At 41.1% G+C, this 61,280-nt stretch overlaps 1 protein-coding gene and 1 long non-coding RNA gene across 4 annotated transcripts; one reads left to right on the top strand and one right to left on the bottom strand.

The window, feature by feature from the left end:
• Nucleotides 1-574: 574 nt before the first annotated feature.
• Nucleotides 575-28,855, top strand: spint2 (serine peptidase inhibitor, Kunitz type, 2). Of its 3 annotated transcripts, none has more exons than XM_034168233.1 (8): nt 576-780; nt 18,738-18,791; nt 19,682-19,843; nt 19,927-19,983; nt 21,559-21,726; nt 22,379-22,426; nt 22,616-22,724; nt 28,342-28,855. In XM_034168233.1, exons 1-8 carry the CDS (start codon nt 696-698, stop codon nt 28,412-28,414), a joined length of 756 nt encoding a protein of 251 aa, XP_034024124.1. In that variant the 5' UTR covers nt 576-695; the 3' UTR covers nt 28,415-28,855. The 3 variants fall into 3 exon arrangements, with proteins under 3 accessions (XP_034024125.1, XP_034024124.1, XP_034024123.1); XM_034168232.1 differs by having other exon boundaries at nt 577-780; nt 19,924-19,983; XM_034168234.1 differs by lacking the exon at nt 18,738-18,791 and having other exon boundaries at nt 575-780; nt 19,924-19,983.
• Nucleotides 28,856-29,632: 777 nt separating this feature from the next.
• LOC117508464 lies at nt 29,633-31,442 on the bottom strand. The gene is made up of 2 exons (XR_004560100.1): nt 30,684-31,442; nt 29,633-30,601 (listed from the first exon to the last, which is right to left on the bottom strand). It is a non-coding gene; the product is annotated as an uncharacterized LOC117508464 (long non-coding RNA).
• Between the last annotated feature and the right edge of the window lie 29,838 nt (nt 31,443-61,280).

The following is a 61,280-nucleotide window of genomic DNA, read 5'->3' as shown; positions in this document are numbered from 1 at the left end:
CACAAACTCCATGTAGACTTTAATTTTTATGACTAAACTCTAAATATAAATGCCAGGTTGAAAAAACATGTTCCACACAAGTTCTTTAAGGTACTTTAGGATACACAGAGCAGTAAATTTCAATTCCTGTTTGTCTGAGAAGTAAATGAAGTGGTGTGGTGGTCACGCGGTCAGTGCACATGCTTTCAAAATCGATGGTTCCTGGTTCAAGAACATCCTTGCCCATTCGCCATATAATGTAGAGACGTGAACGGACAAGGATGTTCTTCTATCAGGAAGGGCATTTGGCATAAAACTTGTGCCAAATCAATGCACATCCTTTGCTGAAAGAACTTTTACTTCTCCAAAAAAGGAAAGGAAAAAAACAATGACAGCTTACAGGATAATACTTTTTTTTCTGACAGAAATCTAATAAAGGTGATTTACTCTTTCTGTCTTCCGAGTCACGCCATCTTCGGGTGAAGAAGTTGTGTTCTACTGTATTTATTGTGTTCTATTTTTTAAGGGCGAAGGGTGACGCAGCAGGTAGGCGTGGCCTCAGTGACATCACCTGTGCCTTCAGGTGAATTTCTCGGCGACAACTTTAAGCCCGCAAACAAGGAAGTAACTTATTTGTTCCTGTTTGTTGCGTTGAGAGCAGCAGTGTTTTGTTATTCCAGCAGTTTTTTTTGGGTGGTTTAAAGAAAGAAGAGAAAATGAAGAACAAAATTGTGTTAGGACTCTGGTTCTGTGTGCTGTTTGTGAATTTTCTGGTTTCGTCCGCTGAATCTTCGAACGACAGTAAGACTGAACACATCTGACATATCAAGCGCGTTTCCTTTGTGCTGGTGTGAATATATATATATATATATATATAGTATAACCTTTGTTCTTTTTTAAATAATGTATAACAATGTGTTTGAAAAACGTCGAATGTAGAAATTGAGCTTTGAGGCACTTCCGCACACAAACGGGTAACTTGAAGGTATTTTGTTTTTTAACTGTTTTGGTTTTAACCATCGTTTTGGTTTTATCCATTCTTCCAAGTGTAGCCTTGAACACATTTGACATGATTTGAGCTGTTCAGATGGTTCTAACGTTAAACCAGTGGTGCCCAAAGTGTGGGCTGCGACAACCTGGTGTGCTGTGGAAGTACTGCAGGTGGTCTGAGTTCATAAAAATAAATAAAAACGTCTTTGGTTTTCAATTTCTTTTTTCTTGAAGTTTAAAATTACACAAAATGTTTGAATATTTTTACCCGAGGCCAACATATGACCATCGGGTATTGCAAAGACCTGGCGTGCGTCCGTCCGTCTTCCCGCCCGCCCACATTTTAGCATTGCGTTATTTTTAAAGGAGACCTGCATTGAAAAAAATGCAGTCATTTTTTGAACAAAAAATGACTTACATTTACACATGAGATCCTTCTGAATGTAGTAAAGTAAATCTGCAAGCCCAGATCTGTCATTCAACGGAGAAATCGTCATTTGAAAATGACAAATTTACAGCTAACATTTAGCCCTCCGCAAATTGTCCCTCTCATCATGGATGCTGCCGAGACGTCACGGACAAGACCCTCTCCCAGCATGCATTGCACCAGTTGTAATTTGTGGATTTACGTCAGTTTGCATCTGCACCTTTTTCTTGTCTTATACGGAAGGATCTACTGTTTTTAAAACTTCATATTGTCTTGCGGCACGTTTGGTGAGTACACATTTCTTTTATTTGTGCTTGAAAATTATTTTGGGGGACTTTTTCATACGCCCGTTTGAGTGGTGTCGCAATGAAAATCTGTCTGTCGCCTCCGGTACCATCGCGGGATATGGAGGCGAGACCCGCAAAGAATCCCAGTCATTAAAAATATATAAACCTCTCTCAGCGTCCATGGAGCTCTGGGGCTCCGATTGCCGAGACGTGCGATGCTGTAGATTTTGCCGCAAGAAGTCTGTCCTTGCAGCAACAGGTGTACCGGCCGCTTCGCATTAAAACAGCGCGCGTAATCTCAGGACTTGTGCCAAGTGTGCTGCAGCTCCATTCAGTAGACAGAGAGGTGATGCCGGTGTTGTGCGTTGAATCTGGCACAACAAGGGCGGTGTGAGTGGCCCGCGTCTGCGGTTAACGAGCTCGTTAATGAACCCGCAGACTTAATAAGCGCAGCGGAGGCAGAGAGCGGGAGAGGAAGAACGGCGCCCGCTGTCGATGTCGTTGCTGATCTGAGCACACAGATCTGTATCACATTCATTGCAGCTTACTTTTGGATGTTGAAACCAGGACGTGTATAAGTAACATTACTAACAGATAAAATCAATTTCAATGCGGGATCGGACTGAAGGCGGGAGCGCGTCGTCTTGTCCCTGACGTCATGGAAATGATACGGCTGTACAAACTGTTTTCACAGAGGGCTAAATTTTAGCTGCAAATTTGTCATTTTTAAACAAAGATTTCTCCGCTGAATTACAAATTTGGGCTTACAGATTTACTTTACTGCATTCACAAGGGTCTTATAAATACATATCAGCTATTTCTTTCTGAAATCTGACCACATTTATTTCGGTGCAGGTCTACTTTAACGTATACAGGTGAGCTCAGTTAACTCGCGCGAGTTGCGGTCCACGAGATCAGACAGTGACTTCTCTGAAACCACAAGTTAATTAGTTCGACCAAAAAAACAAACAAAAAACTTAAAATCAGTTTACCTTGCTATAGTCTCTCTCGCTCCCGGAGGGTGCGTGTATAGTTCCGGCCTAATCTGAACTAGCAGTATGGATTCGAGTCGAGAGGGGTCTTCACTGCTGGCATGCAGTGGCCAGAGGAGAAGGGGGAAGATTCTGAACCCACTCCAGATCCACTCCACCCGTGCTTTGCCATAGATATTTGAGACTTATTACATATGCAGTGCCATCCAAAAATATTGGAGCTCTTGCTATTTCACACATTTTAATTTGTTTATGCCATTTTGCAAAAAAAAAAAAAATGTCCTTAAACTCGAACTGAAAGTGAATCTCTACAACTTGTTGTAAGTTAATTCAAATCTAAAAGCCAAGATGATGGCTTGCATAAGTAATGGAACACTTTGGTATAATTGGGCAGCGCAGGCTTGTTTGTGGGCGGGCACCCTGTAGTGCACCCTGATGTAATTGATATGATGTAATTTTTTTACTGGGGACAGAAACACGGCACTTTCTCTGAGGTGTATGCACGCTAACATCTCTAATGCCCCGGTCACATGGCACACAACGACAACTGAAAGAAGGAAGAAAAGTCACAAATTGTTGAGAAAAAATGGACGATGAGTCTGCACTTCTCCCATCACCGAAAAGCCTGCGAGTCCAGAGCGCATAGAACAACAAAACAAAACCTAAACTAACAAAAGAAAAACGACGCGTGCAGCTAGGGATGGGTATTGATAAGGTTTTATCGATGCCATTATCGGTTCTGCTTATCGATCCGATTCCTTTATCGATACCTCGTGAATTTTGTACTAAAAGTAGGCTTTACAGGTTTTCTATGTATTTCCTTGAGTCTTAAAGTAAATATGAAATTAGTCACTGTATCCTTGATCTCTGGACATAAATAAAAATAAACAAAACTTTCGCTTTGAAGTTATTAATTCAGACTGAATTCTATCATTCTATCTTGACTTGTCAGAGAGCCGCGCAAAGTTTGGAGCTGTGTGAACAGAACGGAGGATGATTCTCGTTTCTTTCGTCCCAGTTAGTAACTTTAATCTGCACAAAAGTGAATCACAACTCATATTCAGGGATGAAAGTGGTGAAAAACAAAAAAAGCTGAAACCCAAAATTACCCCCAAACACCATGTGCACGAAAATGTTTGACTTCTAGAAGCTCTGAAATGCAATCTGGGACTGTTCCAGACAATAAACTGGAGTGAGTGCTGAATCCATTTAGGTGAGGAAAAAAAAAAAATACAACTTATTCAAATTCATTCCAGTAGTATTCTGCTCTTACTAGGATGCAGCAGTTTCTAGTTTGGCAGATAGTTCTGGAGGAAATCATGGTTGAAATATGGTTTGACCGAAACAAACTGTCATTAAACTTAAATAAGACAGGGATGAAATGGAGGTGTGAGAGTCACTAGGAGTTCACAGGAAACATTTATTTCTGTATGTATTTATTTATTTATGTTAGTTGATATTATATATTTTCTGTTTTTCTATTCAGGTTCTTTTTATCTCTTTCTCTAAAATTGTATATAATAATAATTAGATTATTAATATATAAGCAAAAATAAATTTAAGGAATATTACAGTTTGAAAACAAATGCACCCGAACGTGATGACGGCTGCAATTGCTAAATGCTAACTTTTAACATTGAAAATGCCATAGACATGCTAACGCGTTAGCATCGCTCCCGTTTTTAAGTTATAAAATACATCTATCAACTGTTTCAGAAGACCATAACAGGTCAGTTTAACATAGAAAAGGTAAATAATACTCACGGACGTATGCTCTTTAGGGTTTTAGCGGGGGAAAATTAAGCGAAAGAAATAAATAAATGAAGCAATCGACCGAAGCATTGCTTCAATCTGCAAACCACGCTTCGATTGGTTCAAGGTTCATAGCAAAGCCGCGCTGCAGAAAAGTTGATTAAGGACCCGCTGCAGGGTCTGTAATCAATGTAGAGAAATGATCATTTTCCTGACAAACACCCTCCAAAACAACGGCCACTCTGAAGCATCGATAACAGAATCGTTATGCACAAAGCTTATTGATGTCGGTGGATCGAATCATTTCTTAACGATACCTGAAAGGAACCGGTTTTCGATACCCATCCCTACGTACAGCAACCTTGACGCTTTAAACAAAATTAAAACAAAACATTCATGATGACGTGACTTGACAGAGGGTATCAGACCGAGCACATCCAGCCTGTGGTGTCCACAGCAGATGCGGCATCTGGTTGTCTTGACAACAGGTTTGTCTTCACAACAACAATGTGTACGCACATGCACGTCTCAGCCACAAACTGCTGGAACATACGTGTGCACACGCACATCCCAGCCACAAATTGGTGGAACATGGATAAATAGTTAAGTAGTTGATAAAATGTTCTTGCCGCTGTTGTTTCTGTATGAAAATGTTGCTTTTCGTCCCACACATGAACCAGTCACGTTCAGCTTGTCTGAGCTTTAGTTATTGATCCGTTCAGGTATTGTTGTGCAAGACGTCGGACTTGGGAGGTTAGACTAAGTTGGATGACAATCAAACGGAACGCAGACTGTATGGGAACTACGCAAACGATGAGGAATCGTCAAGACAGGAAGCAAAACGGAATACAGACGAATTTAGGTTGTTGTCCGGATTTGTTCACATTTTTCAACAGTTTGAAAATTCTGACGAAGTCCCCTACAGGGACAAAGCTGGACTATGGTTAAAAGATCTCAAAGTCAACATTTGTCCAGATTTCTTGTTTCATTTTCCATTCGGTGTACTTCATTAGTGCTCTATGACCGGGACTTAAGATGCCTTGTAAATTACTTCAGAGACGTTATCTGGTTTCAAAAACAGCATTTTTAGATTTAGAAGTTTATTTCTTGCTACAGTTCACAAAATATGTGAGAGACATATTAGATGTATCTATATTATTATATCTGTAATAGATGTATCTAGAAATAAGGTGTCTCTGAGAGTTTTCCACCATGTTGAATCATTTTGTTAGAGTGAGTGACCAGCTGCCATCTCGTTGCCTCTCTGCTCTGATTAGCTGTTGCCATGTGTGTCCCAGCATCCCTCACGCAAGACGGGGGAAGTCCACACATGATCAGTGATTTTGCAATTGTCGCTATCATAAACTGTATGGATTGCCATACAGGGCTGCCAAGGGCCGTCTGTTCATTTAAATTTTTTCACTTCAGGGGAACTATAAATTTTTTCCAGACAATGTGAATTTTGATCATATTGGCAGCGTCATAGTATGAATCCTCTATTTAAAGGCTATTAAATAAAATGATAGTTTTGACAAAGAAAATTCTTTTTATGACTTAAATCTTACCAAACCCAAAGGCTGTACACTTTTAAGTTAGATTTACAGCATAGATGCTGTTTCTTCTCTGCCAAAACAGTTAGATATTTTGTAACTGTTAACCTTGCAACTCTCTTGTGAGTTTGGAGGACATCAAGCTTGACATTTTCAAATCAGGTAGGATTCAAATGTCGGTATCTCTAATCTACAGTACCAGTTTAGTGGGAGCTACCAGTCCTTCAGGACACATCTCTTATTTCTTCATTCATGCTGGTGTTCTGACTTGCAACCTGCAGGTTATAGAGCTGCGACAATTAATTGATTATCAGAGTAGTTATTAGTTAATTTAATAACTGATTCATCGTTTTGAGTCATTTTTTTTTCAGAAAACCACATTCTTTTGCTTCATCTTTTTAACTGAATATTTTCTGGTTTATTTTACCAGCTGCTTTACTCCTATCTGGCAGTAATCTGAATAGCTTTGTGCTGTGGACATAGCAAGATGTTAGAAAGCATCATCTTGGGGTCTGATATTTTGTGAACCTAACAACAGATTGAAATGGAAAAAAATAATCAATCGATTTATGAAAATAATCGTTAGTTGCAGCCGTTACAGGTTACTCCTCTAACCTGTAACAAGTATTTCTTTTTGATTTAGTTTAAGATGGACATATCACAAATGAGTATACAGTTTGGCCCATAAGTATTTTACATTTATCTTAAATTCAAGGAATTTAATAAAAGTCGAACATTAAACATTTAGGAATTAGAGCCCTTTGTATACAGTTCTCCTTTTTTTAGAAACCAAAAACAATTATACAAACCCATAATTCAAAATATAAGTGAATGGATGGACACATCAATATTTATAAGGCACTGACCATGTCTTAGGCTTTATTTACATCAATCATGAATAAATACAAACAGGTACTGTATGGTAAATTTGTCTGCAGTAGGCGGTTCTCAAAAAATGAGTGTGCAAGAAGGAGGCAAGTGAGGGAAACCACCAAGACACCCATCAAAACTCCAAAGTAGTTAACAGCTTATAAAACAGTCATGACCATGTGAGGTGCTTTCATTAACAAGAGTATCAGTTTAAATCAACAAAATTTGTTAACTCTGGAAAATTAGCATTATGTTCAGGGTGTGGCTGTTTTGGGGATTACCGACATACATGAAGGAAAAATACAGAAATCAGGTTGACTGACTAAACTGGATGATGTCTTGTTCGTGTTTTTCTGTCTTGGTGTTTAAAGATGAGGTGGAATGCAACTGATCTGGCTGTGCAACGTTTTTTTTAACCACATCACATGCACTGTAATCGGAAGTGTCTTTCTCATTAAGTCACAACCGTGTCATAAGAACTTATTTCCGATCAGAAGAATTGCACATTATATCAGCACAAAGCTAACACATGGACAAACATTACAAAGTAAATGCTTCCAGGCTGTACCATAGCTGATTTATTTTCTCACCTGACTTGACTTTTTCCACCTGAAACAAACTTTTTAAGTGTCAAGTGGAAAGTTTGTTCTGAACCCATGTATAGGAGAGTAGTTTTGCCTGTATTGTTAAGCGTGATACCGGTTAGACCAGTTGGTTTTGCTTTACAGCAGCTTCATGTTGAGTGCAACATAAGGCATTCAAGAAACAAACACACAAATAATGTTTTAGATCATGTTGAGTGCAACATAAGGCATTATTTTTACATTTTATTGCTGAAACCTATCTCACACACACACATACACCCGAGCTTTTGTACTATATACTTGAAATGGTGGTCTCGTGGTGATTGCTTGAAGTAACAACATACCCATGGTGTTCCATATATTACAGATAAAATAAATGATACAGTACCAACTAATGTACATAATCAAGTTATTCCAGTTAATAAAATGAATGTTGATGCCCCTTGTAGTGGCCTGTGATGGACGATGTGCAGATTTTTCATGGACATACGTAGATTTAGCTGCATTTTATATATAAGATTATGTGAAGTCCCACTACAAGTGTCATTGTCTCAAAATATCCTTATGTATGTGTTATCATGTGTTGAATGTAGATTATGCATCGCTCCTCCCATGCTTTTAATATATTTTGATTGATCACCTGTTTGCTTATATCACACTTGTCTTGAAAATTATTGACATAATCAGTGAAAATACAGTCACAATGATGAGGAACATGCGTAACTGTTCTCTCAGTGGCTGATTATAATATGATTTATTTCAAGAGGACATGCTGGTTGCGCCACCACTCAGTGTAGTCATTTTAAACCAGGAAACGTCCTGAGCCATTTCCAGTCTGATCTAAAAGGGAGCAGAACAGGCAGTGTGCCAGAATGTGACGTTTTCCACAGACTGTCAGCCTGCATGTTGCTTAACAGCTGAACATGTGTTCAGAAATCAAGCCGTGGCGTACTTGAAGGCTATTATTAATACTGGACTGTGGATCAGAAGATGTGGGTTGGATTCTTGGAGTATTCATTTGTTCTTCTGTATTGCTTGTTTTCAAGCTCCCTTGTATGTTCTTGACAAATGTATCAAAGATTGAATGATCAGAAAAAAAGATCAGGGTCAGCATTTAAGAAAGAATGAATTTCTTCGGCACACAAACCCCTTGTCACAAAACAAAAAAAACAAAGATTTTACTGGTTGTGTGTGTGTGTGTGTGTGTGTGTGTGTGTGTGTGTGTGTGTGTGTGTGTGTATATATATATATATATATATGTGTGTATATATATATAATATTAGGGCTGTGCAATTAACAGAATTTTGATCGTGATATTTATTTGTATCAAACGATCTCCAAACTCGTATAATTGAGTGAAACGATTTAAGGGCCTTTCATCAGGCCAATCCGTCAACATGTCCCAAGACGCATGACGTCAGACGCGTCGCTTCGGAGGCGGCAAGGGGGCGGGATTGCTACATCACACTCTGGCCGTTTCCACAACCTGAAAAAAGTTCAGCGATCGCCTTCTTGAATTTGCATCGCCTGAACCACAAAAAAGCTTTAAAAAACAGCAGAACGATTCTCCCATCAACCTGCTGGGAGAAGCTTTTTTTTTTTTTTTCTCTCTCTCTCTCTCTCTCGGAGTGACGCCGACCGAGGGAGGACTGACGACTTGGTTCGATATCGATCGAACTGCGACAGCGAGCCAATCCGCACGGAGAAGCCGGCCTTCACGCACCATCACTGGGCAGAGCGAGGCAGGCAGCGGGGGTGATGGAGCAAACCCACTCAGTCCGAAATCTACCACTTTTTGGATATATGTGAAGTCCCAGTTTGCCCAACGGAGTTTATGTGAAGTCCCAGTTTGCCCAACGGAGTTTAGTTCTGCAGCTTTATCAAGGTGAGAATAATGTAAAAATAAAATGTGACGTTTACTGAACTGTGAAGGTTTAATGATCGGCTAACATTAACTTAGCCTTTTAGCACAGTTGATCTGAGTGAACGCTTTAATTTGTAAATGGTTGTCTTTTTTATTTTTACCAAATAAAGCTACAGCTTTTTTCAGACACCACAAAAGCTTAACTTTAAATAACTTATTTTTTTGGGCGTTTTTTTTTCATCGTTTTCCCCCATTTTTTTCCTCTTTTATATATAAACTGTTTAGTGTTTCTTTATATTTAAAGAAATATTTTTATTTGTCCCAATCAGGAACATTTGCTGTGTAGACAACCAAACTTCCATTGATGAGCTGAACACCACGAAGTCCAGTCGAAAGAAAACATCTCTGCTCTTCAGCAACACCACCAGAGTTCAAAGCTGCAGAAGAGAACTTCATCTGGTCCAGAGAATTCAGCATAACATCACCTGCTTCTAAATAAAAGGCTCTTTCAACAGCAACTATTTTATTATTTTTTAAAAAGCTGTTTCATTTTATATTTTAACAATAAATGAACGGATCATTAAAAATATCCATGAATCAAAGTCGAGACATTTGCACAGGTAGAAGCTCTCCACTTATTGTGCTCAAACTCATATTTTAGAAATGACTCTGTCCTGATAACATTAAAGGCAATTACATATTTTGGCGAAATTACAAGTTGAAATGATTAAAAAATTCATCATGATTCATGAGGTTTATGTCACAGAAATCCTACTTTACAATCACACTTCAGTCAATGTTAAATTATTTCCTGTTGCATTTCTAATAAACATTTGTATTTATGTACAGTGTCTGTTTTTCTGGTTGAAATGAGATATAAATAATCTACCAGACTTAAAAAAAAAAAAAAAAAAAAAAAAAAAGTACAAATTTCCATGTTTTTGTCTAAAAATAAATGTCCGAGGTTCCTTATGTTAAACAAGAAATTATCTAATCTGAAATAAACAGGTGGTTTTAATTTACAGATAAAAGGTTTCTAAAAAACATTTGATTTATTTAGCTATTTTAATTACAAGTGAACATAAATTGAAACAAAAACAATGCAGCTGCACTATGTCCTAGTAGCACAAGTCAGGGAGATGCCCAAAGACACTGACCAACTGGTCAGTGACAACCGGGGAAGAGGAAAAATAAAAAAATATTTTTAATTTATTTTACTCATTTTATGTTTTATACAGGTAAGGTACAGTACATTTTCAATTTAGAGGTTTTGCGCACATTGCCTATAACAATTTTTTTTTTTTAGAGAGAGAAATGCTGAATAAATGCATTGTGTAACAAAAAAAAATAGTTTGAATAATCGTGATTTCAGTATTTACCTAAATAATCGTGACTTTTTTCCATAATCGTGCAGTCATTATATATATATATATATATATATATATATATATATATATACTCAACAAAAATATAAACGCAACACTTTTGGTTTTGCTCCCATTTTGTATGAGATTAACTCAATGATCTAAAACTTTTTCCACATACACAATATCACCATTTCCCTCAAATACTGTGCACAAACCAGTCTAAATCTGTGATAGTGAGCACTTCTCCTTTGCTGAGATAATCCATCCCACCTCACAGGTGTGCCATATCAAGATGCTGATTAGACACCATGATTAGTGCACAGGTGTGCCTTAGACTGCCCACAATAAAAGGCCACTCTGAAAGGTGCAGTTTTGTTTTATTGGGGGGGGGGGGGGGGATACCAGTCAGTATCTGGTGTGACCACCATTTGCCTCATGCAGTGCAACACATCTCCTTCGCATCATCCGTGAAGAGAACACCTCTCCAAAGTGCCAAACAGCAGCGAATGTGAGCATTTGCCCACTCAAATCGGTTACGACGACGAACTGGAGTCAGGTCGAGACCCCGATGAGGACGACGAGCATGCAGTTGAGCGTCCCTGAGACAGTTTCTGACAGTTTGTGCAGAAATTCTTTGGTTATGCAAACCGATTGTTCCAGCAGCTGTCCGAGTGGCTGGTCTCAGACGATCTTGGAGGTGAACATGCTGGATGTGGAGGTCCTGGGCTGGTGTGGTTACACGTGGTCTGCGGTTGTGAGGCTGGTTGGATGTACTGCCAAATTCTCTGAAACGCCTTTGGAGATGGCTTATGGTACAGAAATAAACATTCAATACACGAGCAACAGTTCTGGTTGACATTCCTGCTGTCAGCATGCCAATTGCACGCTCCCTCAAATCTTGCGACATCTGTGGCATTGTGCTGTGTGATAAAACTGCACCTTTCAGAGTGGCCTTTTATTGTGGGCAGTCTAAGGCACACCTGTGCACTAATCATGGTGTCTAATCAGCATCTTGATATGGCACACCTGTGAGGTGGGATGGATTATCTCAGCAAAGAAGTGCTCACTATCACAGATTTAGACTGGTTTGTGCACAGTATTTGAGAGAAATGGTGATATTGTGTATGTGGAAAAGGTTTTAGATCTTTGAGTTCATCTCATACAAAATGGGAGCAAAACCAAAAGTGTTGCGTTTATATTTTTGTTGTGTATATATCTCAATCACACACACACACAGAGAGTAGTGTTCAGAATAATAGTAGTGCTATGTGACTAAAAAGATTAATCCAGGCTTTGAGTATATTTCTTAGTTACACGGGAAACAAGGTACCAGTAGATTCTCACACATACAACAAGACCAAGCATTCATGATATGCACACTCTTAAGGCTATGAAATTGGGCTATTAGTAAAAAAAAAAAAAAAAAAGTAGAAAAGGGGGTGTTCACAATAATAGTAGTGTGGCATTCAGTCAATGAGTTTGTCAATTTTGTGGAACAAACAGGTGTGAATCAGGTGTCCCCTATTTAAGGATGAAGCCAGCACCTGTTGAACATGCTTTTCTCTTTGAAAGCCTGAGGAAAATGGGACGTTCAAGACATTGTTCAGAAGAACAGCGTAGTTTGATTAAAAAGTTGATTGGAGAGGGGAAAACTTATACGCAGGTGCAAAAAATTATAGGCTGTTCATCTACAGTGATCTCCAATGCTTTAAAATGGACAAAAAAAACCAGACGCATGGAAGAAAATGTAAAATAACCATCAAAATGGATAGAAGAATAACCAGAATGGCAAAGCCTCACCCATTGGTCAGCTCCAGGATGATCGAAGACAGTCTGGAGTTACCTGTAAGTGCTGTGACAGTTAGAAGACTCCTGTGTGAAGCTAATTTATTTGCAAGAATCCCCCGCAAAGTCCCCCTGTTAAATAAAAGACATGCAGAAGAGGTTACAATTTGCCAAAGAACACATCAACTGGCCTAAAGAGAAATGGAGGAATATTTTGTGGACTGATGAGAGTAAAATAGTTCTTTTTGGGTCCAAGGGTCGCAGTTTGTGAGACGACCCCCCCAAACTCTGAATTCAAGCCACAGTTCACAGTGAAGACAGTGATGCATGGTGGTGCAAGCATCATGATATGGGCATGTTTCTCCTACTATGGTGTTGGGCCTATATATCGCATACCAGGTATCATGGATCAGTTTGGATATGTCAAAATACTTGAAGAGGTCATGTTGCCTTATGCTGAAGAGGACATGCCCTTGAAATGGGTGTTTCATCAAGACAATGACCCCAAGCACACTAGTAAATGAGCAAAATCTTGGTTCCAAACCAACAAAATTAATGCCTCACAGATGTGAAGAAATCATGAAAAACTATGGTTATACAACTAAATACTAGTTTAGTGAGTCACAGGATTGCTAAAAAAGCAGTTTGAACATAATAGTTTTGAGTTTGTAGCATCAACAGCAGATGCTACTATTATTGTGAACACCCCCTTTTCTACTTTTTTTTATTTTTTTTATTAATAACCCAATTTCATATCTTGAATGCTTGGTCTTGTTGGATTTGTGAGAATCTACTGGTACCTTGTTATTAATGATTAATCTTTTTAGTCACATAGCACTACTATTATTCTGAACACTATATATATATATATATATATATATATATATATATATATATATATATATATATATATACGCACTCCTAACAGCAAATAAAAAAGGAACAAGGCACAGACATTTGACATTAATCATTGAACTGAAATTTCTCATCTCAACAAAATAAAAGTGCACAACGCACAATCCAAAAGTATTAATACCAAATCAATAAATTTAATTTCCCATACTGTAACAAGAGATTATATTTTTATAAAGTTTTTTTAAAGCCAACTAAAGTACAGCATAATTTAATATTTTCAGGACAGATGTTCCAAGTGTTTATACCTTTTACAGAAACACAGTGGGTTTGTTTGCAGTAGCTGGAATGTTTAATTTATCAAGTAATAATGTTCCTCTCAAATTATAGCTGGAGTTCTTCATTTTAAACAGTTTTTGGACATGTTGAGGTAGAAGGTTTTTTTTTCTTTATACATGGTTTGTATTGTAATAAAGTAAGTCCTTGAATTTCAGAATATTTAAAAAAATAAATTGTGGGTTTGTTTGCTCACTGTAAGGTTTAATACCGATAATTCTTATGGATTTATTTTGCAATAAAAATATTGAATTAGTGTTTTTTATAAGTGTTTCACCAAACCTCAACATAATATAGCATATACATGGAGCGTCTAATGAATAATATAAAGTGATTAGAGAATATTGAGGGAGGAAATCTTGGGCTTTAAGCAGAATTGCAATGCCTTTTGACATTTTGGATTTAACATAATGTGTTTTCCAGCTTAATTTACCATTTATGACACCAAGAAATTTTGTTTCAATCATGTAATAATAAATAAATTTGTATTTAAATTCCCGGGTTTATTACGGAATATAATGCACTTTGTTTTACCAAGAAGTGATAATTTATTTGAATCAAACCATTGTTTAAATTTCTGTCATTTCTTTCCATCATATCCTAAAGCTGTCCCAAATGATCCCCACTACAGAACAGTCATATCATCACCAAATAAAATGCAATTCAGGTGCTCAGAAACCAAACTTAAATGTATAAAAGAAACAGCAATGGACCAGGGACTGAACCCTGAGGCACACCACATGTAATCTTCAAAAATTCTGAGTTTATCCCACCAATAAGGACACACTGACATTTATTTTGTAGATAGCAGCCTATCCAATCATGTGCCAGTCCCCTGATACCATACTTCTGCAATTTATCCAATAGGAAGGTATGATCTATGGCAGGGGTAGGCAACCTGTTCCAGAAAGAGCCATGAGGGTGCAGGTTTTCTTTGCAGCCACTGACTCCACCAGGTGATTTTACTGATTATCACTTTGAGCAGATGGAATCAGTTAATCAGTGAAATCACCTGGTGGAGTCAGTGGCTGCAAAGAAAACCTGCACCCTCATGGCTCTTTCTGGAACAGGTTGCCTACCCCTGATCTATGGTATCAAATGGTTTCTGTAAAAAAAAAAAAAAAAAAAAAAAAAAAAAAAAAAAAAAATTGAATGTTAGAGAAGACAAAGGAATATGCATATAAAAAGAGGTAGTTAGAATATTCATACCCTTTTATTCCAATTAACAGTTACATAGGGGTGGGCCTATGCCAGCAGTCATTGGGTGAAAGGCAGGGTACACCGTGGACAGGACACCAGGGGCACAGATAGACAAACACATTCACGTGCTCACTTATAATCAATTTAAAGTTTCCAGTTCACTTAACCTGCATGTCTTTAGAAGTGCGACGAAGCTGGAGCATACTGAGCACACCAAAATGAACACGGGGAGAACATGCAAACTCGACACGACAAAGACCAGGTGGGAAGCAATCCAGTACCTTCTTGCTGTGAGGCAACAGTGCTAACCACTAAGCCACCGTACCACCTTATTTAGAATATGTACTCATTAATTTTCTTTATTCAGTTATCAGTTGTTAATTTCATTGCACAGCAGTTTCAACATAGGACCTCTCATTGGCTAAATTGAAACTGTTATCTTTTCCTGATGCAGAGAAGCACAAGAAACTCATCAGGTTGGAAAAACGTCTGAGTATCTGCTGTTTTCAGCTGCCTGCATTCAGGTGTAGCATGAAACACCCTGTCCTCTCAGAGCGGATCATGTTTCGACAGAGCTACTAAAAAACAAAAAAAAAGAAAAATCCTTTCAACTGACACCACAGCATGACTGGCCAATGAACACACAATCTGTTGTGACTGTTGTTGACAGTTTGCATGAGAATGTTCACATTTAAGCGGGGGGTCAGGTCAAACAAATGGCTTTGTTCTGTCCTTATGGCTTTAAGTGAGAAGCAGCTGCTGCTTTTGTCCTGGAGCACCTGTTTTATCATGGACTCTTTGGAGGTGTGTAGCTAAGGGAACAGTGAGTCTGAGCTTGTAAATGTGGTGTCATGTTACTGTGGTCAGACCAGTTTCACACAATCTGATCTGACAGCCTGTGTCTCAACACACCCGTACAGAATTGTTTTGCTATATTTTTTGTTTCCTTCTCATCTCATTTCCATGAAGGTTTTTGTTTTTTTTTTTATTTAATGTCCTTCTTTTGTTTTTAATATCTTTGCAATGAATGTAATGTTAGCCATAATGGTGGTAGATATGGCAAGTGCTATAAGCAGTTGGTACAGAGTTGTGTGAAGGAAGAGTTGATTAGATCTGAGGCAGGTCTGTCTTGGATTAATTTTGTATTAACATTTCTAAAATGTCTCCCTTTGATTTCTATGCTATTTGTACTTCGGTGAAACGGTGAGCCGAGTTAAGGACAAAAAATAGATTACTGTGGTTTAGGTATGTGCTCCAGAGTGCCTTCTAGTCTTTATTATTTATTGTAGATTTACATCAAGGTGATTACATTGTTGTGCTAAAGTAATTTATCCTTGAAGATTTAATATGTCCACCTTATCGACTACTATAAGCAACAGGTTCGTTGTCATGTCCCACAGCAGTCTGTAATTTAATTTATTTATATAGTGCCATTTAAAAAAAGCTACCCCAAGGCACATCACACCGGTAAGTTCTAGCCTTACCAACCCCCCTGAGCAAGCACATAGGTGACAGTGTTAAGGAAAAACTCCTTCTGGTATTTTTTAAGAAGAAACCTCAAACAGACCAAACTCAAAGGAGTGACACACTGCTTAGCTCATTCTGACAGTTAAAATGTTACAAGCTATTCCAAAAAAAAAAAAAGAGTATCATGGTGCAAAGTCCATCTTAAAGCCAAGCCCAGAGAGTCCAAGGTCTAAAGTTGTATGGAATGTTTCACAGTCCTTGGCAGGGTAATGGGCCATTCTTGACCAGATTTATGGTATGTCACGAGCATCAGCCACGCCAGTCTTGTATCCTCGCCTCTGGCAGTGGTGACATTTCAAAGTTCTTAAAATGGAGCAATATCTCCACCTGGTGCACATTTACCATTAATGCAGGTACAATTCAATTTTGCTCTCATGTTACAGAATCAACAAGTATCTTCTAATCACGGCTCATTCACAAAATATGATTTGCTGCACCTTTAGAACTTGTGTTTTCATCTTTATTCTTCTTTATATTTCTTGTTCAGAATCTGAATTAATCACTCAAGAGAATACATATGTAATCTAAATGTTTAAAACCATGCTGAGTTTGATGTTCTCTTTGTTGTTTCCCTCAGTGTTTGGAGGAGGATTATCTTGGGTCGTTTATTAAAAAAAAATTGTCCTATTTTCTGCGTTGCCATTCCTGCAGTATTATGTGAGAAGGTGTGAAAGTATTCATTTGAATTTGAACTCAAAGCAGGACAGATGCAACATCACACAATAATAAATAAACATACACAGTAACCTAATCTTGCTAAATCAGTGAGAGGTTCATCCAAGTGTTGCAGTTAGTGTTTGTCAGGCTCTTCATTTTAGTAGAACAAAGTATGGTCCTTTTGCTAGTTTCTGGTTTCAGAATTTATATTGTAAAAACAGTCTGACAGTTGCTGGAAATCCTGCTGACTGCCATACCCACACTGCAATATTATTTTGTGTTTAGTAAAAAAAATGCAAAGTCCAGTATGCTTGTAGCTTAGTATAACATAAATACATTATTGCAAGTATGGGAAAGTGCTGATGTACTCTAAAAAAAAAAAAAAAAAAAAAAAGTGATGAAATGCACAAATCCAAATATAGTAAGTGGTATAAACATGTTGAATATTACTAGCTGGGGAGTTATGTTGGTCACCAATCATTGTGGAACAGTTTTGAGTCGGTCTGTAAATATTCTAACATATGCTAAAATACAGTTGGAATAAATGAGCCATCATTATACTGTATTTTCATAGAAATGGAAAACGTTTGGTTGGTGATCATCGTAAATGATAATGGAGTGTTGGTTGATTAAGTAAAAGGGTATTACAGTGGTTTAGTGGGGGAGTGAGTGGATTGTGTTTGTTTTTTTTTTGTTTTTTTTATGATTTAGTAAAGAATGGATAAAGCGGAAGAAAATGGATGGATGGATAAGAATATGGCTTCTCTACTCCTGTTATGGACTGCAAATGAAATGTTAATTTATGATACTGAATACTAATTTAGTTCTTTTCCTTTTCTCTTCAAGTTATATTGCCAATTTTCTATTTATAATTTTTTTGCTACCTACTGTGTATATATTTCTGGTATTTTCTTAATGTTTGAAATATAATAAATGAAATAAAATTAAAGTGCAAAAGAGGATGGAAATAAAATTTGCCTTGCCTACCTAAAAATGATACCAAAAGGTTGAGTCATGAATAAAATTCAAAGGTAAATGTTAAAAGTTTTTCATTACCACAAATCTGCGATAAAATGTTTCAAGTTAAATCTGAGTCAAGTACAGTCATACATGAACATGTTTTTGAGGTGTGCTCTTCATATCTGTTAGTTCCAGTAATGTGACGTGCTTTCAGTGTGACGGAAGTAGTACAACTGACACACACCAAACATCACTCTAAAACAGGTCATTAGCTTCACTCCAAAATGCCATTTGTCCTTTATGTAGAAACTTTTGATAAATGTATTACAGCAGAGCAAAGATGGTTTTCATATCTACTGAAATGTAACAGAGATATTTGGTAATCATACAAAAGAACTGATGGGTAAACAGTATGGTTAGTAAAAACCTTGTATAACTAGTGACAGAAAGTAACACTAGTAAACAACCTGTAGCTGGTATGTGAAAGAAGGTAATTGTGACTCATTATACACTTTGTAACCAGTACCTGTGAACTCACAACCAGTTTTTTCAGTTGTAAGCAGAGTTAATTAATTTTCATAGCCCAGAATCCTAAATCGATATACTCTGTCTTAGAGGCCTTTTGACATGACCCCCCCATGATGTATAACGTGTGTGTGTGTGTGTGTGTGTGTGTGTGTGTGTGTGTGTGTGTGTGTGTGTGTGTGTGTGTGTGTGTGTGTGTGTGTGCGCGCGCGCACGCACGTACACGCTTTCAGGTTCTGCGAGCACTTCTGGCCTGGATCCTACTGCAACTCCTGGAGTAACTTCAGGTAACAACACAAGTGAAGATTTTTCACTGTTATAGCTGGGATCACAGCAGTGTTAGTTATAATATTAGTATTAGATTACATAAATAGTAATAACTGAAGGTACATGATTGTTGTCAGTAATAGCTGCTGTACTTTTATTAACATGTTGAAAATATTAAACGTGCATTTTAGTAAGAGTTGCAACAAATTTTGATCTTAATTTTTTAAGGAAGATGGAAAACGTGTAGGTTGCACTGAAGTATAAATTACACATTTTTCTATGTGTTTTAACTTGGGATTTTTGTACATTGTTGTAGTGTACTTTTTATTATTAGCATATATTCTTTTATTATTGAGTTTATTTTGTTTAATGTTTTCATTCCTGGGAAAGCTCTATATAAATAGTTTTTACAGTTATTATTGGTAACAAAGGCATGATTTTACAGTGTATATACATCACCTGAAGGGTGATGTTTTTGTGTTGAGGGCCCCAGCAACTGGAAAACGCCAGGAGGACACCCTTGTATCACCTGGCTGCTGCGGCTAGATGGTTACTTTTGGGAAGTGTGGGTGGATCAGAAACACCCACACTGATTGTTTTTGTGCTTACAGCTTTAAGTGTGTACATAAGACGGACATAACCAAAACACTTGTTCATCGCCTACATTACAAAACGCTTTTATATCTGATGGCTTGTGTTGGCACTTTATAATATTTTTTATTGTAGACTTAAAAAAAAATTCAGTGTCAACATTTTCACAAAAGAGCAATGGGGAAATGAAAGAGGAGGGAAGGCGTGCTTGTGTCTGTATGTGCGACTGAGATATTTCTGCTACTGTTCCTGTGATGTGTGATCGTTGACTGTCGCCACAGTGATTGGCAGATGAAATGGCTGTATCCTGTCCCCACAGAGCGTTGTGAGGCAGTGCCGGAGACGGGTCCATGCCGAGCCTATTTTGTTCGCTGGTACTATGACATCCAGACAAACAGGTGTGAAAATTTTACCTATGGTGGCTGTAAAGGCAACATGAACAACTACAAAACTGAGGAAGACTGCAAGTCTACATGTTCAAGTGAGGAGGAGGACACTGCACCTGTCTGTCTGTACTGCACTATGCATCCAAATCTGGACTAAAAATATTTCCTCCTCCAGCAGTTAAAGTGCAGGCTCGGAAAGCGCCAAAGAATTCCATGGACTCAACACAGTACAAAGGTAAATACAGCAGCAGATTTTTTGTTTTTTGTTTTTTTGGGGGGTTTTTTGGATTTCTGGTCATTATAAGAAAAGCATCTGGCATCAAACTTGTGCCAGATCAGCATGCAGATCCATTTAACTTCTGCTGTGGTGACCTCAAGTGGAAAAATGGAGATGCCTTGACCCTTAACAGGAGTAAGCAGGTTCAGCAAAGGAGTGGATGAAAGAATAAGACACTGTTGAACTCTGGTTCCAAAAATAGTCTTTGTCATAAGTAGAAGTGTACATGTTAAAAATCGCAGTAACACACTTACTGTAAGCAAAACTCATTAAGGAAGATTGAAACGAGAGAAATGGGGCGAGCTCAACCTTTCTTAATTACAAATGGGTACATTCCAATGAAGAAAGGTTGTGCACCATTGCTAAAATGGGTGACAAACTACTTTTATAGTGAGGGGGAAAAAAAAACATTGTGCATGTCTTTATTTCTATTTACATCCATGTTTGTACATTTGTCTCAAGACCAAAAGATTAAAAAAGACAAAAATAAAAAAATTGTTTTTAAAAAAGAATTTCCTGTGTTTGCCTCTTTATGTGAGTTTCCCCCAATTTTTTTTAATGCCAGTATTAAAGCTATTGGGCCTTTTCAAATTTCACAAAACTGAGAAAATTTAGTTTCTACTGAAATCCATTCATTATAATGTAGGTTTATTTTTTGTAACATGTTACAAAATTACAGCTCATTATAATGAAGAGGACATATTTACCTGAGGGAAAATTCCATAGTGACTATTGTCTTTTACTTCATTGCCGTGATGCAGACTAATTATAGGAGGAGGCACGTGTGCGCATGCATGAGCTTTTGAGATTACCTGTGACCCATTTTATGTTAACATCATAAGATTTCTCCTAAATCACTTCCAAATCTACCAAATATTGGTCATAGCATCTGATCCCTTTTTTTTCCCTCCTCCTCAGGGTTGAAATTCTAAATTGTTTCCAGACAGCATGAATTTTGATATTGTTGGCCACATCGTGTTATGAATACCTTATCTAAATGCTAAAGAATAAATTGTAGTGGTGCCAAAGAGAATTCTTTTTAATGACTTAAATCTTAAAAAACCCAGTGGCACTATACCTTTTCATAAGATTCATAAAAAATTGGATCAAAAATCTAATAATATTTTTAAACAAATGTGGGTGACAATCCTGAAGTTGTACCAGTTTTCAGGTTGTTTTTGTTGTGTGGGTAAATTCCAGTCCTTTAATCTGAAACTGCAGCACCAGGAAATGGAAAACCTTTTGTAACGTGGTGCAGATGGAATTTTTCTGTTAATGATTATGAACTAAAAACTACCAGGAAAGGAAGGTTGAGCTGGTCACACTCAATTACTGGGAGATATATGACATGTACAAAAGCATAGTGATTTACAGGTATGAAGCTCAGAGATTGAACCATGTTTGTTTTTTTTTTGTTTGTTTTTTTTTCTTCTTCATCTTGTTTTCACTGTGACTTCTAAGTTTTGATTTGGAGCAAAGTCATTGTGTGAAAGAAAATGTGAAAACCATTTGAAACTCTGTGTCCGCTGTCAGAGTACTGTGAGGTGGCCCCAGAACCTGGTCACTGCCGCGCAGCCTTCTTCATGTTCTATCATGACTCAAAGACTGGGACCTGCAAGGAGTTCATCTATGGTGGATGTGGTGGAAACAACAATCGCTACAGCACCATGGTGGAGTGTGAGACTCGCTGCAGCAATGCAGGCAAGAAATTTTATTTTGTAACACATTTTTTTGTTGTTGATGTTGAACATGTGCTGCTGTCACTGCGATTGATAAATCGAATGCTACCTCTCTGTATGTGGTCATTTTATTTTTATTCATTTATTTATTTTTACTCAAGCCCAAAATATGGCTGTCAGGTATTGCAAATACTTTTTGTCTGTCTGTGCTCAGCACAAGTCCAGTCCTGATACTGCCAGGGTCTTCAAATTCACAGGGAACATTCTTGGTACACAGACCTTGGACAAGTTCAAAGATGGCTAACCTTGATGTATTTTAAGATGTCAAAAGGTCACATTATTTCCTGTTTTTATGGCTGAGTGTATTTTTGCATTACGTTATATTTACTTTTACAGGTAACATAGTCAAATGGGATTCATAGTGACATTATCAGCACTCTTTTACTTTGGCTTTGAATAGAAATGGATAAAATTGTTTGTGCTACAAACCCCCCAAATATCTGCTACTGAAACCTTACAAAGAGGAAATCTGTCACAAACAGAACTGAAGGCCTGATTCTCAGTTCAGCTGAAACAAACAAAGGGACATTGTTATTCGAGAATGCAAATCATCAAAAGGTCCATGTATTATGTTCTTTATCTGTCCGTCTGTGCTGTTGCTGTTCCTCCTTCAGATTCCTCTGCACATGGACATGAGAAAACCCGAAACCGCTGGACTGTAGGTCAGTTTACACACAGATCCAGCAACTAAACTCATTTTGATTTGTATTTTAAAAAGCAGAACACAATCAGGTATGTTTCAAATCTCTACCCATGTTGTGGTAGAGTTGGTTTTACTTTTGGGATAAATGAAATGGACCTACACACTCCTGATAGAGCAGATGGATCCTGATCTTCATCTTTCTCTCTAGCCCTCTTCCTCTTTGTTACCCTCGCTGGCCTCTCCGCCTTGCTGCTGGTGGTCCTCATCATCATCAGCCTGCGACGTCACCGACTCACTCGACATCCATCGACCATGAGGTAAAGCTAAATGTCTGTGGATAATGTAGCTGTAGCTCTAAAACTCCTTGGACAAAAAAAAAAAAATCAGTGAAGTTTTCCCAAATGGTGGCAGCCTGGTGAAACACACAAATAAAACAGAAGAGTTGTAGCCAAGAAATGTTGTAATTTTTGTAGTTCTGACAATTGAACACTTTGGCAAATCATTTGTTCTGATTGGACAGGAGTTGTGACAGTGAAATGTTTTGTCAAACACCACGTGTGCATTCTACCAAAATACTTGAGTGTGGACATTTTGCTGATATGAGTGCAAAAACATGACAAGGTAGGTGCATTTATGTACAGTGTCCAAAGCAGTTAAAGCCTAGTGTCCTCATGTTCCTGTCAGCTTCCAGGTGGGCTCCAGATAGAAATTGGGAACTAAATGGCTTCCGAAGCCCCAAACGGGGGCAGAGCTGAAGCCGGCAGTGGCACATATTCACAGGATGGAATATTTTGCCGTCTGCTTGCTGCGCGGCCGTGGTGAGCTTTAGGATAACTGATCAGGTACAGATCCGAACCCGTGTTTGGTACAAATCTAATAGCGTGCAGCAGGGTTCCTCGGATGGTGCAGACGGCCGGTTATGCTGCAGCGAGCTTGCCAGTGACCTGGTCGGGTTCCTGATGATTTCTGTCAAAATTTTGAACCACCCAAAATTTTGTTCCCGATAGTCTTGACACTCCAGGTGGTGGGTGACGTGCTCCAGGATGACCGTGTATGCTTGCAGATGGGGTTGGTGATTATCCCGCGAGTTTGCTGTTTTTCTTTTTTTTTTTTTTTTTTTTTTTTTTTCCCCCTCTGGAAGCCAACTGCAATCTAAGGGGCCACGTGGACAGGAGGTTTAAATCAGAACATATGGACAAGCTGCGTAATCGTCTCTCAATTTTCTGCTGAAATTCCTTCAAGAAAACAAAAACAATAAAAATCCCCCTTTTTTTAAGTGAGCGATGGAGGTGAAAGAAGGGCAGAGCCATTTGATGACACATCAATATTGCTCCCCTTTTCTCCACCTCAAGTAAGACACGTGGATGAGAGTTTGAAGAACCGACTTACACAGTGTGATTCAGATGTGCAATATGAGACTGATCCACTATCAATTTCAGAATGATACCGAACTCTGTCGGATCAAACCACCAGTTATTGCATGTCACTGTAGCTATACGGCACACTGCTCATATGATTGTGCTCAGCCTCGTGTACTTTGGCACAGACACACATTTATGCTGATATGATAGCAGATCCACAGTCATGCTGACTTCATAATGTTTAACATGAGACATTGAAGTGTTTACTGAGTCAGTAATGACATAATATGTACAGAGTTTGTACAACCCCTGGCAAAAATTATGGAATCACCGGCCTCAGGATTTTCATTCAGTTGTTTAATTTTGTAGAAAAAAAGCAGATCACAGACATGACACAAAACTAAAGTCATTTCAAATGGCAACTATCTGGCTTTAAGAAACACTATAAGAAATCAAGAAAAAAAGATTGTGGCAGTCAGTAACGGTTACTTTTTTAGACCAAGCAGAGGAAAAAAATATGGAATCACTCAATTCTGAGGAAAAAATTATGGAATCACCCTGTAAATTTTCATCCCCCAAATTAACACCTGCATCAAATCAGATCTGCTCATTGACATTGACCCTATGCCATGACATTGACCCTATGTGTCTTTTTGCAAGAAATGTTTTTGCTCTATGGCAAGATGCATTATCATCTTGAAAAATTTCATCATCCCCAAACATCCTTTCAATTGTCCAAAATATCAACATAAACTTGTGCATTTATTGATGATGTAATGACAGCCATCTCCCCAGTGCCTTTACCTGACATGCAGCCCCATATCATCAATGACTGTGGAAATTTACATGTTCTCTTCAGGCAGTCATCTTTATAAATCTCATTGGAAAGGCACCAAACAAAAGTTCCAGCATCATCACCTTGCCCAATGCAGATTTGAGATTCATCACTGAATATGACTTTCATCCAGTCATCCACAGTCCACAATTGCTTTTCCTTAGCCCATTGTAACCTTGTTTTTTTCTGTTTAGGTGTTAATGATGCCTTTCGTTTAGCTTTTCTGTATGTAAATCCCATTTCCTTTAGGCGGTTTCTTACAGTTCGGTCACAGACGTTGACTCCAGTTTCCTCCCATTCGTTCATCATTTGTTGTGTTGTACATTTTTCGATTTTTGAGACATATTGCTTTAAGTTTTCTGTCTTGACGCTTTGATGTCTTCCTTGGTCTACCAGTATGTTTGCCTTTAACAACCTTCCCATGTTTGTATTTGGTCCAGAGTTTAGACACAGCTGACTGTGAACAACCAACATCTTTTGCAACATTGCGTGATGATTTACCCTCTTAAGAGTTTGATAATCCTCTCCTTTGTTTCAATTGACATCTCTCGTGTTGGAGCCATGATTCATGTCAGTCCACTTGGTGCGACAGCTCTCCAAGGTGTGTTCACTCCTTTTTAGATGCAGACTAACGAGCAGATCTGATATGATGCAGGTGTTAGTTTTGGGGTTGAAAATTTACAGGGTGATTCCATAATTTTTTCCTCAGAATTGAGTGATTCCATATTTTTTTCCTCTGCTTGGTCTAAAAAAGTAACCGTTACTGACTGCCACAATCTTTTTTTTCTTGATTTCTTATAGTGTTTCTTAAAGCCAGAAAGTTGCCATTTGAAATGACTTTAGTTTTGTGTCATGTCTGTGATCTGCTTTTTTTCTACAAAATTAAACAACTGAATGAACATCCTCCGAGGCCGGTGATTCCATAATTTTTGCCAGGGGTAGTATAATGACATTCTGTTGTTAACTTCTTGCACGCTTCTTAGGGATGGGAAAAATGTGATGCATCAATTGCTGGTATGAAATTGTATTGTATTGACCTCAAAAGTTGTGAATTTGATTATTATTGGTTAGTAATCACATTTCAGTGTTTTCATATTGCGGTGACCGTTCCTTGTTTTTGATGTTTCTGTCCCAGCTCATTTCATGAAGACAAAGCCAAGTGCAAATGAACTAAGGCTGTAACAAATCCACTTTTAGAAGGCACATCAACTGAGCATGAAGCAGATTTAGATACTTAACCCGTGCTTGTGCTTTGGGTGTAACAGGAGTTAAACCAATCAGATTGTCATGAATGGACTTAATCCAGTCAGTGCAAATTATGAATAAAATTGCAATAATTTGATCTATTGAATCATATCTTAAAGTATCAAAGATGAACCGAGTCACTGTTTGATTGAATTATGAGAACAAGATTTGCAAAATGAGCATGTATTCTGGCACCGATAAAGTCACCTTAGAGAAGCGTTGGATGAATAAGAGTAAGTTTGGATCTATTTGTGGTGTCAGATGAAAAGTTGTGCTCATATTTGTGCTGCAATTCATGGGGAAAAAAAAAAGCTTTTTCTTAGGCTGTTTGACATGTGATGGTAGGTAAGAACACGTGCACAGACTACATTCTACATATTGTCTGGGTCGTCAGTATACCTACATTCACATGCAATTAACAGGACGTCTGCTGAGAAAAGTCCACTGCATCAGCATTTCCACTGTTGCACTTGATGCTGACAGTTGATTGTAACTTTTTTTTTTAGATCTACAGCTACACACTTTCCAGAGTCAAAGTAACACTATCCAAAAAGTAAAATCTACAACCATCTGCCAGAACATTTTTTTTTTTTTTTTTTACTTTCAGCAGTGTCATTTTCAACACTACTATAGTGAGAAATCTAACTGTCAGGATTTAAAGATGTTGGACATGGATGGTTGGAACACTATGCATACAAAGATTTCAGGAGACTGTGTGTACGCACAAAAACCGTGTGTGCGTTTTCCTGTGTATGAATTAGAATTTAACAAGAAAGAATGTGTGGTGGGAATGTGTACACCTTACACATTCTTCAGACACTGTTTCTTAGAACCAGTTAAACCTGATATGAAATGGAAAAGGAAAAATAAGGGAATTTTTTTTTCATTTCATAAAGTAGCCAGTGTCACAGGAATCATTAAAATGTCATTTCTGTGTACACACACACTTATCTGTACAGCTCAGGTGAGTTCTGGGAGCATGTGTCGTCATTGGTACATCCACCACAGAACCACTTTGGGTGCTGGATGGTAGCCAGTATGTACAATAATGGCAAATTATTTACCAATCATGAACTGCAATGTAAATAATGGAGTGCAAAGTAATTTTTTATTAATCCCTCCCCCTTTTGTATGATTGTCAGTATGGTGGTCACAGCCGAGACCTCCGTATAAAACCTATTCTCTTTTCTCCACCTCTACGAGGACTGTCTCAATTTACATTTCGTGTAATTGTGCATCTTCTGCAGTCCCCCCTCCCCCCCTTGTTAATTTCTACATTATCAAGGTGTCCTGACACTTGCACGACTTTGATCCATGCACTTGCATGCACATCTTTGTGACGATTCCACCCGCTGTGTTTCTAGCTGGGTGCCGCGCTTTGTTCCACCGGTTGCCACACATTGTGAGCTGGATACTGCGTATATAAAGTAATTATTTTGTAGCAGATTAATCATTTTCTGGCCGAGTTGGCTGTTGAAAACTGCTCTCATCGCTTCCGGAATCACAGAGGAACGGTCCAGCTGCTGCTTTTCTCGCATGCTTAATGAGGTGGAGAACATATTTGGAGCCGTCTAAAAAGGTAATTTGTAATGTTTATACTGTAATGGATTGGTAAGACAGTTAAAGACAGATAAATTTAACATCTCATTATAATCTATCAGATGACCTGCGTGCTACTCTCACTCAAATGCTGGGTTTTTGACTTGTTTGCGTAATATTCATGTCATTAATGCGTGATGGAAATTTTAAACATTTCAAAGTTTTCTTTGTGCACATGCACAAAGCCGCGCACAGTTTACGAGTTTGAGACGAGTTTACTCTCGTGCACGGCAAAGTGTGTGCAAGTGCGCAGATCAAAGTCGTGCAAGTGTCGGGGCACCTTCAGCTGTGTGTGAAAACTGAGTGACACACAGACAGGATCCATATGTAAATGAGTTTTAGAAGATGTGCCTGTTCAGGGAATAAGTAGGAAGTGGACAGCAGGTTCATGCATGTGTATACAGTTACACAAGCACTGAACCATGCACAGCTAAGTAGCGCTGGTGAAAACAGTGTGTATGCACGTTTTCTGCTTTTGTGCATACAGTTTCTCACATGAGGCCCCTGGTTGGGTTTGAAATTGCAACCATTTAGGTAGGAGGCAACATCACTGTAGCACAATCACCAAAATCTCAACGTGCCACATGAAGGCCCCCCTCCCTTTCTCATTTAACACCTGGACAGTGTTAAGATTACACCTTTTAAGAATTAAATGGCAACTGTCGAGAGTTAACATTGATGTGCTTGATTGTGTGAAACGGCTCCCAAACCTTTGTAAGCATCACCAAGATTGTGAAATTAAACACAGAAGTGTTAAAATCAACTCTCAACAGTTTGGCTTTGACAGATTTTGAAACTTATTTGCCGTGTTCAATTACTTTAGCCTGAACCCAAGATTTCCATGTAAATTTCATTGTAATTTAACATTGACTTGTGACTTTATTTTTCATCCAGTGACAAGGAGGAGTTGCTTCCAGAAGAGAAGTCTCCATCGACCCGTAAGAGTCCAAATGGGACACATGCCTGAAGTGAGGTCCTGGCAAAATATGAGGCCTGCCGAAGTTTTCGGACAGGGAATAAAAGGGAAATTACACCATAACTGTTTTGCATTTTTAAACATGTTATTTCTGGGGCTTTTTCCATGTTTTCAGCTCAGGGTATGACATAACTACACATGTTGCATTATAGGAAACCCGAGTTATCTATGAAATCAGTCAAAATTAACAGTTTGTAACAGTGTGTCGATAGCAATACAAATAATTATAGTCAAGGGGTTGATTATTGTGTGTCTAAGCTGTTAAAAAGGCTAAATCTCTCACTTTACTATAAACACAAGAAGTGTGTATCTTTAGTTATATAAATGGTTGCTGACTAAATTAATGTTAAACTTAATTATTAAACTTATTATTTGTTGTTATATCAATGTATGATTATTTGGTTCTGTTTTATAAAACTTTTTTTAATCATTCTTTAGTTTTTCTGGACATAAATTGTCACACAACCTCTTTAATTTTGTGAACACTGGAGATATTTGGTGTTAGCCATGCTAGCTCAAGTTAAATTTCTGATGTATCAAAGATGGGAGGTGGGGGGAGACAGTGACAACATACCTGCTACAATGTGGATTTCTTCTCCCTATTGCTAGATATTTTCAGAAAAACTTTGAATTCAGGCAGTCCTATGATTCCTTTTTAATCCTTGTAATTTTTTTTTCTTTAGTTTAACTTAACATTATTTGAGTTGGCTGCTATTCACAATTTAGAGTAATTTCACCAGTTGGAGGGTCTCTGCTTAGTTGGAGCTGTACATTGAGTATTCCTCAAATTAATATAGTAATTGTGATAATCAGTTATTTGTCTGGGGGCAACACAGTGACTTAGTGGTTAGCATTGTTGCCTCACAGCAAGAAGGTCATGGGATCAATTCCCACCTGTGGAGTTTCATGTCCCCGTGTTGGTGTGGGTTCCCTCCGGGTGCTCCAGCTTCCTCCCACATCCAAAGACATGCAGGTTACTTGGAATGGAAACTTTAAATTGTCCATAGGTGTGTGTGTGTGTGTGTGTGTGTGTGTGCGCGGGTGTGAATGTGTTTGTCTCTGTTCAGGGTGTACCCTGCCTCACATCCTATGCCAGCTGGGATAGGCTCGAGACCCCCCCAATCCCTAATTGGACTAAGCGGGTATGGAAAATGAGTGAATAAATTCTTTTATGACCTTTTGATAGTTTCACCTTTTCCAATGTTGCTGCTCTTCATCTTTTTACATGGGTTTTTGTTTGTAAGATGTAAAATGTCACCAATATTTTTGCCAAAATGGGCAAACAACATTTTACTTTACTTTTTATCCATACATTTTCTTTTCTTGGTTCTAGGGTCATATTTTCTACCCAACACAAAGCAGCACACCTCACAAGTGTCATTGCTGGTGTCCAACCAACACACTTGCCATTTTCACACCCAGTGCCTATATTCTACAAATCCAGACTGGATTTGTGCTCATGGTCCTAAAACAAGGTGTTGCACCGGGGCATTGTTACTGCGAGGAAGCAGAAAACAGTTGTGCCATATATATCAGCAACAATCTGATCTAAATTTGAGTGAATAGTTGTTCTATATTATGGTGAAATATTCAGGTGTACCTTACATAGGCAGGTTCATGCTACATGTAGTACACTGTGCTTGTACCATCAACACACCTGAATGTGCTGTATGAAGCACTGGAGCAGATCTGTTCTACAAGTATTTACAGTCAGAGATTTTTGTAATTTTTTTTTCTCTACACCACCACAATGGAGTTGAAATAAAATTATCAAAATGTAGATGTGCTTGCAGGGTTGACTGTTTTTAATTCAAGGGGTTTAACAAAAATATCACACTAGCTATTTTGGAATTACAGCTGTTTGTATAGTTCATCCATTTTCTGAAGCTATAAGTATGTAATTGGACAAACTAAATGTCAGGATTCTTTTAATACAACTCATCAATTTAAAAGATTTCTCTTTTTCTTTACACAAACATTTTCAAGTTACTAAAAATGTTGAAGCTAAACATTTACACTGTGGGTACTTCTCAATTCATTTTGGCTTCACTGTGGTGGTGTATAGAGGCAAGTTTACAAAAACCAGTCACTAAATACTTATAGACTTGACTAACCTGCCAACAAACCTCTCACTTGAGTCCTCTGAATAGCAGTGCACCAGCTGCTGGTGCACCCCAGCTCTTTAACTTAACCACAGAATCACATCAAAATACAACTGCTTTACATCATTTTGCATTTGTTTTGGCTCCAATTTGTGTACCCTCCAAATGGCAAGGTGAAATTGGACACACCCTGAATGCATTTGGACTATGCACTTTAGATTGTGTGCTATGGATTGTCAACATTGGGCCCCTAGTGTTTTTAAGAAATGATTGTGAGCAGTTTGAAGACACAAGACACAAACAAAACAGATCAGTGCAAGAGAATTTAGAAAAATGCACTGTATTTGGAACACACTCCTTAAATGGATTCTGGTGGAGTCACTTTGAAATTGGCTATCACACTCCATTGATCTTTCTGCCAAACAAACACAGCAATTACTAATATGAAGAAACTGTTCTTTAAAGTAACTGTTTGGTACTGCTGAAGAATATTAGCTCATAACTGTAAAATATAAAACTATAAAATGTCATCTTTGTTCACAGTTATAAGATACAAGGTCATACTGCTGAGATTTGAAGTTCAGAATTTATATCATTGTACGTCTAAATGAATGTTATTGAAGAAATGTTTCCATAAAATATTTTGGTTTGAAAAATTTTAATGGTCTTCGTTCAGCGAACTGCAGTTGTTTTTTGAAATCAAATAAATCCATACTGGGTCAGTGATGGAGAATTTAATGATCGATGACAAGATGTGTGCATAGAAGGCTGCTGTGTTGGTTTTTTAAACAGGTCACAGTAGTAAATAGATTCTTTGAAGTATAGGATTGAGGTAATACAAGCTGTCGGACTTGTAAACTCTGAAGTTTTTAATAAAAGTGATCACGTGTGTTGTGTATATGTTCTTAATAGTATGAGTCCATACCAGAGCAGTATATACAAAAAAGACCAAAAAAAAGTGGGTCACTTGAAGATGTCAACCTAAAGGCTCATAAATGAAAGGTTCATATTATTCACTTGTACTCCGATGTGTGAACACAAGTAGTACATACTGCACATGTTCCATGGGGCTGGTACATATTGGGGATGGTTTTCGGCATCTGCCAATTTTTGCTAGTGTAATCTTGTGTTCTTTCAGTTTCTCCCTTCTTGCTCAGGGTCAGCTCAGTGGCTCGAATATGGATATACAAGTTAATATGGCACAAGTTTAATGCCAAATGCCCTTCCTTAGTCTTCCAAATTATACAGAGAATGGATAGGGGTGGTCTTACTGCTCTGTTTCGGAAGTAATTGTACCTACCTCTTGAGTATTGTTTCAATAATATTTGGACCCCCAGTGCAAATTCATGCAAGTTGAAGGTAATTACCCAGATGTGTACTTTTTTTTCCAATCACATTGCAGAACTGAGTTAAAAGCTGTAGCCCAAACTGTCCTTGAATGTTAACAGCAAAAACATTTGTCATTGGGTGTCTTAGATTTGGAAAAATAAGACAATTTAACATGTTTTTAAAGATTTAGTTTTACCTCCGGTTAACAATTTACACTGCCAAGAGTGTGAATGGTATTTATAAGCACTATCACTCCTGAGCAGTATAACTTCTGCATTAGGGAAGGAACACCAGCTTCCACTTTTTGCCTACAGTAGTGTTCAGAATAATAGTGCTATGTGACTAAAAAAATTAATCCAGGTTTTGAGTATATTGTTACATGGGAAACAAGGTACCAGTTCTCACAAATCCAACAAGACCAAGCATTCATGATATGCACACTCTTAAGGCTATGTAAATTGGGCTATTAGTAAAAAAAAAAAGAAAAGTGGGTGTTCACAATAATAGTAGGGTGGCTTTCAGTCAGTGAGTTTGTCAGTTTTGTGGAACAAACAGGTGTGAATCCAGTGTCCCCTATTTAAGGATGAAGCCAGCACCTGTTGAGCATGTTTTTGTCGTTGAAAGCCTGAGGAAAATGAGACATTCAAGACACTGTTCAGAACACCGTAGTTTGATTAAAAATTTGGAGAGGGCAAAACTTATATGCAGGTGCAAAAAAAGTATAGGCTGTTCATTTACAATGATCTCCAATGCTTTAAAATGGACAATAAAAAAAGACGCGTGGAAGAAATGTTTAACGACCATCAAAATGGATAGAAGAATAACCAGAATGGCAAAGGCTCACCCATTGATCAGCTCCAGGATGATCAAAGACAGTCTGGAGTTACCTGTAAGTGCTGTGACAGTTAGACGCCTGTGTGAAGCTAATTTATGTGCATGAATCCCCCGCAAAGTCCCTCTTAAATAAGACATGCAGAAGAGGTTACAATTTGCCAAAGAACACATCAACTGGCCTAAAGAGAAATGGAGGAATATTTTATAGACTGATGAGGGTAAAAATGTTCTTTTTGGCTCCAAGGGCCGCAGGCGGTTTCTGAGACGACCCCCAAACTCTGAATTCAAGCCACAGTTCACAGTGAAGACAGTGAAGCATGGTGGTGCAAGCATCATGATATGGGCGTGTTTCTCCTACTATGGTGTTGGGCCTATATATCGTATACCAGGTGTCATGGATCATTTTGGATATGTCAGTATACTTGAAGAGGTCATGCCCTTGAAATGCGTGTTTCAACAAGACAATGACCCCAAGCACACTAGTAAACGAGCAAGATCTTGGTTCCAAACTGGAGGTTATTTTGTAAATGATTCTATGCATTGTTTGTTTACCACTGGCCACCGTACTTGCGTTACGTGGCCCAAACGGAATGTTCCTCTCCCAGCTCTATTCTGTTACATGTATCTGGTGCCAGCCATATTTTCAGTTGGATTAAATTACAGTAACGGTAAACCTTGCATGATCACTGACTCATACCCACAGTGAACTTTCCACATGGTGTCAGAAGCCGGATCAACCTTCTCGCCTGCGAGTATTTTTTTGTCGCCGTGTACATTGTATAGTTTTTTTTGCTGTTATGTTCTGCTTAATGTTAGCTACAACAACAACAAGCCACTCCTCTTCCTCGTAATGGCGGATGGATTTCCCAGACCCGACCCCCTCGTCTTCAACAAGAACATTGCGGAGAATTGGCGAGTTTTTGAAAGAGAGTATGACATTTTTATTGCCGCGGCGCACTACGACAAGCCAGCCAAGACCCAGGCTTACATCATCCTCAACATCACTGGGCCAGAGGCTATCGAGCCGGAGCGTTCATTCGTCTATGCCCCAGAGGTGTGTGTTCCTGACGGAGAAGGAGGCTTCAGGATTGTCACTCCTGCTGAGTCCAGAGAGGATCCGGAGTGCCTTTTAAAAAAAAAAAAAAAAGTTTGATGAAATCTGCAACCCACAAAACAACAGGACAATGGACAGACACAAGATTCACACAAGAAATCAGAAACAAGGTGAGACAATCTAATCATTTATTAGCGATCTGAGGATTAAGACCAAGTGTGGTCACTTTGGAGAGTAACAGGTGAGCTAATCTGTGACCGCATCGTCTGCGGAGTTACCAGTGACACTTTGAGGAAAGCCTTGTTGAGGGATAGCGAGCTCACTCTAGCCAAAGCCATTTCAATCGCCAGCATTCACGAAATGACTGAGGAAAGCAGTAACACTAGCAACAGCAGCTACCAGTGTCAACGCGGTTAAGCCAGCCCCAAGCAGTTTACTCAAACCCAAGCCACAGTCCGCTCCACAGACCATCACAAATTGCTCGAACTGTGGAGGTAGCCATGCGGCTAAATGGGAAAATTGCCCGGCATTCGGAAAGCAGTGCCACGGCTGCAGGAAGCTTAATCATTACAAACAGTGCTGCAAGTTTAAACTATGCAGCCAGCTAGGTAGAGCCATGAGACGATCGGTGAACGAAATTGAAGTGGATGAATCAACATGCGACGACGAGACATTTTATGTGGATGGTGTCGAGTTAGACAGCCAGGTGGACTGTTAACTCTGAAACAAATGAGAAAGATGAGGTATTTGTCACTATGGACATAAACAACAAACGCATTGAAATGAAAGTTGACACGGGAGCAAGATGCAATGTAATGTCACTAAAGACTTTTAAAAGAGTGACAAATGGAGAACAACTGATTAAGCAAGGGAAAACCATCAGCCTTGTCGCTTATGGAGGCACCAGAATTGAGACTAGTGGCGCAGTCACACTGCCATGTTGCTTAAAGGAGCAGTACCATCCCTTTCCTTTCTTTGTGGTGGACAGAGAGGTGCAACCACTGCTAGGTTTTAGGGCGTGCAAGAACATGGGCATCATCAAAATGAGCCCTGATGTCCACCAGGTCAGCGTGGAAAGCAACACTGACTTCAGCTCACAGGTACTAGCTCAGTACAAGGACCTGTTCAGCGACGAGCTGGACAACTTCCTGTCACGTACTCCATGAAGCTGGATCCGAATGTACAGCTTGTGGTCCGCCCTGCCCACCGCGTCCCTGGTGCAATGCAAGAGAGAGTCAGGGGCGAGCTTGAGCACATGCAGCACATTGGTGTCATAACACCAGTCACAGAGCCAACCGACTGGGTCTCATCCATGGTAGCAGCACACAAGAAGGACAAGCACGAGATCAGGCTGTGCATCAATCCAAAAGACGGCATTGAAGAGGCCCCACCACCCAATGCGCAGCGTAGAAGAAGTAGCTGCACAGATATCGGGAGCGACAGTGTTCTCGGTTTTGGATTCCAAGAATTCTTTCTGGCAGATACGCCTTGACAAGAAATCTTCAATGCTGACCACCTTCAGTACCCCATTTGGGCGCTTCAGATTCCTGCACATTAACTCTGCAAGCGAAGTGTTTCAGCGCTCAGTGGAACAGCTGTTCACGGGCTACCCATGTTCAGTCATCATTGATGACATCATCATCGGAGGACACAGTGTTGCTGAGCACGATGCCAACCTACACAAAGTGCTCGAACGTGCAAGAGAGGTCAACCTCAGGCTAAATCCTGTCAAGTGCAAGTTCCGGCTAGACCAATGTGGGACACGTCTTCACCCGTGACGGCCTCAAAGCAGACCCCGCCAAAACAGCAGCGATCAACGCAATGCCAGTCCCCATGGACGTCACATCCTGCAGCTGTTCCTCGGCATGGTCAACTACCTTGGCAAGTACATTCAGAACCTCAGTGAGATCGCAGCACCCCTGAGACAGCTCACACACAAAGAGACTGCATGGTGTTGGTTCCAGCAGCCCCAAGAGGCTTTTGACCGCCTGAAAGCCTGTCTGTCTAGCCCTCTGGTCCTGGCATACTACAGCGTTGAGGAGCCAGTCACGCTCACCTGTGACACATCGTCCCATGGTCTAGGTGCGGCTTGTGTGCAAAATGGCAGACCAATAGCCTTCGCTTCATGTGCTCTCACAGACACTGAAACACGGTATGCCCAAATCGAAAAGGAGTTACTGGCTGTTGTCTTAGCCTGCACCAAATTCAGAGACTATATTTACGGAAAGCCCATCATTGTGGAAATGGACCGCCAACCCTTGGTCACCATAATGAAGAAGCCCATCCACGTCGCTCCTGCCCGTCTCCAGAGGATGCTACTACGCCTGCAGAGCTACGACATCAGCCTGGTCTACAAAAAGGGCAAACACATGCATCTTGCAGATACTCTTTCCAGAGCTCCATGCACAGAGACCTCACAGAGCCGATCTGAGACCACAGAGTTTGAGGTCATGACTGTGGGGTGCATCTCCACGGCCCGTCTGGAGGAACTGAAAAGGCATACAGCACAAGATGACGTGCTACAAGCCCTCAGCTCAGTCATCCACAAAGGGTGGCCATCCAGAGAAGGCCAGCTCCAGGCCGCCATCACGCCTTTCTTTCCTTACCGGGACGAGGTCAGCGTGGATAACAGCGTCATCATGAAAGGCCACAAAGCAGTCATTCCCTGTTCCCTGCACAGAATACATCAGCATTGTCCACAAAGGTCACCCGGGTATCGACGCAACCAAGCGCAGAGCCAGAAGTGTCATCTTCCGTCTGGACATGTCAAAGGACATAACAGAGGAGCTGCTCTCATGCGCAGTGTGCAATAGCACCAAACCACATCAGCAGAAGGAACCACTCAAACTCCACCCCGTCCCAGACCTCCCATGGTCTACAGTAGCAGCCGACATTTTTGATTGGCACAGGAAACATTACCAAGTCCTTGTTGATTCCTACTCAGGCTGGTTCGAGGTGGACCTCCTCTGCGACATGACATCGATGGCAGTCATTTCGAAGATCAAGAGACATTTCTCTGTGCATGGCGTGTCACACACACTTTTCACTGATAATGGTTGACAATACACAAGCCAGCAGTTCCAGAAGTTTGCCAAACAATGGGACTTCACTCACTCCACAAGCAGACCAGAGTTCCCACAATCGAACGGGCTTGCCGAGAGGGCTGTACGCAGTGCCAAGCAGCTCATGGAGAAGTCACACAGAGATGGGACTGATGTTTTCCTCAACCTGTTGAACCTGAGGAATGTGCCCCGTGACATGACACTGGGATCCCCTGCTGAATGCCTCATGTCCAGACAGACTCGCGCTGACATTCCGGTGAGCAGCAAACTGTTGCAGCCTGCTGCAAGGCACGGCAGGCACATCCACGACCAGCTCCTCAACAAGAGACTGACAGTGAAATGTCACTATGATAAGTTGAGCCACCCACTACAGCCTCTCCAGGAGGGGCAAGTCGTCCGCATGCAGACAGAAAAGGGCTACGACAAACTTGGCACTCTGACAGAGGTGAGGAAGGAGCCACGGTCCTACATCATCCAGGCCAATGGCAAGACCTACAGGAGAAACAGTCACCACATCCTCCCCGTGGCAGAGCCTCCATAGCCTCAGCTCCAGCCCCACGACCCGGAGTGGCAGGATGCCAGCTCTCCTCCAGTGGGAGGCATGACACACACCACACACCAGAGCCCAACACCTCAAGCCCACCACCCCCACCCTCTCCCACTCCCAACTTAACTGTGCAGGTCCCCATCCAGAACGACAGACCATACACTACGCGTTCACTATGCACCTGCAAGCCCAACCCGAAATACATGTGAAAAGAGACTTACCTGTTACCTGTAAAAAAAAAAAAAAAAAAAAAGTGTAATGCCTGATATGTTTTGCATTGCTGAATTTCAATAGGTTATTATGTCTGTTGGCCATGTGCACTACTAGTCAACTGGGGCATGCATATTACGTTAAGTTAAACGAGTTAGAATGGTGTCAAGGACCAGTCCTGGATCACTTCATGGTAATGCCAAGAAAACAAAAAGGGATGTTCTGTTTTGTCGAGTTCATCAATTTTTTTTAATGTATATTATTTGGCTAAAAAGAAAGGATGTAGATCATTTTGTTTTGCTTAACAGGCCACCGTACTTGTATTACGTGGCCCAATCGGAATGTTCCTCTCCCAGCTCTGTTCTATGCATCTGGCACCAGCCATATTTTCAGTTGGATTAAATTACAGTAACGGTAAACCTTGCGTGATCACTGACTCATACCCACAGTGAACTTTCCACACAAACCAATAAAATTAATGCCTCGTAGATGTGAAGAAATCATGAAAAACTGTGGTTATACAACTAAATACTAGTTTAGTGATTCACAGGATTGCTAAAAAAGCAGTTTGAACATAATAGTTTTGAGTTTGTAGCGTCAACAGCAGATGCTACTATTATTGTGAACACCCCCTTTTCTACTTTTTTTTTTTTTTTTTTTTTTACTAATAGCCCAATTTCATAGCCTTAAGAGTGTGCATGTCATGAATGCTTGGTCTTGTTGGATTTGTGAGAATCTACTGGTACCTTGGTTCCCATGTAACAATAGGAAATATACTCAAAACCTGGATTAATCTTTTTAGTCACATAGCACTACTATTATTCTGAACACTACTGTATTTCCTATTGTTACATGGGAAACAAGGTACCAGTAGATTCAGTAGATTCTCACAAATCCAACAAGACCAAGCATTCATGATATGCACACTCTTAAGGCTATGAAATTGGGCTATTAGTAAAAAAAAAAAAAGTAGAAAATGGGGTGTTCACAATAATAGTAGTGTGGCATTCAGTCAGTGAGTTCATCAATTTTGTGGAACAGCAGATGTGAATCAGGTGTCCCCTATTTAAGAATGAAGCCAGCACCTGTTGAACATGCTTTTCTCTTTGAAAGCCTGAGGACAATGGGACATTCAAGACATTGTTCAGAAGAACAGTGTAGTTTGATTAAAAAGTTGATTGGAGAGGGGAAAACTTATACGCAGGTTCAAAAAATTATAGGCTGTTCATCTACAATGATCTCCAATGCTTTAAAATTGACAAAAAAAAAAAAAAACAGACGTGTGGAAGAAAATGGAAAACCATCAAAATGGATATAAGAATAACCAGAATGGCAAAGGCTCACCCATTTTGGAGTTACCTGTAAGTGCTGTGACAGAAGACGCCTGTGTGAAGCTAATTTATTTGCAAGAAAACCCCTGCAAAGTCCCTCTGTTAAATAAAAGACGTGCAGAAGAGGTTACAATTTGCCAAAGAACACATCAACTGGCCTAAAGAGAAATGGAGGAATATTTTGTGGACTGATGAGAGTAAAATTGTTCTTTTTGGGTCCAAGGGCCGCAGACAGTTTGTGAGATGACCCACAAACTCTGAATTCAAGCCACAGTTCACAGTGAACACAGTAAAGTATGGTGGTGCAAGCATCATGATATGGGCATGTTTCTCCTACTATGGTGTTGGGTCTATATATCGCATACCAGGTATCTTGGATCAGTTTGGATATGTCAAAATACTTGAAGAGGTCATGTTGTCTTATGCTGAAGAGGACATGCCCTTGAAATGGGTGTTTCAACAAGACAATGACTCCAAGCACACTAGTAAACGAGCAAAATCTTTGCTCCAAACCAATAAACAACTCGCAGATGTGAAGAAATAAAAAACTGTGGTTATACAACTAAATACTAGTTTAATGATTCACAGGATTGCTAAAAAAGCAGTTTGAACATAATAGTTTTGAGTTTGTAGCGTCAACAGCAGATGCTACTATTATTGTGAACACCCCCTTTTCTACTTATTTTTATTAATAGCCCAATTTCATATCATGAATGCTTGGTCTTGTTGGATTTGTGAGAATCTACTGGTACCTTGTTTCCCATGTAACAATAAGAAACATACTCAAAACCTGGATTAATCTTTTTAGTCACATAGCACTACTATTATTCTGAACACTACTGTATGTGCCACCTAGCTGTGGCAGACAGATGGTTATTTTCAAGAAGAGGGGATGGACTGTCTGTTTTGGTGTTTCTCATCCTAGGCCCAAGATGCTTCCATAGTGTGGTGTATGTAGGGACAGTTGGCACCAGCACTTTTTCCCTCATGTAACAACAATCCTGCTACATTGTGTTTTTGTTGCAGGAACAAGTTGTGGGAACATTACAGGGTAGAGTTCCAAGATACTGCGCCAGTGCTGGAACAGGGCCTTCCAAGAATGTCACCGCAATATTCTTATACATATGTGTACATACATACATCTTCAGCCGTTTATCCGGGATTGGGTCACGGGGACAACAGCTCTGACTGGGGGATCCTGAGGTGTTCCCAGGCCAGTATGGAGAAACAGTCTCTCCACCTAGTCCTGGGGAATCCTCCCAACTATACATGCCTGAAAAGGTGTTTCAGAGGCATCTTTACCAGATGCCCGAACCTCCTCAGCTGGCCCCTTCCAACGTGAAGGAGCAGTGGCTCTATTTAAAGCTCCTTGTGAATGACTGAGCTTATCACCCTGTTAGGCTCTTTTATCACGGTGAGACCTCCAAAAAGAATTGGACAGGAAACGGACTTCAAAGTTTAGATGTTGTATTGAAGAGTTGTTGCACTGGTACAGAGTTATCTCAGCGCTGAGATCTTGACCTGGCCGCATGCAAACACCAGGAACAAAGAATGCAGACTTTCTTTGTTCTCTAACTTTTATAACCAGCCTAAGCCACCCCCATATGGGTGGTCCTGAACCTGGCTTGAATCAGTGTCTATGTGAGTTGGCTGCAAGGTGGTGAAAGCGGGTGCTGTCTTCACGGTGTGTTCATGGTTGTTATGTAAAAATCTTATAGTGTGTGTTCATGTATGTAGTGTAGTTTCACGCAATAAACAGAGTGTTCCATCATGCTGATTCTTTTTCCAAACAGACATGAATGTTTTGGTTGTATCAATTAAACATATATAAAAATCAGATGGTTTTATCAATTAGAATTAAACATATATAAAAATCAGATGGTTTTATCAATTAGACAGCTGTAAAAGGATCTGATAGTTTTGACAAATACAAGGACATTTTGGATGTGTGTCAGCCATTTTGTGTTATGCATCATGGAACACTCTTAACACTCACCCTGTGGACGTGACCTTAATCACATCACTAAAGAAGAAGAAAAAAAAATGAATAAAAATGAAGTGCAAGAACAAAAAACAAAACAAAAAGAGAAAAGAAGAAAAAGAGAAAAAATACAATTAAAATATGAAAATAAAAACTCACGAAGTTACATGTGCCCGTAGCTAGTACAACTTTAAAGAGTTAGATTTCATTTTATTCTCATTTATGTAGCATCAAATCACAACTAAAAAAGGTAAGGTCTAACCTTGCCTACCCCAAGAGCAAGCCAGGAGAGCCAGGAGGTCAGCGACAGTGGCAAGGAAAAACTCCCTCTGAATGAACGACAAACTTCAAGCTTTGGTGATTTGAGGAAACCTCGAGCAGACCAGACTCATGGGGCGACCCTCTGCTTGGGCCATGCTACAGCTAACGATGTGTGGCTATACGGTGGAAATAAACATTAAATAGTAGCAGAAAGATAGGATAGAATCTAAACGTTTCTGAGAAGTCCATGAGCACAGTGTAACCATGTGATAGCTTTAGCAACAATGTGAGATCAGTCAATGTAGACCTTAATTGTAGTCCCTATTCTGTCTACAACCCCTGGCAAAAATTATGGAATCACCGGCCTCGGAGGATGTTCATTCAGTTGTTTAATTTTGTAGGAAAAAAGCAGATCACAGACATGACACAAAACTAAAGTCATTTCAAATGGCAACTTTCTGGCTTTAAGAAACACTATAAGAAATCAAGAAAAAAAGATTGTGGCAGTCAGTAACGGTTACTTTTTTAGACCAAGCAGAGGAAAAAAATATGGAATCAATTCTGAGGAAAAAATGATGGAATCACCCTGTAAATTTTCATCCCCAAAGCTAACACCTGCATCATATCAGATCTGCTCGTTAGTCTGCATCTAAAAAGGAGTGATCACACCTTGGAGAGCTGTTGCACCAAGTGGACTGACATGAATCATGGCTCCAACACGAGAGATGTCAACTGAAACAAAGGAGAGGATTATCAAACTCTTAAAAGAGAGTAAATCATCACGCAATGTTGCAAAAGATGTTGGTTGTTCACAGTCAGCTGTGTCTAAACTCTGGACCAAATACAAACAACATGGGAAGGTTGTTAAAGGCAAACATACTAGTAGACCAAGGAAGACAAAGCGTCAAGACAGAAAACTTAAAGCAATATGTCTCAAAAATCGAAAAATGTACAACAAAACAAATGAGGAACGAATGGGAGGAAACTGGAGTCAACGTCTGTGACCGAACTGTAAGAAACCGCCTAAAGGAAATGGGATTTACATACAGAAAAGCTAAACAAAAGGCATCATTAACACCTAAACAGAAAAAACAAGGTTACAATGGGCTAAGGAAAAGCAATTGTGGACTGTGGATGACTGGATGAAAGTCATATTCAGTGATGAATCTCAAATCTGCATTGGGCAAGGTGATGATGCTGGAACTTTTGTTTGGTGCCTTTCCAATGAGATTTATAAAGATGACTGCCTGAAGAGAACATGTAAATTTCCACAGTCATTGATGATATGGGGCTGCATGTCAGGTAAAGGCACTGGGGAGATGGCTGTCATTACATCATCAATAAATGCACAAGTTTATGTTGATATTTTGGACAATTGAAAGGATGTTTGGGGATGATGAAATCATTTTTCAACATGATAATGCATCTTGCCATAGAGCAAAAACTGCAAAAACATTCCTTGCAAAAAGACACATAGGGTCAATGTCAATGAGCAGATCTGATTTGATGCAGGTGTTAATTTGGGGGATGAAAATTTACAGGGTGATTCCATAATTTTTTCCTCAGAATTGAGTGATTCCATATTTTTTTCCTCTGCTTGGTCTAAAAAAGTAACCGTTACTGACTGCCACAATCTTTTTTTCTTGATTTCTTATAGTGTTTCTTAAAGCCAGAAAGTTGCCATTTGAAATGACTTTAGTTTTGTGTCATGTCTGTGATCTGCTTTTTTTCTACAAAATTAAACAACTGAGTGAACATCCTCTGAGGCCAGTGATTCCATAATTTTTGCCAGGGGTTGTATATCAGGTGGAAGGGAGGCGATGTCTCCACAGCATACAGTCCAATGGCACCAGGGTCCAGTTCTTCGGGCGAATCTGTTTCAGCATTACCTGGAGACGCAAAACAGAGCTTTAATTTCGTACATTTGACATGGGGGGTAGTTTAAGGGAATCTTGTTCACTATAGCAGTATCAAAATTGAGACCCAGGGCATCATGTCAGAATGGATATGCTTTAAGGTTAGAGAATTTAAAGGCTGAAATAATATATCATCTAGCAATATTGACGGGTACATTGATAATACTGAACTCGCTGGATTTTTTTTTTTTGTAATAAATATAAAAATTTGTATAACAGTGAGCATTTGTACAATATGAGCATTTTGAAAAGAATATATAGGAAGATTTCAAATAGAATTAATAAGCATATTGAAGTTGAGTATCTCCGTACTTGAAGTTTCCAAAATAGTTCATCAATTGAAACATGGTAAATCTGAGGGAGAGGAAGGTACACAGTCTGATCATATAATATATGCTCCACACCGATTTATTATCGAATCCAATTCCAAAATGATAAAAATTGAGAGTATGATCTCCATTTCAAATAATTATGGTGCCATTACCGTGAGCAGTATTATTGCAAAAATTGTTTTATCATTATTCTAGTCAAAGAAAAACAAGCATTAATCAGCTGTGACCTGCAGTTAGTGTCTCTATTATTCAGTGTACCTTTGTCATGAATGAGGTCATAAGCTGTTATAACTACAAGGAAAGTCATGTTTTTGTGAACATGCTTGATGCAACTGAAACTTTTGATAAATTGAATTACGGCAAAGTATTTCGAAAATTACTAGCCAGAAATATTTTTGTCATCCCCTGAGAATGGTTCGAATTAAACTTCAACATTTTCACATTTTTTACCAAATTGCATTATTTGTATCTATATCCCACAGTATTAAGGACATATTTAACTATCACAAAAATATTTTCCCATCTCAGGCAATAGTTTCATTATTATTTTTGGTCATCATTTCAAAATGCGGTCTATGTTATTCTTCAACCCCGTTATGTACACTATGGAGGCTGTCTAAATATGGTCATTAAATGTAAATCAGATGTCCCCCACACTGATTCAATAATTTTAAATATAAAAATAACATAATCTCCTTTTTTTATCCTAAAGCTTGAAATGTGCTATGTGTGAAAGCACACTTGGGATTTTTCATCAAAAATGTAGTGTAGCTGAAGTATTGTAATCAAAATCAATGATCTTATGATAGCTCTCAACATTTTAGACAGTAGTCAACAAACATTACTTTCAAATTCAGTGTGTAGGATTTTCCATTAGCATTATATTTCATTATGCAGCCATAAGAAGGACAATAGATATAAATTGCAAAGTGAATTGAGTTTTATTAACCTAAAGTAAAAACAACTTCAAGAGCATATCGACAACACTGTTACTACCCATTGGCCTAACCTCGAAGATCTCTGCTGCAGAGCTGTTCTGGCTGATCTCCCTGATCTGGACTGCTGTTCTCTTTCACTCAGGTCTTTGCTTTCTTTCGCCTTACCTCTACATTCTTTTTCCATTTCTCACATTCACTCTGTAGGTATCTCCCCCTTCTTTCAGGATCAGGTAACAATTAATTAGAACAAAAACATCACCAGCAAAAGAGTACAAATAGATGTTCTCATTGATATCAAAATTTTGACTTTTATATTTTTGTTTGGTATTTTCAAAGTATACTTTCATTGAGATCATGAGGGACATTTGACATTTAATTTTATTCACTTTATACATGCTTCCCTTAGGCAGTATTATTAGACGGTATTGCTTAAATTTTCATTGTTACGCAGATGATACCCAGCTTTATCTATCCATGAAGCCAGAGGACACACACCAATTAGCTAAACTGCAGGATTGTCTTACAGACATAAAGACATGGATGACCTCTAATTTCCTGCTTTTAAACTCAGATAAAACTGAAGTTATTGTACTTGGCCCCACAAATCTTAGAAACATGGTGTCTAACCAGATCCTTACTCTGGATGGCATTACCCTGACCTCTAGTAATACTGTGAGAAATCTTGGAGTCATTTTTGATCAGGATATGTCATTCAAAGCGCATATTAAACAAATATGTAGGACTGCTTTTTTGCATTTACGCAATATCTCTAAAATCAGAAAGGTCTTGTCTCAGAGTGATGCTGAAAAACTAATTCATGCATTTATTTCCTCTAGGCTGGACTATTGTAATTCATTATTATCAGGTTGTCCTAAAAGTTCCCTAAAAAGCCTTCAGTTAATTCAAAATGCTGCAGCTAGAGTACTGACGGGGACTAGAAGGAGAGAGCATGTCTCACCCATATTGGCCTCTCTTCATTGGCTTCCTGTTAATTCTAGAATAGAATTTAAAATTATTTCTCATAAAAAAATAAAAATTTAGTTAATTTTTTTTTACAATGTTTTAAAGAGGACATATTTCAATGTTTATATCAAGCTGTTTAAATATAAATTTCGGTGACCCAATAGATGAAATACACCTCAAGAGCTGAGAGGGATTCAAATTGTGCCATTTTTGTGGAATGACTCATTTCTCCTATGTACTTAGGTTATTATTTTTTATGTCCACCAATCAGGTACTTAAAGTAAAATTCACTATGTTCTTTCTCCCATTCCATTCTCTGTACACCTTGATGACCAGTTAATTAAGTTTAAAGAAAGTGGTATCGGATATTATCTTGGGAAAAATTATGTCGGTTGTTTGGTTTACGCTGATGATTTAACCCTCCTAGCTCCTACCAAAATGGGGTCTTCTCATTTAAATATCTGGAAATTATGTCTCAAAATTTGTACTTACATTTAAAGGCAAAAAGAGTCTACTTATGGTATTTAAAGGCTAGTTTGAAGCTTTGATTTCTGAAATAATATAGTTCCTTAACTGGAGTCCCTCAGTTTTAACAAGTCCTGGACATGTTGTGGTAGAAGTTTATTTTTACTTTAAACATAATTTCTATTATGATATGGTCAATCAAATCCCAAAATTTCAAAAAATGCAACTGGACAGCCAAGGATTCGTCGGCTCATGATATGGTTTCTTACTAATAATTCTTATAGCTTTCTTTTGAAGCAAAAACATAGGATTTGTATTAGTTTTGTAGAATACAATAGGTTTGTGAGTGTTAATGATTCAAACATTTATAAAACAGATAAGGCAGTCCATCTTGAATATACACTCAGCTCTGTGGATATCAAAGGTTTGGCTTGAGTGGCCCTGAGAAAGATTGCAGATATTATGCTCAATTCTGACAATGGTCTTGTTAGAACTGTGGATGACAAGCTCTTGAGAAATCCTGTCTACCTTCTGTAGTAATTTCCAGAAATTTAGAAGTTTATATGGTTACAACTCTATCTCAAAGGAAGACATTAGCCACCCTCCTGAGGTAACCCATTTCGGCTACTTGTACCCATGAGCTAGTTCTTTCGGTCATGATCCAACCCTCATGACCATAGGTGAGAATATAAATGAAGGTTGACCGGTAGATCGAGAGTGTAACACTGGTGTAAAGAAAGTAGGCTGTAATTGCAACTTAAACACTTTAATTCAACAACGTTAGGTAAACTTCACAGAACGTTTTATAAGATGCAGTATTATTCTGCCTCTGTCTTGGATCTCTTCTTCTCTCTGCATTGTCTTGTTCTTCTTAAGTCCAACCTTTCTAGCAGCGCTATCTAGTGGTGTAAAATATAAACTACATAAGACTGAACACAACATCTTACTCCATAAAGAATACAGTCTTCATAAGTCAGTAACAAAGCATAAATTATAAGTTTTGAATATTTCTACAGTAATTAACTCAAATACACACTTGCTGTAAATAATACAAGCAAAGCGCCACGCAGTGGTGCGAAGCTTGCTCTGTGGTACAGGGAGCCCCAAACAGGAAGTACCAAATTTTGAGTGCACAGTGAAACGGGAAATGTCAAACACTTCCTGGATTGACAAACGAGATCCCATGGAATCTTGTGGGAACTCAGAGGCAAGTTTACACTGAAACAGGAAGTGCCAAATTTTGAGTCCACAGTGGAACAGGAAATGACAAATGCTGAACACTTCCTGGCATGGGTGGAGCTAGAGCGGAGACCATGGTTGCACTGGACTCCCCTGAAATCTGATTGGACACAGATGGTTGACATGTTACAGCACCACACGTCTGGTTGAAAGAGCTGCATTTTGAAATCAGAGAGTCACAGTGACTGCTAGGTTCCTCCTGTCCAGTAGTTGGTGCTGTGTACCACAAAAAGTTCTAATCCACCTTAGTAGAAGAAAAATGTTTGCCTCAGATTTGAACTGAACATGTTGTTTGGCTCAATGATGCCCACCGGCAGTTACTGAGGATGGCTGTAGATGTAGATGTAGAACCGTGGACTCATAATGACACCAAAGGTATATTGGTGAGTAAACGACCATATTTTATGCCAGAAATGACAGGTCCAGGTTATTGAAAGCAACATTTCTCCTTTAATTTGGGTTGCCTTATATATGCGTTTGTCTCCAGTGATTTTTAAACGAGCAGGCAGCTGTTATAACCTCTTAATTTTGTTGTCTGAAGGACTTAAATAACTGCTTGATTTTGCTCTCTGTGACACCAGGATGATGCATTTCACTTAAAAATACACATGCTATGGAGTGTTTCTGAACTGTACTCAAAAGTATTGGAACACTTGGCATTTCACAACATTTTAATTTGTTTATGCCATTTCAAATACAAATAAATAAATACACAAACCTAAAGTTATCTTCCTTAAACTGAAAGCAAATGTCTACAACTTGATATGAATTAATTGTTGTGTGGGCCGCTGAAGAGGAGGTACTGCTGGCCCACCACCACCAGAGGGCACCCTGCCTGGAGTGCGGACTCCAGGCACCAGAGGGCGCTGCCGCCTCACAGGAGCAGCCGGGGTGACAGCTGACACTCATCACCTATGACAGCTGTCACCACTCATCTGATCTGCATCGGTATATCAGCAAGACGTCATCTCCACCTCTTTGCCGAGATATCGTTCTACCGAGGAGGTAACGAACTCAGCCGTTGTGTTGTCTTTCAGACAGTGACTTTGTTGCTTGTGTTTTGACAGTGGTTGGTGAGTACTTGCAGCTGAAGACTGTATTGAACCCTTTTTGATAAGTACTCACATTTTCCTGACAAGAGGTGGAGGTGGTTTTTTTCACCATCCGTGTTGCTGGGTGCAAACGCACCCACATCTAACTGTTTTTGTTCCTCGCCAGCAGTACCAGATCCGACAAGCGGAGGCAGTGGCCACCTGGGAGTTCGGGACTTGGCGGCTCCAGTATTCCCGGGGTTCGGTGGTGGAGGAAATCGTGTGGTTCCGGTTCTGCTTTGGACAGACGTCTTCTATCTTCGAGCCTGCCCACATGACACCTTTGTGAATTGACTTTATTATTTTCTATTGTAATCTGTCGTGCTTGTTGTGCTTATTTCACAACAGTAAAAGTGCTATTTGACTTCCTCCATTGTCCGTTCATTTGCGCCCCCTGTTGTGGGTCCGTGTTCCAACACTTTCACAACAGGATATCTCGGCCAACGTCATGGATCCCGAGGGCCGTCAACCGGCTGTTGAACGGCCAATGGAAGAACAGGGCGCACAGACGTCCGCAGGAGGAATGATCGGAGAGTTGCAGCGAATCCTCACCGCTTTCACGGCTCGGTTGGATTTAATGACCGAGCAGAACGTCCTCCTTAACCGTAGGGTGGAGGCTCTCGCCGCGCAGGTGGAAGTGCGCCCTCAGGGCGCTGTTGCGGCTCTCCCTCCTGTCGACCCTGTGCGTAACAGTGACGTTCCACAGGTCGTTCAACGACCCTTCCCACCTTCCCCGGAAGCATACATAAGCCCTCCAGAGCCGTACGGGGGTTGTGTGGAGACGTGTGCGGACTTTCTTATGCAGTGTTCGCTCGTCTTCGCACAACGTCCCGTCATGTACGCGACTGATGCTAGTAAGATAGCTTATGTGATTAATCTGCTTCGCGGCAAGGCACGCGCTTGGGCTACAGCGCTCTGGGAGCAAAATTCACGGCTCCTTCTGACATATGATGGGTTTGTGAGGGAGTTCAGAACAGTGTTCAATCACCCAAATAGAGGAGAGACCGCTTCAGCCGTGCTGCTGTCAATGAGACAGGGGCGCCGGAGCGCAGCTGCTTATGCAGTCGACTTCCGCATCGCGGCTGCAAGGTCCGGCTGGAATAGCACTGCCCTCCGCGCCGCCTTCGTAAACGGACTGTCATTGGTCCTAAAGGAGCACCTGGTGGCTAAGGACGAACCGCGGGACTTAGATGGGCTTATTGATCTGGTTATACGATTAGACAATCGGTTAGAAGAACGCCGTCGGGAACAAGACGAAGGGCGTGGCCGGGCACGCGCCATCCCTCTCCCTTCCAGCTCCGACCGAGCTCCGCCCCTCCCCACGCTCCACGGCCCCTACGCTCTGTGTGGTTACAGCTCCCCCTGCTGATGAAGCTATGGACACGAGCAGGGCCACATTTAGACCCCCGGATAGACAGAGGAGGCTGGTCCGCGGAGCGTGCTTTGTTTGTGGCTCGATAGAGCATCAGGTGAGGGACTGCCCCGAGCGGTTAAACACCAACGCCCGCCCCTAGAAACTGGGCTAGGGGTGGTCCAAGACATTCACGTGGGACACACCCATATTGCCACACGACTCCCGGTTACAATCCTTTATGAGGATTTAACCCTTCAGGCCCCAGCACTGGTGGACACGGGCTCTGAAGGGAATTTGCTAGACAGCAAATGGGCTAGGGAGGCAGGGCTCCCTCTGGTGGCACTTACTTCACCTGTGCAAGTACGGGCACTAGATGGCTCCCTACTCCCTTTGATCACACATAAGACACCACCAGTAACTCTGGTGGTGTCAGGAAACCACCGGGAGGAGATCGAGTTTTTTGTGACTCCTGCCACCTCCCTCGTGATTCTCGGGTTCCCCTGGATGTTAAAACACAATCCCAGGATCGATTGGCCATCCAGGGTAGTGGTTCAGTGGAGCGAGACCTGCCATCGGGTATGTTTAGGTTCCTCGGTTCCTCCCGGTTCCCAGGCTAAGGAGGAGGTCAGAGTCCCGCCCAATCTCGGGACAGTGCCGGTGGAGTACCATGACCTTGTGGACGTGTTCAGCAAGGATCTGGCGCTCACCCTTCCCCCGCACCGCCCGTACGATTGTGCCATTAATTTGGTTCCAGGCGTTGAGTTTCCGTCCAGCAGGCTGTACAACCTCTCACGACCTGAGCGCAAATCAATGGAGACCTACATCCGGGACTCATTAGCTGCCGGGTTGATCCGGAATTCCACCTCCCCGATGGGTGCAGGTTTCTTTTTTGTGGGTAAAAAGGATGGCGGACTACGTCCATGCATTGATTACAGGGGGCTGAACGAAATCACGGTTCGTAACCGATACCCATTGCCCTTGTTGGATTCAGTGTTCACGCCCCTGCATGGAGCCCAAATATTCACCAAGCTAGATCTTAGAAATGCGTATCACCTGGTTCAGATCCGGAAGGGAGACGAGTGGAAGACGGCATTTAACACCCCCTTAGGTCACTTTGAGTACCTGGTCATGCCGTTCGGTCTTACAAACGCCCCCGCGACGTTCCAAGCATTAGTTAATGACGTCTTGCGGGACTTCCTGCACCGATTTGTCTTCGTATATCTAGACGATATACTCATCTTTTCTCCGGATCCTGAGACCCATGTCCGGCATGTACGTCAGGTCCTGCAGCGGTTGTTGGAGAACCGGCTGTTTGTGAAGGGCGAGAAGTGCGAGTTCCACCGAACTTCTTTGTCCTTCCTGGGGTTTATCATCTCCCCTAACTCCGTCGCTCCTGATCCGGCCAAGGTCGCGGCGGTGAGAGACTGGCCCCAACCCACCAGCCGTAGGAAGCTGCAACAGTTCCTCGGCTTTGCTAATTTCTACAGGAGGTTCATTAAGGGCTACAGTCAGGTAGTTAGCCCCCTGACAGCCCTGACCTCACCAAAAGTCCCCTTCACCTGGTCGGATCGTTGCGATGCCGCGTTCAAGGAGTTGAAACGGCGCTTCTCGTCTGCACCCGTTCTGGTGCAGCCCGATCCTAGTCGCCAGTTAGTGGTTTAAGTGGACGCCTCGGACTCAGGGATAGGAGCTGTGCTTTCCCAGAGCAGGAGGACCGATAAGGTCCTTCACCCGTGTGCCTATTTTTCCCGCAGGTTGACCCCGGCCGAACGGAACTATGACGTCAGCAATCGAGAACTCCTTGCGGTGAAAGAGGCTCTAGAAGAGTGGAGACATCTGTTGGAGGGAACGTCCGTGCCATTCACGGTTTTCACTGACCACCGGAACCTGGAGTATATCAGGACCGCCAAGCGGCTGAACCCCAGGCAAGCCCGCTGTTCACTGTTCTTCGGCCATTTTGACTTCCGGATCACCTACCGTCCCGGGACCAAAAACCAGAGATCGGTTGCCTTGTCCCGGGTACATGAAGATGAAGTCAAAACGGAGTTTTCGGATCCACCGGAACCCATCATCCCGGAGTCCACTATCGTGGCCACCCTCACCTGGGACGTAGAGAGAACCATCCGGGAGGCCCTGGCACGAAGCCCGGACCCCGGAACTGGACCGAAGAACAAACTCTACGTCCCACCAGAGGCTAGGGCTGCAGCCCTGGACTTCTGTCACGGCTCCAAGCTCTCCTGTCATCCAGGGGTGCGAAGAACCGTGGCAGTTGTCCGGCAGCACTTCTGGTGGGCATCCCTAGAGGCCGACGTCCGGGACTATATCCAGGCCTGCACCACCTGCGCCAGGGGCAAGGCTGATCATCGCAGGGCTTCGGGACTGCTCCAGCCGCTGCCCGTGCCTCATCGCCCCTGGTCCCACATCAGCCTGGATTTTGTCATGGGCCTCCCACCGTCCCAGGGCAACACCACCATCCTCACGATAGTGGACCGATTCTCCAAGGCGGCCCACTTCGTGGCCCTCCCGAAGCTCCCGACTGCCCAGGAGACAGCGGACCTCCTGGTCCACCACGTCGTCCGGCTGCATGGGATTCCAACAGACATCGTCTCCGATCGCGGTCCCCAGTTCTCCTTGCAAGTCTGGAGGAGCTTCTGCCGGGAACTGGGGGCCACGGTGAGTCTCTCATCCGGGTACCATCCCCAGACCAACGGGCAAGCAGAACGGGCCAATCAGGAGGTGGAACAGGCCCTGCGTTGCGTGACGGCCGCGCACCCGGCGGCCTGGAGTACCCATTTGGCCTGGATCCAGTATGCCCATAACAGCCAGGTGTCGTCAGCCACCGGCCTCTCCCCTTTTGAGGTGTGTCTGGGGTACCAGCCTCCCTTGTTTCCGGTGGTTGAGGGAGAGGTCGGTGTGCCCTCGGTCCAGGCCCACCTACGGAAGTGCCGTCGGGTGTGGCGTGCCGCCCGTTCTGCTTTGCTGAGGGCCCGGATGAGGATGAAAGCCCATGCAGACCGTCGGTGGACCCCGGCCCCTGCGTATCGGCCAGGGCAGGAAGTGTGGTTGTCAACAAAGGACATCCCCCTCCAAGTGGTCTCACCAAAACTGCAGGATTGGTACATCTGCCCATTTACAATCCTCAAGGTCATCAGTCCAGCTGCGGTGAGGCTTCAGCTTCCGGCCTCACTGCGGATCCATCCCGTTTTCCATGTGTCCCGGATTAAGCCACATCACACCTCACCCCTCTGTACTCCGGGTCCGGCACCACCTCCTGCCCGAATCATCGATGGCGAGCCGGCTTGGACTGTGCACCGGCTCTTAGATGTCCGTAGGATGGGCCGGGGCTTCCGGTATTTGGTGGACTGGGAGGGGTACGGACCTGAAGAACACTCCTGGGTGAAGAGGAGCTTCATCCTGGACCCGGCCCTCCTGGCCGATTTCTACCGCCGCCACCCGGACAAGCCTGGTCGGGCGCCAGGAGGCGCCCGTTGAGGGGGGGGTCCTGTTGTGTGGGCCGCTGAAGAGGAGGTACTGCTGGCCCACCACCACCAGAGGGCACCCTGCCTGGAGTGCGGGCTCCAGGCACCAGAGGGCGCTGCCGCCTCACAGGAGCAGCCGGGGTGACAGCTGACACTCATCACCTATGACAGCTGTCACCACTCATCTGATCTGCATCGGTATATCAGCAAGACATCATCTCCACCTCTTTGCCGAGATATCGTTCTACCGAGGAGGTAACGAACTCAGCCGTTGTGTTGTCTTTCAGACTGTGACTTTGTTGCTTGTGTTTTGACAGTGGTTGGTGAGTACTTGCAGCTGAAGACTGTATTGAACCCTTTTTGATAAGTACTCACATTTTCCTGACAAGAGGTGGAGGTGGTTTTTTTCACCATCCGTGTTGCTGGGTGCAAACGCACCCACATCTAACTGTTTTTGTTCCTCGCCAGCAGTACCAGATCCGACAAGCGGAGGCAGTGGCCACCTGGGAGTTCGGGACTTGGCGGCTCCAGTATTCCCGGGGTTCGGTGGCGGAGGAAATCGTGTGGTTCCGGTTCTGCTTTGGACAGACGTCTTCTATCTTCGAGCCTGCCCACATGACACCTTTGTGAATTGACTTTATTATTTTCTATTGTAATCTGTCGTGCTTGTTGTGCTTATTTCACAACAGTAAAAGTGCTATTTGACTTCCTCCATTGTCCGTTCATTTGCGCCCCCTGTTGTGGGTCCGTGTTCCAACACTTTCACAACATTAATTAAAATTAGAAAATCCAGCTGCCTGATGAAGTAGTGTAGAGATGGATTTTCTTTAAAAGAAGACCCTTAAAAAGAAGAAATTTTTATTCTTTTTTTTTTTTTTTTGTATTTCTTGTATTTAAAATGGCATAAACAAAGTAAAATGTGTGAAATTCCAAGTGTTCCAATACTTTTGGAGGGCACAGTATCCTAACCTTATGATGAGTGCAAAGTGAGCGTGGTATTATTACTGTTTTGTTTAAGAATGTTTAATTTTCACTGTTGTTGCACTTTGTGTCAAATCATAGTCATATCGTATATCATATTTATATGACAATATTGAGATACGGTAATTTGGCCATATTGTACAGCCCTACAGTCAACTAGCTGAAAACTTTGAATATTAATTTACATCTACATTAAAAAAATGCTTAAAGTGGCAGGGGCACACTCTCACAAGCGACACTAGCTTAGGTTATGGCAAGCTAAAAGTGGACGCTCTCGTTTTGGCCAAACATCTATACAGTTTTGTATATTCTGTGTTGCATGTGCCTGCAGGTGACATGAATTCTTGCGCAAATAGTAGTTCGCAGATAAATGTGATATTTGGCACAAGAACTTTGTGTTTTTACGCCTAAATGATCGTAAGTCAATACTCACACTCATCCTGCAGCATTTTCTCATGTCGGCAAATTCAGTGTCATTTTGCAAACAACTGGAGACTGGGTCAGGCGGAAGTAGTCCGACGAGCTCAGTCTGTGGGCATGAGCTATCCCACAATGCCAAAATAACAGAGACGTCGCTACAACGAGTGCGGCACTGAGCACGGTGGTGGCAGGTGGTTAAGAGGGCTGTAATTAGGGGGGTCTGTGGGGTGGAGTCCTCACAAAACTTGAAAGGCAAAAAAATCAAATTGTTAAAAAGTCTAACCCCCCCCACCAGAAGCTGAAAGGTTTTAGCCATGCTTATGCTCCCAAGAACCATTTTTTCTGAAAAAATAGTCTGAAGGACCAAATGACATGATTAGATGGTGAGGAGCTTCCAGGCATGTGAAAGGCAAATAAATTAAAATGCTTAAAAAGGCGGGTGCTCAGCTCCCCAGATGCTGAAAGGTTTTTGCCATGCTAATGCTCCCCGAAGCATTTACTCAAAAAAAGTCTGAAGGATCTAAATGACATGGTGAGATGCTGAAGAGCTTCTCTTGTTCATGTCTGTGACATATATACATATTATTGTCATGAAATGATTTACATAAGGCAGGTTAACTTAAAGATAGCATAAAGTTGTTTATCAATTGAAAAGAACACATGACTCTATGCCAACAATATAAGTTTTTTTATGTTAACAACTTAAACTGCAGAATAAATCACTGCTGACATTTTGGCAGTAATAGTCAAAATTGGCAAGTTATGGCATAACATCAGGAACATGAAATGGCTTCTTTATCCTCACTTTCTCACCCAGTTGAAAAGAAGGTGTGTGTGTGTGTGTGTGCACACTGTTTTGCATCAGCCTAATGCTTCATCTTCTCTTGACATTTAAGTCTGTACAGCGAGCAGAAGCATTTAAAGAAGAAATGGCGGATGGCAGGGGAAGAATATCTAATTTGGTGCGCATTTTTCTGCCACACAGGAGTTTGTGCGGATGTTGTCGCATGTGATGCTGCACGGTACACTTGGAGCCAGTTCCTGTTGTGACTGTTGGATTGCTGTTTGGATGCAACCTCTGAGTGCAGGGTGAAACCTCTCAACAGCACCGTTTGCGGAAGGATAATAAACAGACGTTCTGCTGTGGGTTAAATATCGGTTGCACAAGAAGGAAGCAAAAGTAGCTGACGTAAACTGTGGTCCATTATCTGTAACAACATTCTCTGGATTGCCATGACGACTAAATACAGACATCAGGAAGTGACATCATCAGTCGTGGCAGCATGTGAAACTGCCGGTTCAGGCCACTTGGAGTAATAATCTGACAGTGTGATGGAAAACCGGCAGGCAGGAGTAGCTGTGCCAAAACGTCCAACAATATCAAGACCGAGTTTCTTCCATGGCCCATCAGGCAGTGGGGCAGGTTGAAGAGGGGCTGGATGAGTTTTATCATTTGACTGGCAGGAAACACATGCAGGACTGTACTCGCGAGTCCATTTTTGGCCACCAGTAGAGATTTCATAGGCGTTGTTTTGTGCGTACAATCCCTTGGAGAGTGGAGCTATGAAGCGTGAGCCTCTGAGGATGTAGTTGTCTTTAACTGAGAGCTTATGTCTGATTTTGTAGTATGAAACAAGGACATTACTCACTGATTTAATGGAAGGAGGCCAGCCATTTCGTGTTTGTGAAGTCAAAGCAGACAGTTCAGGGAAAGAGGAGCAGGCAGAATCAAAGTCTTCTAAAAGGAGGGAGCTCAGGATAGCTGCGATCTGTGCCACCATCTCTGGTTCTGCATCCAGAATCGAGTCTGCAGGCACAGGTAAAGGAAGCTGTGGTTCTGGGAGCCAGGTCGGTAGATGACATCATAATCAAAACAAAGCAGGCATGCTGACCAGTGTGCTACACACATACCAGCTCGACTGATTCCCTTTGTGCTGAGAAGCGTTGTTAATGCTTGATGGTCTGTACAGAGAGTCAAGCGGCAGCCCCATAGGTACAGTAGTGTTTAGAATAATAGTAGTGCTATGTGACTAAAAAGATTAATCCAGGTTTTGAGTATATTTCTTATTGTTACATGGGAAACAAGGTACCAGTAGATTCAGTAGATTCTCAAAAATCTAACAAGACCAACGCATTCATGATATGCTCACTCTTAAGGCTATGAAATTGGGCTATTAGTAAAAAAAAAAGTAGAAAAGGGGGTGTTCACAATAATATTAGTGTGGCATTCAAACAGATGTGAATCAGGTGTCCCCTATTTAAGGATGAAGTCAGCACCTGTTGAACATGCTTTTCTCTTTGAAAGCCTGAGGAAAATGGGACGTTCAAGACATTGTTCAGATGAACAGTGTAGTTTGATTAAAAAGTTGATTGGAGAGGGGAAAACTTATACGCAGGTGCAAAAAATTATAGGCTGTTCATCTCCAATGCTTTAAAATGGCCAAAAACCAGAGACGCGTGGAAGAAAACAGAAAACAACCATCAAAATGGATAGAAGAATAACCAGAATGGCAAAGGCTCAGCCATTGATCAGCTCCAGGATGATCAAAGACAGTCTGGAGTTACCTGTAAGTGCTGGGACAGTTAGAAGACACCTGTGTGAAGCTAATTTATTTGCAAGAATCCCCCGCAAAGTTCCTCTGTTAAATAAAAGACGTGCAGAAGAGGTTACAATTTGCCAAAGAACACATCAACTGGTCTAAAGAGAAATGCAGGAATATTTTGTGGACTGATGAGAGTAAAATTGTTCTTTTTGGGTCCAAGGGCCGCAGACAGTTTGTGAGATGACCCCCAAACTCTGAATTCAAGCCACAGTTCACAGTGAAGACAGTGAAGCATGGTGGTGCAAGCATCATGATATGGGCATGTTTCTCCTACTATGGTGTTGGGCCTATATATCGCATACCAGGTATCATGGATCAGTTTAGATATGTCAAAATACTTGAAGAGGTCATGTTGCCTTATGCTGACGAGGACATGCCCTTGAAATGGGTGTTTCAACAAGACAATGACCCCAAGCACACTAGTAAACGAGCAAAATCCTGGTTCCAAACCAACAAAATTAATGCCTCGCAGATGTGAAGAAATAATGAAAAACTGTGGTTATACAACTAAATACTAGTTTAGTGATTCACAGGATTGCTAAAAAAAGCAGTTTGAACGTAATAGTTTTGAGTTTGTAGCGTCAACAGCAGATGCTACTATTATTGTGAACACCCCCTTTTCTACTTTTTTTTTTTTACTAATAGCCCAATTTCATAGCCTTAAGAGTGTGCATATCATGAATGCTTGGTCTTGTTGGGTTTGTGGGAATCTACTGAATCTACTGGTACCTTGTTTCCCATGTAACAATAAGAAATATACTCAAAACCTGGATTAATCTTTTTAGTCACATAGCACTACTATTATTCTGAACACTACTGTACGCTCAGTTTTGGTCAGTGTGCAGGAAGCAAAAGCCACAGGTTTCTCCTTGCCATCAGGCTGCACTTCTGCAAAGACAGCACCAAGTCCATAATCAGTAACCATAACCATCTGTGAAATATAGCGAAGATTTGTCCCATCCTGATCCTATGACTGATGCTGAGACCCCGATTCATGCATTTGTCTCTTCGAGATTGGATTATTGCAATGTTCTTTTTTCTGGTTTACTGCAGTCCAGCATTAGGCGTCTCCAATTCGTTCAAAATGCTGCTTTTGATACGAAGCAGAACGTTTGACCACATTACACCCATTTTGGCCTCTCTTCACTGGCTTCCTGTCCCTGTGGGATCAGATTTTAAGGTTCTGCTACTAGCCTATAAAATTGTTCATGGACTGGCATCTCCCTACTTAGCTGAGCTAGTTAAACTCTATGTACCGGCCCAGACTTTGCATTCGCAGGATGCAGGACTACATTGTGTCCCTAGGGTGAATAAAAAATCTGCGGGTCATAGAGCTTTCTCTGATTGTCGACCTGTTTTGTGGAATGATCTCACTGCGTCAATAAAACAGTCAGATTCTATAGAAACTTTAAAGTCCAGACTTAAGACACACTTGTTTTCCCTTTCGTATGGCTAACATAATGGCATAGTATTGTTATGTGTCGGATGCAGTCGGAGCACCAACCCAGCGTTTGACATTAGGACGCAGCATAAAGGAAACAGAGCACGGTTCAAAGGATAACAGAATTTAATGACATAACAGTGAGTGCTCAATTAATAACCAATAAGTGCGCGGTCTGGCGAGGTGGAAAAACGGTGCGCTCCCAGCAGCACAAACGGTCCGGAGCCAGAACAGTTCGGACCCAAGGACCCCGCCGACACCCCCCAGGTGGCCGCGACCAACCGAGTCTGTGAAAGAAGAAACCATAATGTGAGTCCACCACTCCACACACAGAGAGACCACTCAAAGGTGTACATAATCAGCAAACGCTTCCTGGCTTAATCACCAATCAGCTTCCCACCCTGCAGGCATGGAACACCCAGTTCAATTCTCCACTGCAGTGGAAGCTGATTAAACGACTAACATAACAGCTCAATATAATAAGGTGTGAGGGACACCACATCTACTGACTGTACTCATGTTAGTCACAAAACCTAAAGTACCTCAGGAAGTGTGCTGACGAGCGTGAGACCTCACCCCCTCCTCTTTCACAGACCATGGCATCAAACCTGGTACGGTCTCTGCGTCCATAATGATGAGATGGTTCTCCAAACGTCGATCTCACCCGTCTGGTCACAAGGTCGAGTCTCTGGCAAATACACACTGTGTACTCCAGACTTAAATGCAACCATGCCCCAATCCATACAGATGCACCACAGCTGTGAGTCCTGACGAGCTGCACATGACAACCCTCAGGTGATCAGGATGAGGTCCTGATAACTCAGCCACACATCAGCCACTCAGTCCTGAACGCATGCCACCTGGAAGGAAAGACAGAAAACAGAAACAAAAGCCAGCCAGGCACCCCAGCCACACAACAAGTATGTTACTATGCTTTTTACTTTTACCTCTTTTTAAAAAATCTTTTAATTCATTTTATTTTGTTTTCTGAATTGTTTTGTGTGAAGCACCTTGAGGCAGCTCTGTTGTGATTTGGCACTATATAAAATGAATAAGTTGAAATTGAATTGAAATTGAATAAAGCAAGTGCAGAACTGCTCACAAAGAAGTGCTTGATTTCTCCAGAGCTACTTTGAGCTTCATCAGTCCAGGAGAACACAGGCACACATAGGAGCTACAACTGTTGCAGAGTTGGTTAGAAACTTTGAGGACCAGGACACCAGACCCAGAAATGACCTTAGAGCAGCAACATCAGATGGTGGGGGAGCTTTCAGCACAGCATCAGTGTGCTCGTGGTCAGGAAGAAAACCCATCTTCTGTAATGGTATGACCAAGAAACCGTAAGGAGGGCTTCCTGAAGTGACATTTGTTGTCCAGCCTCTTTTAACTTAAGGAGGACAGTTTCCAGGTGTTGGTCATACTCAGCAGGGCTGTGGCCATAAACAGTGAGATCATCCAAGTAGTTTTGGACACCTGGAAGTCCTTTTAGGATGTCCACCATCATTTTCTGAAAGGCGGAAGGTGCAGAGGCAAGTCTATAAGGGATTCTACAGAATCTGAAGAGCCTTCATGAGTAATGAATGCTGTGAGAGCTCTGCTATCTTCATGAAGAGGGAGCTGATAGTATGCATTCACCAAGTCAATAATAGAAAACATTTTTGCACCTTTTAGGCTTGCAAAAAGTTAATCTACATGAGGCAGAGGATAGCAGCCTGTGCCCACAGCTTTGTTTGTTTCATGCAGATCTGCACACATCCGTATTCCACCAGTTTTCCATCCAGTGACTACAACAGGTGAAACCCAGGGTGAAGCATCAATCTGTTCAATGAAGCCAGCCTTCAGCAAGCAGTCCAGCTCTGTTGAGATGGCATGTCTGACAGCGAAAGGCAGACGGCGTAGTTTTCCACAGGTTTGACAGTAGGGTCAATTATCACTTTATGTACAAAGTTTTAGGCACAGCCAATGTCAGGAGCAGCCGGAGTAAAGGATGCAGGTACAGGAGCAGGTAAAGCAGTCATGCAGTTGCCGTCATGTGCAGTGTGAACACAGGATACAGGCGTAGTGGTTATGGGCATTGCAGGGGGAAGGACAGTATTACCTTTAACACAAATGTTTAAAGCATCCATAAGGTCTCTACCTAAGATAGGAGTACCTTTTTTCACCACAAAGAAGGAAGCTGAAACAGATAAAAGTCCTCGTGACACTGTTGCTTGTAGGCAGCCAAGCACTGGAATCCTCTTCTTTGTGTAAGTCACAAGCTGGTGAATAGGTGGAAGCAGAGGAGTCTGGCTGAAGTACTGCTCGTAGGTATGTCACGGTAGGAGGGACACTGCAGAACCCGTGTCACTAATCAGTTCATGCTCTTTGCCAAGGAAAACAGGTGTACTGATATTAATGTTGCACTTGAGTGTTTCACGAGCTTGGTGAGGGTGGCTTAAGTACAATACAGTTAGTTTAGGCAACTGTATCTCTTTTACATCAGTAGTCTTAGAGGAATGACAGACACAGGCAAAATGTCCAACTTTATGGCAAGATTGAGAGATGCAATTAGTCACATTTACATTACAAGGCTAATTTTAGTCTGCCACAAGAATGTCCACTTGTTCTGGTAGTTGGCATCAATATAAAAGTTTCTGAAAGTCCAAATATCATATTTCATGCTTTTTTTTTTTTTTTTAAAGCGTACAGTATATTGTCCCTGCTCCAGCAGTTCAAACCTAGGTGCCTTGCTCCCTGGATGTGGTACCTTGGGTTCTCCACTTTTGTGATATGAAGAAAAAACACATTTTGGCTTTTCCAGTATATAGGCAGATTTTGTTTTATTATATATGTTTATGTTGATCATTCCATGTGCAAACACAACCACGGAACACAAATGAACACAAATTGATTGATTTTTTTTTATTATTCTTATTAATTGATGA

The sequence above is a fragment of the Thalassophryne amazonica genome, chromosome 4, assembly GCF_902500255.1.
Source record: "Thalassophryne amazonica chromosome 4, fThaAma1.1, whole genome shotgun sequence".
Taxonomy (NCBI): Eukaryota; Metazoa; Chordata; class Actinopteri; order Batrachoidiformes; family Batrachoididae; genus Thalassophryne; species Thalassophryne amazonica.
The sequence above is the reverse complement of the archived record's forward strand: the minus strand, read 5'-3'. Positions and strand labels throughout refer to the sequence as shown.

What these genes read in the sequence shown, in the direction of transcription:
- spint2 (XM_034168232.1), top strand. Translation starts at nt 696, where the DNA reads ATGAAGAACAAAATTGTGTTAGGACTCTGGTTCTGTGTGCTGTTTGTG. An exon ending in CCGAAACCGCTGGACTGTAG is followed by an intron (nt 22,427 to 22,615) that starts GTCAGTTTACAC and finishes CTTTCTCTCTAG; the next exon opens with CCCTCTTCCTCTTTGTTACC. An exon ending in CGACATCCATCGACCATGAG is followed by an intron (nt 22,725 to 28,341) that starts GTAAAGCTAAAT and finishes TTTTTCATCCAG; the next exon opens with TGACAAGGAGGAGTTGCTTC.